The 60,948-nt window shown below is 45.2% G+C and overlaps 2 protein-coding genes across 3 annotated transcripts; both read right to left on the bottom strand.

The window, feature by feature from the left end:
• Positions 1 to 508: 508 nt before the first annotated feature.
• LOC142216392 (FAST kinase domain-containing protein 1, mitochondrial-like) lies at positions 509 to 16,019 on the bottom strand. 2 transcript variants are annotated; one of them, XM_075284191.1, is made up of 15 exons: positions 15,967 to 16,019; positions 13,343 to 13,732; positions 12,644 to 12,712; positions 10,815 to 10,940; positions 9,759 to 10,157; positions 8,959 to 9,069; positions 8,314 to 8,445; positions 7,484 to 7,970; positions 6,026 to 6,140; positions 5,362 to 5,490; positions 4,021 to 4,152; positions 2,541 to 2,645; positions 1,662 to 1,782; positions 1,220 to 1,331; positions 509 to 615 (listed from the first exon to the last, which is right to left on the bottom strand). In XM_075284191.1, the coding sequence occupies exons 2-15, from the start codon at positions 13,675 to 13,677 to the stop codon at positions 526 to 528; spliced, it is 2,463 nt and encodes an 820-aa protein (XP_075140292.1). In that variant the 5' UTR covers positions 13,678 to 13,732; positions 15,967 to 16,019; the 3' UTR covers positions 509 to 525. The 2 variants fall into 2 exon arrangements, with proteins under 2 accessions (XP_075140292.1, XP_075140291.1); XM_075284190.1 differs by having other exon boundaries at positions 15,930 to 16,000.
• A 2,042-nt stretch (positions 16,020 to 18,061) lies between these two features.
• Positions 18,062 to 30,293, bottom strand: LOC142217305 (FAST kinase domain-containing protein 1, mitochondrial-like). Its single transcript, XM_075285501.1, has 15 exons — positions 30,150 to 30,293; positions 28,084 to 28,559; positions 27,933 to 28,001; positions 26,783 to 26,908; positions 25,746 to 26,144; positions 24,721 to 24,831; positions 24,087 to 24,218; positions 23,356 to 23,845; positions 22,170 to 22,284; positions 21,364 to 21,492; positions 20,842 to 20,973; positions 20,257 to 20,370; positions 19,450 to 19,591; positions 19,148 to 19,262; positions 18,062 to 18,154 (listed from the first exon to the last, which is right to left on the bottom strand). Exons 2-15 carry the CDS (start codon positions 28,416 to 28,418, stop codon positions 18,062 to 18,064), a joined length of 2,502 nt encoding a protein of 833 aa, XP_075141602.1. The 5' UTR covers positions 28,419 to 28,559; positions 30,150 to 30,293.
• Positions 30,294 to 60,948: the final 30,655 nt, after the last annotated feature.

The raw sequence follows: 60,948 nt of genomic DNA, 5'->3' as shown, positions 1-60,948 counted from the left end.
ATACTGCGTAGTGGCCATGCATCACTATTGGATCTTATCTGCTTCTTGCTCTCTACATTAGACCCGACCAAAATTCTGGATCCAAAATATCATCTCCATAAAGAGGTGCTGCCCTTTAAAAGTTATGAATAAGTAGCTAGGTTTAACAAAAATTTCAGGAGGAGCGGGAGATGGTCGGAGCATGCAAGTCCATTGTCATTCATCAGCCACAACTAAGCAATGGATCTGACCAACCTCAACACTTTCCTAAAAGGTATAAATCATTCCTGAGATCTAGACCAAGTATGATCGTGTAGATTTCAGTCCAGGCGCACCTCCCTGCCAGACAATGCGCACTCACCCCTTACACCATAGAGGTGAAGACTGGTGTGCTATACTCCAGTCTTCATAGATCAGCCCCAGTGTCCCCATCGTACAGATCAACCATCACAGTAAGTGACACCTTCGTTCATCACAAAAGGTAACTAATAGGGGAATAGTGAGGTAATAAAATATTTTAATCTTCAACAAAACATACATAGTATGTCAGAGGTCAGCATAGATCTTCGTCCTGAGGTATTGGATCTGATTCTCTCTTCCCGATACAGTCAAAGATTTCCATTCATAACTGGGGATCTGTAGGAGAAATGAAATCTGGTATCAGAAACAATTTACCGGCGGAATATAAGAAGACTATTGAGGAGTCTAGAGAGCCTTCCAAGTGTTGACTGATTTTGCAGTTAGGAATTTGGAGCTGATTTTGAGGCAGATCCCACCTCAGAATGAATCCCAAATCCCATCTGGAATCGGCACCCCATTGTTTTCAGTTTAGTGGCTCCCTCTTAAAAGGAAATCTACCACCAGTAAAATCTGTTCTACACCATATTGTGCTCACACCTATCTCATGTCAAAGGGAATACTTGCTGCTGAGAAAATCCACATGTAATAGGTCTCACGGTCCAGATAGGGAACAATTTTAAGACTGACGGGGACAGGTAAAAGTCAGCCAAATCTACCAATGTCAGCGGGACCAGATGACGATCTAATCTGCATGTAGTGTCAAGGGATCAGCGTGGGCCACACAGTGGTCTGGGCTGATATCCAGGCCAGGGTATGTTCTCCCTGTGGTTGTGTGGGTTTCCTTTGGATATTCCGGTTTCCTCCCACACTGATAGGGAATGTGGACAGTGACAGTGAAGGATGACAATATCTATAAAGTGATATGGGTATGGTGTAGCACCTGAATGACACGGTATCCCAGGATCTCCAAATGCCTTTTCTTCATTGCAAATTGTCCTTTCAAATGCGTATTCAGGCAGAAGGCCTTGGCACTAAGCAAATCCACTGCAAACCTGTCATAGAAACCAAATTAAATCAGATCAGATTTTTTTTTTTTTATCCTAAAACAAAATAAATAGGTGCAGGGGAATTTAATATCCAGCCCTCACACGTAATGCAGAAAATAAAGTTATTCCTATGGATAAAGCTCTGCTCACTGTCGTTCAATAAGAACCCTACAGGTTTACTTCCAGCCTAGAATCTGGGATGGACCCTGAATACTGAATGACAGCAAGCAGAGAGCCTGAGCCATATGGGATTGGTAGAGGAAGTAGACATGAATAAAATGGAATACAAGAAAATATACATGAAAGTACAGGAGTCTATTAGAAGTAGTCGCTGACCTCTGAACTCCTTCTAGTGACCGACCATCAGGGTCACCTGTCTTTACCGAGTCCCCAGAGACACCGTCCGGCTCCTGGTATGGAACTGGCTTTTTATCCTTGTCCAATATGAATTCATAATCTAAGAAAACAAAATATTGCAAACTTTAAGAGATATTTAAAGCAGCATGAGAAAGCTAAGACATAGTATATAAGATATGCTGAGTCAAGCTGTCAGGGTGCATGCACACAAAAAAACAGGAGGTCATTTTAAGGTTTTTTTTTTTTTTTTTTTTTGCAGTATCTTAATTTTAGAAGTAAAACAAAATTATTTAAACACGTTTCACCTGTGAAATTAAGAGATTGCAAACATAAAAAATTGCATGCTCCCCCCCCCCCACAATGTACTTCTGGTGCATCCAAACTGCAATCCAACTCAAATGAATTTTAGGGCTCCCCCTACTGGCTCGTTCCTCCAACAGCTGTATTGCAGCAGGTGCAGATTACCAAGCCAAGTTGTAGAAATAAGAACTGCACCCTTCTATATTTTGGCACCTTTCGTTGGCTGAGATTCCTGCGCATTCTCATGAATTAACTTTGACCTCCATGTATGCACTCTCACTTTCCATGCACATTATAAAGTCTGTCATCAATCAGGATTGGGGCCCCTAAATAAGCATCATGTCCTTATACTGATGGGGTAACCTGGTAATCCTAGTCCTATCCATGACTGTGTTTTACAACCTCTTATGCTTTGATCTAATGGTATCTGCAGTTGTAGCACATTGTACACCCCTCGGACATGTTGATGGTTTAGGAACGCCAAACCTGGTGATGCGTTTTCCTTTAAAGCATGGCAACATCCTTGTGTTTGCCATAAGCTGTATACGAAGATCTTACCTATAGAATAACAGTATGGTGTTGTTACAAACGTCTTTGTATAATGTTCTCCTCCTAAAACTTCCTCCAATGATAACAGAAGCTGCTGGTTCATGGCGGTCATCTCTGTAGAATGAAGTTGCTGTGTTACTGTTACAGATAGAACATTATGGAAGACGCCCACTAGGGCCAATTCTCAGTCATACTTTAACAAACTCAATCTGGACTGGGATTTGAACTCTGGGTACATGTAGTTCAGTAGAGAGGTGCCATGCTTTTCGGGGTTCCTCAGATGTTCTTTTAAAGGGATTTTTTGGGCCTTACTAACTGATCACCCATCCTTAGGAAGGTTCATCGATAGAATAGGTCATCAATTAAAATATCCTGGATCCTTTTAGTTTATAATAACCTTAGAATACACTACTTTGAGGTTCTATATATGAATAGTATTGAACACTGATCTAAACCATTGGACCATCCTCATATGACATGATCTAATATCTGTCTGCCCCTTCCCTGAGCTTGAGGACTGGGTTTTGTTTCCCCCACTTAGAATTCAGCCTGACTGAATATAGGGGATCTGCAGTGCTCCTATTAACCCCTTCCCAACAGAATAGGAGCACTGCAGATCCCCTATATTTAGCCTATATTTCCAAGAGGGGGGAAAAACAAAAACAAAGTCTTAGGGAAGGGGCAGACAGACAACTTTTTTTCCCCCGCTACGGCGTTTACCGTACAGGAAAAAAAAAATATATATATTTTTTGCATTTATTAGACCCCCTAGGGGTCTTGAACCCCAGGGGGTCTGATCATTAATGCAATGCATTGCAATCGTCATTTCTTTTGAAAAGAAAAGAAACAAAAGAAAAGCACTGCAGGCCGGGGAACCTTTACAGAAGCGCTGAGGGGAATCCCCAGCTGCCAGGGATTCCCCTCAGTGTTTCTGCCGGCGGCCGGCCGCAGTTTCCCTTCAGGTCCGGCAGCCAAGGTCTTCCTTCAGGTCCACCCTCAGCACTCCTGCCGGGGGCAGGGGATCTCCCTCAGCGCTTCAGGTCAGCCCTTGAGAGAGAAGTCGTGCCCGCTTCATCCTCTCTCCAGGGGCATGGCAGCGCCTGCCGCCTCCCCGCAGCGGTTCCCCTCGGAGGCTTCAAGTTCCACCTGTGGAGGGCATCTCCGCTGTAACTTTTACCGCCATTACTGCTGTAAGAGTTACAATGGAGGTGCCGGTTGCCATAGTGACCGCTCTGGAGCATAGCGGCGCCATTATAGCTACAGTGCGAGTCATTACGGTAATTCAGCAATATTATAGTTACAGACCCTGCATACAGACACCGGGGCGGGTGCCGGGCCACAGCATTGCCACGCTGGTGTCTGTATGCCGGGTCTGTAACTATAATATTGCTGAATTACCGTAATGACTCGCACATAAACTGTGCTGAAAAACTCGGCTTATACTCAAGTATATACGGTATATATTTGGCTTCAGAAATCTGCCTCTTACCTTTCTTCTTCATGTGCTGACAGTATGGTTCATGGAACCATGGAATCTGATATTCTGGGTGTTCAATGCACACCGCACGATTCAGTTCCATAAGATAATGCCGTAAACTCATGCTCTGGGCATGCGGATAAGCTGAAATAGAACATTTCATGGACTGAGTCAGTGACTAAGAGAATATTGGTAACTCGCACTGGTTAGAGTCAGGTCATTTGCCCAATTCCTCAGTTTCTGACAATATACAGTATATCCATCATTTACCTGATAACAAGGCCAGTCTATACATTATGTATGAAGCGCTTACATGCAAGGACAGCACTAACTGGTGCCTTAAAGGCTGTATCTTCCCCAGTCATCCAGCACAGCTCTCGCTTAGTGACTGTTTGGTGGATGCGACTGCTCCAGTCCAGGAATGGTACAGGCCATAGGCACTGGGGCTTAGCAATAAGACCAAAGAGGCCAGTAATATGGCACGTGACCACTGTGGCCATTGACTGCCTGCAGCACGGACATCCTGTTTGCTGGAATCACTGGGAGACAGAGAGGTATTACAGTTTATTTATTTTGCTCATCTATATAGCGCCATTGTATTCTGCAACGCTTGTACAGATTCTTTTTGTTTTATGTTTTTTTTGCATTTGTATACACAGTTTTAATATGTTGGATAACTCCTTTAGGCTGGCTATACACATTAGATGTACATTTAGATGCCTGCAAACCTCTGAAAATTGCAGTGCACTTCTCAATATACCCAACACCTAACCCTGGTGTCCTCCTCCCATTCCCACAGCACTAGCAATGTCTAACATTTACATACACATAGCTGAGATCCCTATATACACTGTTCATTGTATGTAATTGCCCCTTCCAGCAGACGTCCTTCTCCCAGACCGCCTATAGGCATTGGCCTGCTCTGCTTAGGGCTCGTTCACATCTGCGTCCGGTCTGCGTTTTGCAGGTTTCCATTACCTGCTCGAAACTGGGCAGGAGACAGAATCCTGCAGGCATTTTTCAAGCCCATTCATTTGAATGGGTTTGGAAAGTGTCCAGCCGTGAGCGCCGGTGAGCTAAACCGGTTTTTTTTTTTTTGTTTTTTTTTAACCGGACACAAAGTCCTGCATGTCTGACTGTGTCCGGTTGAAAAAAAACCCGGTTTCGCCGTGGAGACCATAAAACGCTCGTGGGTGGACACTTTTCAGAGACGCTGGCATCTGCAGGATTTATTAAGTTCCAAGGGTAACTATAGGAATATTTGATGCTTGTAGGGGCCCTTTACTATCTGCAATCCACCATATGTATGAATATATTACAGACCCCACACTATAACAACAAAAGCAGACTTACACGTCAAGTGGGCATCCAGCTGGCGTAAGAAGTCAATGTTGAATATAGAATTTATTAATTGTTCTGGAAACAGTTCTGCCAAAGCAAAATGGTAGCAGATTTGCAGCAAGCATGAAGAACTCAACGTATCTATGTAAGAAAATAAATATATAAAGACATGGTTACTAAAAAATATAAATTCAATGTGTAAGTCTTTTAAGAAAAGCTTCAACTTTAGAGGAATCCACCCTAAAGGAAATCTGCAACCAATATATTAACTTATAGGTCCATATAAAATAGAAATGAAGCCACTATACATGTCTGGATCCTATTGTACCTATTGTATACAGTGTGATACAGTGTCCATAGTTACAGACTGCAAACCTTCTGTAGTCTGATCCTGCAGACCATAAAATATGGACAAAAGAAAGGGAGCGCAGGTCCAGATTGCATTGGGTTTGCATGGATACACATAGTACTGAGTTTGTCTATGAAGATCAATTGCTGCTTACTATACTGAATTACTGCATAGTATATGGTATATGTATAGGTACATGGTATATGTATAGGTATTTGGTATAAGTATTGGTATATGGTATATGTATAGGTATATGGTATATGTATCAGTATATGGTATGTGTATAGGTATATGGTATATGTATAGGTATACAGTATATGTATATACCTTTATGCTCCAATACATGTTGTAAACATATGTCAAAGAATTCTCTTCCCTGAGGAGGTTCATAGTTCAGGAAACTAAAAGGTCGTAGAACGGTAAGGATATTGGATGGATGAATCTGGAAGAAAGTAGATGGATATAGAAAACAGAAGTTATTTAAAAGAAAAAAAAATGCATTAAAGGTGATGTCCGGGATGCAGTATTTTTTTTTTTTTTTTTTTTTTTTTTTATTGCCCATCATCAGGATAGGCTATAAATACCCGAGCAGTAGGGGTGGCCGGGTGTTGGACCAGTCAGCTGAATAAAGCCACTTGTGGCATCTGTTCCGTTAACAATATGGGGCAGACCGCTCCATCTGCTGTACAGCACCAGGCGCCTCTTCCTAGAGCTCAGTATACAGTATTACACAGTAGTATTATGTGAAATATATGCAAATCTGTTTTCCAAGATGTAAGTAGGAAAACAGTGCCTCTGTACGCTGTGTACCAAGACACTATTTTCCTAATTACATCCTGGAAAACAGATTTGCATATATTTCCCATAATCCCCTAGTGGAGCAAAAATGGCTTGTAAGTCTCCATATGCCTGTAAAGGTGCCCACTCCCCTAAGGAGTGTTATTATTCCCTGACCCTGGTCTATAGTCTCTAACCCAGCCAAACTAGTATCCCTACGCTGTGCTGATGAGATCCAACAGATTAAAACAGCGCTGTCCACAGCTGGGAATCTGTACCTTTTGGAATGAAAATACTAGTTTGGCAATAACTCCGCATTATGTTATTAGGTTTATTGAAAAAAGTCATGCATGATGTTAAGGGGTGGTCCTAACTGGCAGCGTACAGAGGCACCTTTTTCCTAATTACATCCTGGAAAACAGATTTGCATATATTTCCCATAATCCCCCAGTGGAGCAAAAATGGCTTGTAAGTCTCCATATGCCTGTAAAGGTGCCCACTCTTAAGGAGTGTTAGTATCCCCTGACAGTAGTATTATGTACAGGGTGGGCACTGGAAGAGGCTCCGTACAGAAGATCGGTCCAGGGGCCAGGTGGTGGCCTCCATCTATAAAGTACTTGTGGCCTATTCTGTGGATAGGCCATAAAAAAAAAAGTTAAGCATGGACAAGCCACTTAAAAGACACTTTGGTGAATTGATCAATAGTTATACATCAGAAGACTAGTGTAGGGGGTGACACTAAGGTGTGCATATGGCACAAGGAACTTTCCACATCTGCCCCACATAAGGGGCAGATGCCAAGGCAAGGACGCTTTGGCCTTACCGATTTACTAACTCATTGGTGTAGATTCCCATCCTGGCAGCCACTTCACAGTCAGTCCCTGCCCCAGTTGGGCCTTATTAAGTATGATGTATAATACGCCAGTCTTAATAAATTTGCCCCATTGTCTCCTAAAGACAGCCCCCCTCCATATAGAAACTACAGAGGACATCCCCCTCCTGAAATACCTTTGCAATATCCTCCATGGTCACTGCAGCAAGTGTCTGTAGAATTGGGGTCCTCACATAGTTCATTTGCGTTAAAAAAATAGCAAGTTTGGTGACGTTTCTCCAGGTGACCTCCTGCAGTAAGCGCTGGCAGGTATCTAACACTCCCTCTATAAGGTCTTCACTCATCCAATGCCTGGTCCTCACTTGTATAATTTCATCCAGTAGAAGGTCAATGTTGTCCACATACCGGAGTCGCTCTAGTGCACAGTGGTTCAGTTTTTGGAGGAGTTCCCTAGAAGTTTTATGGTGGTTTCCAAAGGCACGAGGTGTTTTTGACAACTGTATGAGTAGGACGGCTATCTTTTCCAGGCTTGGCAAGTTGCATTGCTGGATTATATCATCAAGTTTAGCGAGGACGGCTTCATCCACCTGGTTGAGGTTCAACAGAGAAAGGGCTTTGGCCATTGTTGCCACCTCAGATGGTATAAAGTTAGTAATTATGGTCCTGTAGGATAAAAAAAATATATATATATTTACAGAGTTCCAGACCGGAGAAGCCCTAAAAGATGGTGAAATACTGACTGTGGTACCTGAGCGTCCAACTGCTTAGAGACTGGTCTATTACAGATCTGAGGGTCCATTCACACTGAGGAAAATGGTGTGGAATTTTTTCAGCAAATTCCTCACCATTTTCCTCCGTGTGGATGGACCCTTAAAGGAGTTGTACCAGTTAGCAAGTTATTACCTAAGCACAGATTAGCTAATAACTGGCTTGCCTCTGGGACCCCAAATCTTCCTAAAAACAGGACCCTGTATTCCCCGTAACAGCGGAGTCTGGAGTAACCTACCTCTGCAGATGCCTTTGCAGCTCCTTTGCTAGCCTGGTATGTGGGGGTGCTAACTGCACCAAGGCCTCAGTGATATGAAATAGCTGCGTGGGTTTGCAGCTATCCAGATTCTTTAGCAAGACAGAGCAGATTCTAAAAGAAGAAAAGGAAAGAAAAAAAAAAAAATGACCAAAATTAGTAACATTCACAATTTAACATAAGTAGTTGGATGCATGTAAATGCAGCAAGTTATTGTGTACAGAACAATGGTGACCAGGAAGGTGCAGGTCAGGGCTGGGGTGACAACAGCAGATACGGATTACCATAATTAATACCTTTCATGTCCTTTTGCACATGCAGTTTTATATACCATTAGAAATCCGTCATCGCATCATTGCTGGCCAGTAAGAAACACCCCCTGTGACAGTACAGAGCTAGTGACGAGGACGCTCAGGGTATCCCCTTCTAACAGCGGGCAGAGATCGGTGCTGAAACTAACAGCACTGATATCTCCAGCCCTGGGGCACATAATGGGAAAGCCACAGTGCACTGAATGTGCAGGAGGATATGAAAGGTCCTCTTTAACTACGGCCCCATGGGCCATTGACGTCACAAAATCTCTACTGTCCTGTAATGAATATAAACTGCGAAAATCCAATATATTACTTCTGGATGAGAGCGCTATTCTTGCATTCCATTTCTAGCATTGCCTTGAGGACCACAAGTAGCTGGCTCAGGTTCATCTCATCCATCAGGATCAGCAGCTTTTCTTCAAGCCTGAAGAGAAACATGAAATATGGAAGACATAAGTCTGGGCCAAACAAAGTCCTAAGCACTTACCTACTGAAAGGACTAAGGGGTTATCAAGGAAGGCATTTAAAGTCTGGGCCTGGGTGTTCCAGGGTCATTTCGACCCCAGGTCATGTGACTGAAGTCAGCGCCTGGCCCTTGGGTTGCGCCTGCTTGCACTCTTCCTCACCCTTATTCACAGGTAGTCACCTATGTTATAGGGGCTGGCTGACTATAGTAAAGTCACTCCCCACAGCACAGGTAACTACAGGTGAAAATGGAAGAGAAGGGAGGAGGTGCAGCAACTTGGGGTATAGGTATTGGTTCCGATCATGTGACCTGGGTCGGAACTGTCTAAAACCCCCCAAAAAACCCATTCCCTGAACAACAGCTTTAAAAAGGAGTTGTTTAATATTAGATGCAATGGTTTGATATCCAGTAAGAGCGCCACCCTCGTCCATGGGCTTTGTCTGGTATTGCTGGTATAGAATTGATGTAACATACTAGATACAAATCTAATCCAGTAGACCCTTGTATGGAATCTCAATTATTATGCCAATAAAACACATATGGAAGTTGTCCTGGTGTCTACACTTTGGCCAAGGAGCTGGATCCTGAACATTAAAGTACATGTGTGCTGTGTGTTACGCAAAAGACACGTCATTTCGGGCACTTACCTCTCCCTCATCTGAGGAGATCCCATTCTACTTAAGACATCAAACAGATCTGAAAAAGTCTCTGGATCATTACAGGTTTTCATCATCTCAACAAGTCTCGGCTTTGCCATAAGTGGGAAGTCCAATCCGTGTAGACGCAGTTGTTGGTACACGCCTGTAATGTTGGACAGGTTTTTGCCGTCCATGGAGTCTACATTCTGTTTGAACAAGTTGTCATACTTCTCCAGCAGGGAGACGTAGGTAAACTTATACTTGTAGAAGAGTCTCAGCGCCCTGAAGGCATGCCTGATGCTGGACACGTCAAATTTATGGATGGTGGACTCGGTCTTTTCTATCAGTCGTTCTTGCAGGCTTAGTGAGCTGACTGCATGCAAGCAGACCAGGAGACAGGATAATGTTCTGGAGAGCAGAAGATGGGACAAGGTTATTCTATAGGGGGCAGATGCACATTTGCAATAATATAACACAGTTGGTTCACATGGTCTTATAATGCACACTTATGATGCTCCCAACATACAGTGATGTGCAATTGTTTTAGGCAGGCATTCAAAAATATGCTGCAAAGTTTTTAGACTCATCAGCGGATTCATAGGCCTGCTTCAGGGACCTCCACGGGGCACAACTATTTTTGCTTAGGGAAGCTTCGAGGGACACAACATGTCTACTAGGCAAATAAATGGCTGGTTGTGTAATACATCAACAAGCTGGATCGGAGAGTGTGAGAGGCTCCTTGTTAGATGATTTATTAGATATTCATTCTGATTCTTAGGGAGTCCATCAGCAGGAGAATGGTGCTGCAACCAACCCAATACCTAGCGGTGGACAGAGTCCAGATCTGCCAGATTTCTCATACAACTGATAAAAGTGCCAAATTTTAAGACCGTTTTGTCACAGTTTGCACTGTCTACAAATTAGACGGGATTAGTAAATCTGCCCCAATGTACAAATTTACTCAAGGCCTCAGTTTATTATCTTATTTCATGATGGTTACAGTCTATCAAAGTGATGTAAGTGGGTGTGATAACTATAAATATACATATAGCTCTATAGACTCACGCAGGATCATCACAGGCATCCAAATTCTTGTCCACGACACTGGCTATGTGTCCTATAAGCGGACTGGTGGTCAGATCTTGTTTTCTCAGGCATACTGCAAACTTGGCTAATGTTGGAAGATCGAACCTGTGTGCAGAAAGAAAAGTCTGATCATAAGATGCACAATTACACTTCTGCCACCAAAAATCAGCATATTCGTTCAGTCCCACAGATAGATAGGTTACTGTCACCAGAACCAGCATATCACCCCAGCCCTGCAGATAGATAGGTTAGTGTCACCAGAGCCAACATATACCCCCAGCCCTGCAGATAGATAGGTTAGTGTCACCAGAACCAGCATATCACCCCAGCCCTGCAGATAGATAGGTTACTGTCACCAGAGCCAACATATACCCCCAGCCCTGCAGATAGATAGGTTAGTGTCACCAGAACCAGCATATCACCCCAGCCCTGCAGATAGATAGGTTACAGTCACCAGAACCAGCATATCACCCCAGCCCTACAGATAGATAGGTTACAGTCACCAGAACCAGCATATCACCCCAGCCCTATAGATAGATAGGTTACTGTCACCAGAGCCAACATATACCCCCAGCCCTGCAGATAGATAGGTTAGTGTCACCGGAACCCGCATATCACCCCAGCCCTGCAGATAGATAGGTTAGTGTCACCAGAACCAGCATATCACCCCAGCCCTGCAGATAGATAGGTTACAGTCACCAGAACCTGCATATCACCCCAGCCCTACAGATAGATAGCTTAGTGTCACCAGAACCAGCATATCACCCCAGTCCTGCAGATAGATAGGTTAGTGTCACCTGAATCAGTGTTTTCCTCTTGTGAATCGCTGCCTCCCTTGCGGAGATATCACCATTTTCGTCAATTTTCAACTCAGCTGTTTGGAGCAACAAGGGCACTGACCTACTTGGAGCAATGGCAAACACCCTCGATGCTCCAAAGAGCTTATCCGCATATTGACAAAAGCTGCAATATCTTTTCAATGGAGGAAGCAATTCACAAGGGGGAAACGCTGTTTGATTCAGGTGACCCTAACCTATCCATCTGAGGGTTTGGGCTGATATACTGGGTTTTGGTGAGACTCCTTTTAAATGGTTCTACAATAACACATTATAAAGCTTCATGCACATGGCTCCATTTTGTAAACAGCCATAATAGGGCATCTATAGAAGTGCCATATGAATCCCACAATAAAAATAAATAAAAAAATCTATCTAATCACGTTATACTCCACAGGACTCCAGGTAAGCACCCTAGAAGCAATGGTCCTAGAGGAACAATACCCATACTTACCAACATGTCTAGACCACTGTCTGGGAGGCACGTCCATTGTGAATTGTAGCCCTAAATGTGATTTAGGGAGCCAAGGCTACATCTAATGAAGTCATAACCTTGCACATACAATATACATACAGTGCCACTCACTGGAGGTTTGTAAGCTCGCTGACCTCCCCTTTTTCTAGATGCCTCAGGAAAGATGTCAAGTATGAGAAAGTGTCTGGTTAAGGTCACCCCATGGGGCCTTGTATGGACAAAGATCCATACACTAGTAAAAAACCCCACAAAGGACCCCCAAGTGCCACCGTACAGTTTTAGGTTATGTAAAAGAGGCCTAAGGCTTAATTCACATGGAGAGAAAAACTAAAAAATCCTCAAAAGTAATGTAAAAAACCTCAAGAGTAAAAAAAAAAAAAAAAAAAAAAAAAAAAAAAGTCTGATGTCACTGACTGCAATATACAGATTACTGACCACTTCTACTTTTTAACAGAGATGTATACCTCTAAGGAAACGTGTAGTGGAAACAAACTCACCTTTCTAATCTCCTCCAGCCTTCCACTACCAGCTGCTGGATTACTGAATCGTGCGCCTCCAGCTGAAACCTTGACATGAGCAAACAAAGAGTTAATATGGTAGGGTGTGCCCCTAGGCTGTGGTGGTCCCGCTACCACACCCAAGTAATAGTATTGTTAGGGTCCATTCACACAAAGTTTCCATGCACGGATTCTGACGCGGAATCCATGTGGAAAAAAAGCCTCTCGTTGACTTCAATGGGCTTCTTTTTCCGCCCGCGTTGGAATTTTCTTTCTAGCCCCCACCGTTCCTGAGCAATCATTATTGTTAGTTTCAGCACAATTAAGTTCTCTGCTGTCAGGTGGGCGGTCCTAGGCTGGAGCAGAAAGACAAGGACCGCCCACCTAACTGTTAAAGGCACAACTGTGCTAACAGTAATGGTTACTCAGGAACGGTGGGGGCCAGAGAAAAATTCCAACTGTGCCAGGATCATGGGAGGCATCTCATTCACAATTGTATAGCACCTGACCACCAGGTCGAAATAGATACTAGTGTTTTAAGCAATGTAAGCTTCTTCCAATACAACTTTGTCACTTCTAGGTAACCCTAAGCAATGGGATACCCTTTGCCTAAACCTCCCCTTGTTTTCTCATAGAATATCCTCCCAAATCCAAATCGCCCTGACAAAAATAACATAGAACGCATAGCCACTCACTTACATTAGTAAGGTGTATAAAACATCCACCAGTTCTTTGTCATCTAGAAGATCAACGTTGTTCTGTGCTAAAGTGCGAAGTCCAATAAATTCCGGGTGATCTCGGATTTGCCCAAACGTTCTACACTTGTCCGGCTTTCCTTCCTGAAAATACCAGAGCAGATTCACGGCGCAGCCCACATGATGTACCGTAAGTGCAGATCTGTTCATGCCGAGCAGCTGGAAGACTTGATATTCTGTTGTGCATTTTTTTAACTGGTCCAATAACGGCTCCGTTTTTACATTATGTGTCCGGAGGAGTCTCAGCGAGAAGCGGAGGGGGCTCTTCCAACAAAACATGGCGGCGATCTATAGAGATGTTGGCATTGTACTGAACATCCTCCCTTCCGCACACCTAGAATATAAGTGTACATTTCAATGGATTTAAGATTTTTGTTATTAGACATTTATAGGAAATATAGATGTAATATAATCAGACTCTATAATCATATACCTGATTAGTGGGGGCTGAGACCCAAGAATGGGGGTGTCCTTGTGCACTGCTAGGCTGAATATAGACATGACTGGTGACATGGTCACATTCACTTCAATGTAAGTGCCAGAGATAGTTACACTTACAATCAGCTTGGCCATGGTCAGGTTCATTGTGCAGCAGGGAAAAAGAACCCCCCCCTGCAAATCTTGGGATCAGTGGTGGTCAGTGGTCAGACCCCTACTGATCAGGTATTTATCCTCTACCCCATGGATGGAAGATAAATTCTGTTCTATTGGGTAGTTGGCATAACCCCCTTTCTCCTGACTACCCATACATGTTCAAATCAACCATATAGGTCTGTTGGTAGCAGCTTATCTCCCGAGAGCAAAAAGATCAAACATGTTGAAATCCATCAGCCTCATCATAGTCTTTACCAATATCAGGGGAGAGGTGAGAAGCCCCCATAGACATTAGGCAAACAATCCGTTCAATTGGCTGCATGATCTTAGGCTAGATTTTATATTTGTGGCCCATATTTCATCCTCCTATTACTTACCAAAATTGGTTTCAACATTGAATAACTGAAAAAATGTAGCAAAAGACACGTAAATTAAGCAGATGCCTCGCACACATTCACACAGGTTGGATCCATGTACATCTTTCCACATCAACAATCCACATCCAACACATTAAGGCCGGGGCCCCTCGGGACGTAAACACTGCGATTTGCCGCTGCGGGAAAAATCGCGGCGTTGTACAGTGCAGGCAAAGTGAATGGAATTCATGCGAATCCCATGCCCACTTTGGGGAAGAAATCGCAGCGCGGACTCGCTGCAATTTGCAAAGCCGTTGCGGCTTTGCAAATCGTAGCATGTCAATTATATCTACGGAAATGCCAGTGGCTTTCCCGTAGATATAATGGGAAAAGAAAGTCCGCGGAGGAAAACTCTGAACTTTCTCTTAAAAGCGCTGTGGAAAGAACCGCAATGCGATCAGGCAGTGTTTCTTTCTGCAGCAATTTAGCGCTGCGATTACGGCCCGTGGGGTCTTAGCCTAACAGGGTTTCGGTAACCTGGTTTACAAAAGTGGAGACCTGCTGAATACATACATAACGGATTCCACACGGAGACATTAATGATTATCCCACTAAGTGACCGTTCTCGGCAGAAACACAAGGTCAGCTTTAGATTTACGCAATGTAAACATATGCTGGTTTTTAACCCAATGTGTGAACATACTCTTAGACAGCCAATTAGGATATCCTTTTCAGAAGGAATCAGGTTGCCTGTAAGACTACCAATGACTCTGGTCTGTCAGACGTGACCCAGTTACAAGATCTTTATGTCACGTTATGACTTGCAACTCTATCACAAATGGGCGACAGCCACGGTCAGTCAAGAGCTGGAAATCTCCTCAAATTTACATAAAAAGCCAGTGATTGACAGTTACATATGTAACTACCTATACAATATTAATGATTGTATAACAATTAGAAATAATCATTTTATTTTAATGTTTTTTTTTCAACTCCGAATCCATAACCCTGCTTTAGTTGTACTGCAGTAATAAAGGTTTACAAATACAAAAGGTGGAGACAAAGCAAAGCTATTTACTAGATCCACGACACAGCTGATTTAGACCACTCTGTTCTAGACTCCAAAGATCCCCATACATTCTGGGAACTGCCATGTTGTATGTCACGGTTGTAGAGAGGTGCATAGACTTACTTTGCATGCAAACTGATTAGCCTTACATTGAATGACTGACATGCCCTGCAATAATTGCAGAGGGGTTGTCTAGACTTTGGAGCGGTCTATACTGACAATCTGGTCTATAATGAGGGGTGGTCTATACTGACAGTCCTGACTATACTGACAGTCCTGTGCACCCTCCATCCCACACATGGTAAGATGATAACATATCCAACCCCCATATAACACATCACTGACTAGAACTCTCATCACCACCAAGGTTCCCTAAATGAATGAAATACAAGAAACTCCATGTGACACTGGTCGTCGCGTTCATGACGTCATCCTGCAAGTCCTGCACTTCTTCCACGTAACTTTCTTGTATGACAGGAATAGCCTGAGGACGTGACACCCCCAATACATACATGAGAGCCCCAGACAGCTCGCCCCTTGCAGGCTTACACTGGGAGAAGGTCAGGATCCCGACAGGATTACTGGCGACAGCCGAGTTGACTTTCACTGACGATCACTTATAGGAGACGCTCTAGACCAAAGCAACAGAAAACCGAAACATCGATCGTCACTTTACCTTAATAGTGAGTGGTGATGCGCGCCATCTGCTGGACGCCAAGTGTAAGGTGTTCTAATGGTTTACTAAACTAAAGAGACATTACTAATGCAAGGGGAAGGCAGCTACTATAGCAACAGTTTGGGCTTTTCAAATTGGTACAAAATACAAGTGACTGCTGTCAGCATCAGTATGGAGAGTTGTAGAAGCTCCAAAATTCTGATTCAAATACACTCCGACTAAGCGTATGTTCACGGAAAATGAAGAAGAATTCCCTTTCATTACGGTCTAACTGCGACGGGATGCTGATGCAGTGAATTGGCATTACATTGAGGCATCTCTCTGATGATTGGGCCCCGGATGAACAGTCCTAATCAGCAGGGAGTCTCAAGTCGTGGCTGAATCCGCGGCAAGATCGAGCAGGACGCATCTTTTTTCCGCTTCCCGCCGCGATCTCTGCCTCCTATTGCAAACAATGGGATGTGGATTCCAGGAGGACTCTGCTACGGATTCAGGGGCGAAATGCGTGGCAAATTCCTCTGTTTGGACACAGCCTAAAAGTGTCAGGCGTCACTATTTGACAAACATTTGGCGCAAAATATGTAGACAAAAAAAACCTTTGGTCGTTGGGTGTTCAGGGAATTCGGCACTGGGTGGGGTGGGGTGAGAGCGAGCGGGAGGATATATATAACGCCTTACCTAAACACACTCATTACTAACTGTACTTCTGGACTGTAACAGAGTAAGAATGGACAGTAGATAGAGGATGAGGATAAGCAGGACCCGATCTCCAAAAGGAGAGCGTTGCTTATTGTCTGCTGGATGTCCCTGTCAAGTAACCCTTTGTTCACATCTGCGTTTGGTAATCCGTTCGGGGAGTCCACATGGGGAACCCGGGAACGAAATACCAAAACGCATTTGCAAGTGCTGTGCAGCGAAAGCACACGGACCCCACAGACTATTTGGTAATCCCACACGAATCATGTGGACAGGAAAGTAGATTGTGAACTACTTTTTTGTCTATGTGTTTTGTGCAGAGATCTGGCGGCAAGCACACAGACCCCATTATAGTCTATGGGGATCCGTGTGCTTTTACTGCATAGCGATTGCATTTAGTATTCCGTTCTGGAAGGGGGGGGGGTCCTCATGCAGACTCCACCAAACGGAAATACAACACTAGGCTGCATAAATGCGAGAGGTTGGCTTGTCGTTGCAACTGCAGAATGTAGGATAAGATGTGCTGTGAAGGGCCAATAGGACCCCCTATAGCTACACCACTGCTTCAGAGTGGACCAGACTGCAGTCACATGGCATTGTCATTGGTGGTGGTTATAACACATGGCAATGTCAGTTTATATATAGCAAAGAGAGTGGAAATCAAGATTGGTGGGACAGCATCCAAAATGTGGGACTGTCCTGCTGGATTTGGTACAGCTGAGAAAAGCCGCTCACTGCTATAGGGCCTCTGTTTGCCCTATAGAGATGCATTATAGTCTTTGGAGACACTATAGGGGGCAACTAAGGAGGCATTATACTTTAGGGGGTACTAAGAGGGTATAGCACTGTGTGGAGCAGACTTTTGTGCGGCTGGGGCCTTATTTGATGTAAACGCAGCGGCTTGCCTGCGGCAAAAAACACAACATTTACAGTCACTGGAAAGCAAATCCCTTCCACACATTGGAGAAAAATACACACATCTGAAATGCTGTGATTTCCAAAACCGTTGCAGCATGTTAATTATACCTATGGAAGTTGGCATTTTACTGGACAGGATGCATAATGCTGCACTATTTGTCCAGATTATATCACATATAAAGAGGGTCTGCAGCCTAGACATTTGATGACATTGTGCTGCTCTTAGGTTTATTTTTCTTTGTACTTTCACCAAAAATCTTGACGTTGGATAATAGAAATTCATTAGGTATTAGGTGTCCAACACAAGACACAGATTAAATATATAAAAAATAGAGTTTATTTACAGAAAAGATTTTACAGCTCATGAGCAAAGATCTTCTTCCTGAGGTAGTTGATCCAGGTGTCCTTTTCTCCTAGTTCCATTGAATTCCATTCAAAACTGGGGATCTGCAGAACAGAAAATACAAGTCACTAAGGGAGCGGCGCATAACCTACAGTATATACTGCCTCTGATACGGATTATGAGGTAGGCAGTGGAAACAGTCAGGATTCAAGATCCAGAAGCTACAGACCCCTAACCAGCAGAGTAGGGAGCGTCCATTAACTTACAGTGATCAGTGTCGGCATCTAAAGGCGACAACACACCTTTACATGTGGTCGGCTGAGTGTGCAGGTGTTGTGAATGGAGAGAAGGACTAAGCTACTGCAAGGCATACACAGGGGAGGGGGAATTCATAAAGAATGGCTTCCACCCAAATACGTTATGGGCTGATATGTCTAGACTAGAGATGAGCAAGTAGTACTCGATCAAGTGGGTATTCGATCGAATATTACAGTATTCGAAATACTCGTACTCGATCGAGTACCACTCGCTATTCGAATGGAAAAATTTGATGCAGAACTAGCATTGATTGGCCGAATGCTATACAGTCGGCCAATCAACACTGGTTCTTCTCCTACCTTTAGAAGTCTTCTCCGTGCAGCGTCCCCGCGGCGTCTTCCGGCTCTGAATTCACTCTGCCAGGCATCGGGCCTGGGCAGAGCCGACTGCGCATGCCCGCGTTACAAGAAAATGGCCGCTTTGACTGTAAGCGGCCATTTTCTTGTAGTGTGGGCATGCGCAGTCGCCTCTGCCCAGGCCCGATGCCTGGCAGAGTGAATTCAGAGCCGGAAGTCGCCGCACGGAGAAGACTTCTCGGAGAATCCAGCCCGACCCTCACTCGTGGACTTGGTAAGTTCAATTTGATCGAATGTTGCCTACCCCTGAAACGAGCATTTTTCCCCCATAGAGTGTAATAGGATTCGATATTCAATTCGAGTAGTCGAATATTGAGGGGCTACTCAAAACGAATATCGAATAGCGAACATTTTACTGTTCGCTCATCTCTAGTCTAGACGCCTCAATCACAATGAAAGTGACAACTGTGAACAGTAACAAACCTGAACCACGTAGTACCCCAGGATCTCCAAGTGTCTCTTCTTCATGGCATTTAAGCCTTTGATCTTGGAAGAATTTCTGCAAAATGCCACTGGATTAAGAAACTCAATGGCGACTCTAAGGATAAAGAAAATAGAAATATGGCTGATAACAATAAAATAAAACATTGTACATATTCTGGTTTCTGCTGTACTGAAATAAATGGGAGTGATGGAAACCTAAAGCCGAGAAATAAAGCAGCGCTACGATCCAGCGCCCCGCGTCTACACACACACACACACACAGACGTTACATAGTCACTAACCTCTGAGCTCCTTGTGGTAAACACTTGTTATCCCATAACTGATTCTCCAGGCCCCACTGCACTTCTGCCACATTGGACGAAAGCTTGTTCTCCTCCATATATGCAATAGGCTTTTTATTTTGATTCAGTATGCACTCAAAGTCTATAGGAACAAAGCATCACAATATGGTAGAATTAGGTTTCATTTGTTGTCAGTTTTGTATACACATAGCCAGAGCAGCATAATTGACTGTTTTAGCTGTAGCCCCTCGTTCACATCTGCATTTGGTAATCTGTTCGGTGAGTCCGCATGAGGACTCCCCGAACGCAATTGCAAGCGCTGTGCAGTGAAAGCACACGGACCCCATAGACTATAATGGGGTCCGTGTGCTTGCCACGCGCTGCCCACCCGAATGATGCGGACAGGAAAGTAGATTGTGAACTACTTTCCTGTCCGCATGTTCTTTGTGGAGATCTCACGGCAAGCACATGTACCCCATTATAGTCTATGGGGTCCGTATGCTTTTACTGCACATCACTTGCAATTGCGTTTGGTATTCTGTTCGGGGTGGGGGTCTGATAGGAATATATATTACACTATAAATGCCAATAAATAAAGACTATTTAATGCCAATATGTAGTGCAATGTGCCCTGCCAAAAATAAGCCCTTATACATCTGCCAATGAAACTGTTAAAAACCATCGTCATGTTCTTAAGGGGATAAGCCTATGAATTTATAAAAGTTCCTTTAAGGGTAACGTGTAGGTGTTCCAATATTTTTGCCCATACAGTGTACATGTAAAATATATCAAATGTCACAATCTTACCTACTGTATAGTAATATGGAGTGGTTACGAACATCTTGGCATAATTAATTCCTCCAAGGAGATCTCCCAGGAATAGATGAATTTGCGGATAGATGGATCTTTTGGTGTTAGAATCTGAGCCAAAGGTCAAAAAAAGAATTCTGAATAATGTCATGTAGAAGGTTCAGTATAAGAATTCTTCTGCAGCCTATGGGGTGTTTAAAGCGTAACTCCACTGGTGTCACATGCACATACCTGTAAGATCAGCTGTCACATGCACATAGGTAAGATCAGCTGTCACATGCACATATGTAGGATCAGCTGTCACATGCACATATGTAAGATCAGCTGTCACATGCACATATGTAAGATCAGCTGTCACATGCACATATGTAAGATCAGCTGTCACATGCACATATGTAAGATCACCTGTCACATGCACATATGTAAGATCAGCTGTCTCATGCACATCATGTCATGTGGCACATCATCACTACAGGTGACTAGTCACAGACCACGGTGGCCCCATATGTCACCAAGTCATCCAACACTTTTATGACTTCTTATCATTCGACATCAAGGTAAAATAAGGAAACCAGCCCGCACCTTTTTGCTTCATCTGCCGACAGTATTCTTCATGAAACCATGGGACTTGGTATTCCGGACACTCGAGACAGACCGCTCGATTTAGCTGCATCAGACGAATTCGTATCTTGGCACTTCTGTCAGGCGGAAAGGCTATAAACAATACAAATAGTGAATACGGACAAATACTAAATACACTGAAAATATAGGGTTATAGGGTGGAATTTGATGCTGATTTTGCAACAGATTCTGCCTTAAAAGCAGCTCTAAATTCCAACCTGAATTTGCCTCCTTTGGTAGGCAATAGGTGTCAGAAATCTGAGCAGGACATCGAAAAAATAAGTGTCCTGCTCAATCTTGCTGTGGATTCCGCAGCTGATTCAGCTCCAGAGTCTGTGGGTCTGTGACCCATTCATCTGAGGCGGAGGGCCGCCTGGAATTCCTCTTCATTTTCCACCGTCTGAACATACCCTAAAAGGGGAGGGGGGGGGATGGAACTTTTGGATTTGGTGCAGTCAAAACAGAACAACACATCACACTTACTATCAAGCTCAGAATCCAGTTTTCTGAGGAAACCAATGTTAAAAATTGATTTAATTAACTGTTCTGGAAAATATTGTGCAACGGCAAGTGTGAACGCGACCAGAACCATGAGATGGGGAGGGAAGGAATCTGGAAGATAAAACAAAAGACAAGTACATGATTAAAGATTTACCCCGGCTTAGTCTCAAGTAATAGATCATGTGATTATGGACTAACAAGTAATGAAGTTTAGTTAACAACAGGTGTCTTCCTTCCAGCTAATTTGTAGTTCACTCCCTGTTACTAGGGAAGTCCCGTCCCCTCCTATTCTCACTTTTGTTGCAGATTTTGTAGCCTTTTTTTGAGCCAAATCCAACAATGGTTAGAAAAGTAATGGGAAATCTATAGGAAGTTCTTATACTTTTCCCTTCTGCTTAATCTACTCCTCGCTTTGGCTTAAAAAACCGCAACAAAATCTGCAACAAAAAAAGCTGCATTTCCGCAACGTGGGCCCTCAGCCTTAAAGGTATTTCCCATTGATCCCCTATCCAGCAAGAGAGGGGATGAATATCTGATCGCTGGAGGTAGCCATGAGGACAGGGGTCTGCAAATTTCCCTGAATGTCCCATCTGAATGTGCAGAATTTATTCATTTCTATAAGACTGCCGGTTTCACGCTCTGCAGCAATCCTACTAAAGTGTATGGTGGTCCCTGTTCAGTTGATGGCTTCGGGTCCAGGTGATCAGACTAGCAGCGATTAGACTATTATTCCCTATCCCATGGATAGTGCACAGAGTCTATAGAAAGCTACTATACTGAATACTTACTCAGATTAGTGAGGATATGCTGAATGCACATTTTGAAGAGCTCTTCTTCCTGTGGGGGATCGTAGTTCAGATTGACAAACACATATAAAATTCTGTTCAAGTCAGTGGGATGAATCTGGGAAAAAACAAAACAAACAACAAAACAAAACATAAGATTAGACCGGACTGTATGGATGCTGGGATTTGTAGTGTCCTGGAGGTTGCCTACCCATAATCTACGACTTCCACATAAAGATGAATTTACATCAGGTTCTTTTACATATAATTTTCAGATTATTTAATCGAAAATAAATGAAAAAAAAAAAAAAAAGTGGATGCAAATGGAGGACCAAGGGCATAATTATACGGGGTACAGAAGTCCCGATTGCTACCAGATCCTGGCGTTACAAGAAATTGAGATTGGGAAGACACCAATATAATAAATAGCCCAGGAGCAGGGGCCCAGGAGATTCAAATGACACCTCTGGGATGGCCGTCTGGACCCATTTCTGTCTGGTTTTTTTTGTTGGACACCATAGTATGGTACACTATGTTCTTGAGTCTTCAAAAAGGGGGAAAGAAAAAAAAAAAGTATAGAAACAAAACATTAGGTTAGGATTGATGAGGGTCCAACTTTTGGGACCACCACCGATCCTGAGGATGAAGGAGCTGAGACGCCGCCTTAGTACTGCACCGTGACACTAATGGGCACCCAAGGGTGCAGACACCACCAGACCGTGGCCGGCTGCAGTTCCCTGTTGTGCAAAAAAGAAAACGTAATGTGAAGGTAAGGCGTCATCATTACTCTAGTGCTGCAACCCCTTAATATTTAGGATCATGGTGGCATCCGAAAGAACAAACCCCTATCGATTACAAAGTGACAGCATATAGCTAAGGTGCATTAAAAAAAGAAAAAAAATAATACCCCCCCCCCACTGCAGCCATTGGGAAGTAACCTATTGACAAGTCAAATGGTAACGCCCTGCTGTCAATTTTTTGGATTTTCTGGAGGAATAATAGGGAAAAGAAAACACTGATAAAATTCTCTATTTTTTTTTATAGTACTTACTAGGACATGCCTTAAAAGCACAGTCTCACCATAGACATTGATGACATATCTATAAGATATACCGTATATGTCTGATCAATGCGAGTCTGGCCTTGGGGGTCATGTGTATACAACAAACAGAATACATATGGCTTCTACCTTAGTAACATTCTCCATGGTAACTACTGCAATCTTGTCCAGTACTGGCAAACACAGAGTATTACAGTAACTAATAACCAGCGACAAAAATGGAGCGTTCATCCACGTGATCTGGTGAAGAAGGCGCTGACAGGTGTGTAGTATGTCATCTATGAGGATGTTCTGTAGCCACTGCCCATTCATCATGTATGTCAGCTCATTGAGCAGAGTATCAATGTTGTCCATGTGTTTGATCCTCTCCAGTCCGTGCCTGCTGACTTTGTGGAGGAGTTTTTCATACGTTCCAGATTTATTTTGCCTGTACACCTGGACTGGCTGTAACCATCTGATGATGCTGTTCGCAATGCTATTCAAGTCACTGAGGTCACACTGGTGAATGACGGCGTCAATCTTGGCAAGTATGGCGTCATCTACTTTTGTAAGGGTCAGCAGTGACAGGGATCTGGTCATCATAACCACAACTGTCGGGATGTAACACGTCTTCATGTAGCTTTGGAAATGCAAATGTCATACGTTTAGATGCAATCCTTATCCATATATAAAGCATATATATAAAGCACTTATGCAGAAAGTGGTGAGCAAGGCGCAGAACAAATCAGGTGGTGCAACTTTATTGCCCCATTCTCCAAAGCACCACAATTGCAACCATCTGGCACAGATGGGTTAATAAATCCCCCCTTCTGTGTCCCTTTTACCCAAACACCTCGATCATAGAACAAACTCACACTTACGCTGTTAGACGTTTCTGTAGATCGGCAAACAGCTGGTAATTCTGGCAGGGCAGGCACACCAGGGCATCTGTTATTTTACATAAATAGAGTCGCTGATAAAAATCCAGATTTTCCTGAATGGCGGAGCAGATTCTAAGCAGATAGTAATAAGATGGGACAACATCAACACACAAGTCAGCAAGTAGCATATGCCTAAAGCATAATAAAGTTGTGATCACGTCCGGGTCATGTCATCCATCTCTAGCAGTAGCCTGGACGTTGTGCGGGAGCCCCAAAGCACCTGAGAGACCCCACTGACTTATAATGGGACTCTAATAAGGTTTCTGTTTCGACAGCAAGAAGAGCACAGCAGGCTGAACTAGTCTACTTACCAAATGGAAGGAAACGGATTCAATATGTCCACAACCTATGCAGAAAGGGTTCTACATCGACATACATGAGTGGATTACACATGTATATGGCTATGCTGACTCAATGGTGACAATCAATAAGTTCCAGCACATCTTATGGGAGATCCACTGATTCTTATTTACCCCATAGGTATGAATATTGGTGCCTATTCCAGCGTATTATGTGACATTTGTGTCTGCAGGAATTTATATGCCTATGAAAAAAAAAATTCACAAAAACTTACTTTTGTATGAGCACAGGGTTTTTACATTCTGCCTCCGCCATCGTCTCCAGGATATACACTAGACTGATAGGATGGATCTTATCTGCCAGGATTACAAGGTCGTCCTCAAGTCTGGGGAAAAAAAATAATGGTGGACGGACATTTACAAATATATACGTAACACACAACGATTATTCATTTCTTTTGCCTGGTCAGGGGCCATTATGACCACATGAATTCTTCTGTCTCGCTGCTTTCCATGAATTATAATATTGTGCAAGTGGCAATTTACACGGGGTTGTAAGTAAATAAAGCTTAGCGAGTCTGTCACCAGGATTGACCCTGTAAGCCATTACCACCATACTGTTTGTCTAGAATGTGAGTGACCACTCAATGTCATCGATATCAGATCGGTGGGGGCTCAAGACCTACCACCATGACTGATCAGTAGAGATGAGCGAGTACTGTTCGGATCAGCCGATCCGAACAGCACGCTCGCATTGAAAAGAATGGACATAGCCGGCACGCGGGGGGTTAAGCGGCCGGCCGACGTCAAAGCGGAAGTACCAGGTGCATCCATTCATTTCTATGGAGCGTGCTGTTTGGATCGGCTGATCCGAACAGTATTCGCTCATCTCTACTGATCAGCTGTTTCAAGAGGCGGTGGTGCTCTCCATTGAATTCCAAGCACTACGATGTACGTTGTATAGTGGCCGTGCTTGGTATTACAGCTCAATCCGTTCACCTGCAAACAGGCCAGGTAAGGCTACGTTCACATCTGTGCCGGACTGTGTGTCTGAAATTGGTGGATATAAAGTCCAGCATGGAGGCCCTTTCCTCTGCTGGTTTCAGTTTTAAAACAATGGCCACCCAACGGACCCCATTATACTCAGTAGGGTCTGTTGGGTTCAGTGTGTAGCTGCTATTACAGTAGTCTACCTATCCATTGTTCTAGTCATCCGATGGACCACAACAACGGAAAGGAGATGCTGGTGTGAACCTTGGGTAAGGCATCAATATTAAAACCCCTTTAAGAAAGCACTTACTTATTTCTAGTCTCTTGGGATGCCATTGGAAACAAGGCGCAAAATATTTTTCCAAAGTGTTCGGCGTTATTCCACAGGTTTGATAATTCGAGCAGGGCCGACTTTGCCATCACGAGAAATTCAAACTGCTTGAAGGCCATCTGTCGGTACAGACCGGCCACGATGCACATTGTGTCCGTGCTCATTTTGTCAATGTTCTGTACAAATATCTGGTTGCATTTATCCAACAGGGGCTGGTAGTCGTACTTCATTAAGAAGAGAAACTGGACGACCCTGCGCACGCTGTGCGAATCTATATGACTGCTGTTCTCCAATAAAGATTCGGCCTTTCGGATTAGTCGCTGCTGCAAATTTGTCGAGGTGACCGGGAATGTCTTGACCATAAGACTGGACAAGATTCTGGTAAAGGATTCAAAAATCAGAAATTTTGGAAATGTTATCAGTTTTATGATCTCTAGAGAACAACATACTCTACAATTGCTTACAAAACATACGGCATCAAACAGGGGGTTCTTAAAGCTTAAGGGGATCTTCTAGCGCATATATAACCTACATATTGCATTGCATTGCATTAATGTAATGACTTAATTGGTATTTTTTTTACCCCCTGTGCCCTGTAGCCCCTCAATTATGACAAGACATACCCTCCTCCTTGTGGGTCATGCGCTTGGAGTGAAATCTACGCTAGCTCATAACCGGTGTAGAGCACCAACAACATTTGCAACTGTTAATAATAAATCTTGTGGGGCCGATGGCCGTGCCCCCCTCTATGAGAAAGTGTCAAATTTAACCCAAAAGCACCAGTTATGACGATTTATGTTGGAATTGGAGAATGAAAAAAAAATTGCAAATCTGAAGTGTGCGACTTTATGTAAGAAAACTGGTATAAAATAGTAAACCTGCCCCAATGTGTAAAAATGGCCATGTGATGACGGTAGACTGGTATAACTTCTCTTCACTGTTGTCTTACGGTCTGTTCCATGAGAGTCTGATTTCTAGAACCCCCCCTGGATCACAATAAAGATGATGATACCTACCTGATATTTTGTATATTGTCCAGATTTCTGCTCATAACATTGGTTACTTTCCCCATCAGAGGACTGGTGTCTAGACCAACTTTTTCCAAACAAACTGAGAATTTTGATAACGTTTCTGAGTCAAAACTAAATGATAGAAAACAAAAAATGAATAGTTATCCTTAAACATAATATTACACACATATATTCTTTCAGTCATTTAAAGGGAGCCTATCACTAAAACGGAATTTTTTTCTGACTACCACGTAGGAATAGCCTTAAGAAAGGCTATTTGTCTCCTACCTTTAGATGTCTCCTCCGTGCCGCCGTTCGGGATATAATCCGGTTTTCGTCGGTATGTAAATGAGTTCTCTCACAGCACTGGGTCGGGCACCAGCACTCAAACAGCACTGGGGGCGTCCCAAATGCTGCAGGAGAACTCTCTTCTTCAGGAACGGGTCTTCATCGCATTTTCTTTGGCGGTGGCTTCAAACTTCTAGTCCTTGGGCAGCCAACTGCGCATGCCTGCCAGCCACAAAAAATTGGCTGCTTACAATACTGTATAAGCGGCCATTTTCTTGTGGACGCGGGCATGCCCAGTCGGCTTTGCCCTCGGCCTAGAAGTTTGAAGCCAACCCCCGGAAGAAAACGCAATGAAGACCCGTTCCTGAAGAAGATGGAGGCAGTGCTGGAGAGTTCTCTCACAGCATTGAGGAAGCCCCTAGTGCTGTTTGAGTGCTGGGGCCCGCCCCCAGTGCTGCGAGAGAACTCATTTACATACCAACGAAAACCGGATTATATACCGAATTCCTACGTAGTAGTCAGAAAAAAATAAGTTTTGATGATAGAATCCCTTTAATAATAATAAGTGATTATATCATTTCACGATCAGGCTGCTGTGAATACTCCTTGGAGAGTTGAGAAATACATAAGTGTATCTATTATTTTTCTCACAATGACATATCAGAAGTTTTTATCAGCGAGACCCTCATCTTTGCAATGTTAAATGAGTAGAGTATGGGGTCAAAAAGTTGAGCCTGTAAACTCTGATCTTGGAGGAAAGCTGATCAAAAATAAAGGTGTAAAGCACCCTGACCTCCACCCATATTGGCTACTGAAATCATCCTCTTGGCTGCAAAGGGCTATCAGATTCAACCAGAGCAAAACTTACTTTTCCAGTCTTTTCCAGCCTTCCACGAGCAGCTGCTGCACCAAGGAATCATGCGGCTCCACATTGAACCTTAAAACAGAAGACAATAGTAACTGAAGCATCACATAACAGCAGAGCAACAGAGCAAGTAATACGGACCCTTACATTGTACCTGATTATAGAATACAATGTATCCACCAAGCTATTGTCATTCATAAAGTCAATTTTATTTTCTGCCAGGATCCGAAGAGCAGTGAATTCCGGGTGAGTTCGGACGGCTTCAAGATTTAAGCTTGTGCTCGGCCTCTCCTTCTGAAGCTCCCACAATGTGTTTATTGCGCACCCCACATGTTGCACTGTAAGCTTGGACTTATGGATTCCAACGAGCTGAAAGATCTGGAATTGGTTTGTGCAGGTCATCAGCTGGTCCAGGAGTGGATCCGAACTTATACTGCGCCTCTGGAACAGGCGCAGAGAAAGAGGCAATGCCCTCCTCCAGCAAAACATCTCTGGACTATAGGAAAGTGTTCGATAACTTTAGAAAGAGAATATTTTAGGTCTTTTTCTGCACCATTTTCTTGGAAAGTCAATATTCCTTTTTTTGGATAAGATCATGTTATATTGAGACAAAACATTTTTTTTAGCCATCTGAAAAAAGAAAAATAAAACCGTAAAAAAAACCAGTCTTGAGAACTTCTAGATACGTACTGGCAAATATTCATTTGTACAACATGCCCAGATGATAGATATTGATGACCAATATTTAGAGTAGGTCATCAATATTAGATCAATTAGGGTCTAACACCCCCCACCAATCAGCAGTCTGCAGCAACTAAGGCCCAGTTCAGATCTGTATTCGGGTTATTCCCTTCCCCTGTCCGCAAGTGCAAGCAGCACTTTTCTCTTCATATTTTTCGTGCGGAAACAACAAGGACCCCATGATGTCTATGGGGTCCATGGGTTTCTTTAGGTAACTGCGTTTTTATGTGGATAGGTTTTCATTCAGTGGATCCCCAACCAGAAACTTGAACGCAAATGCCAAAAGTGTAGTTCCGTGGCAGATTACTGCTGCTCAGCATCCATTTGAGAGGAATCAGTCTATGAAACCCAGTCTATCAACTCAGTCCTGGACATAGATTGATTCAGGTGATGCAAACATAACAGTGTTTTGTATATCCCCGCCCTCTTACCCCACCCCCGACTTCCAAACAGGGTACTGCGCGGTTGCTTGCATATTCTTTGTACACTATTGCATTCTTTTTGTATTCTGCAAAACTCAAATAAAAACATTTGAATTAAAAAAAAAACATATGTGTTTTTCCCTTGTGAATCAGTTCATGCATCTCCAAGATATCGCTGTTTTCGCAATTATGCAAATGAGCTCTCCTATGGAGACATCAACTCATATGTGAACTTAGCCTTAAAGGGGGTGTCCACTTGCAGACCAATGTTATTGTTTGTATAATAAAAAGTTGTACAGTATACTTTCTGTATTAATTCCTCACAGTTTTCTCGATCTCTGCTTGTTGTCATTCATTCTGCTTACATCCAGTAGATAAAAATCAGACCGTGGTCATGTGATGGGCAGTCCATGTCATGTGATGGGCACACAGCTCGTTACCAGGCAGATGTCTAATTACTGTGCTATGACTATAACAAGCCGTGCACCTGTGTGTGCATCACATGACCATGGACTGTACAGTATATCACATGACCATGGACTGTACAGTATATCACATGACCATGGACTATACAGTATATCACATGACCATGGACTGTACAGTATATCACATGACCATGGACTATACAGTATATCACATGACCATGGACTGTACAGTATATCACATAACCATGGACTGATTTTGTTTATCCACTGGAATGAATGACACCAATCAGAGATCTATCACACTGTGCGGAATTGATACAGAAAATATATTGGAAAATTGTTCAACTTTTTATTATCCAATCAATAACATTGGTGTTGCTCAATACTGGCCTGAAAGAGACAGACCCTTTAATAAGTGGAGAAAACAGATGTACTAATAAGATGTTACTAAGTTTCTTCTATTCCCCTGCATTATTCACTTATGACAAGCTGTTTATAACTGGAGCTTTGCCCAAGGAGCAAGGAGGACAGAGACTTGTCTGGAAGGCACTATCCCTCTAAAACAAGGGCACTTGGGAAGTAGCAGAACAGAGATGAAACCCCCAAGTAACCAGAACTGTGCACAGCCTTACATTCACCATGATCTTGCTATTGTCCACATCATCTTTCTTCTGGACACAGAGGACAAGTCCTCCTCCTGTATGAGCCTCAAAGACATGTGCAAGTCTCAATTCCCAGGCACACACTTCCTGTCGCACATGTGACGTCATCCTGCAAGTCCCGCATCGCCTCCACAGGTCTTCCCCTCTACTAGACGCCGAGAGGACCTGCTTACGTCACAAGGTCACATGACCGGATAGGCGTGTCTTTAATTGCAAGCAGGACATACCACTGTGTAGTGGAGCAACATGGAGACCTGCGAGGTGCAGGGTGTAGTGAGGGGGAAGATACAGCAGGTGGCCTGCAGGGAGTAGTGTACAGGGAGAGAGAGGGAAGATTTGGGGGTGAGGTGTGGGCGCAGGGTGTAGTTTGGGGAAAGAGATTTGGGGTGCATGGTGAGCTGTGGGGGAGAGATGTGGGGTGCATGGTGTACTGTGGGGGAGAGATGTGGGGTGCAGGGTGTACTATGGGGGAGAGATGTGGGGTGCATGGTGTACTGTGGGGGAGAGATGCGGGGTGCATGGCGAACTGTGGGGGAGAGATGTGGGGTGCAGGGTGTACTGTGGGGGAGAGATGTGGGGTGCATGGTGTACTGTGGGGGAGAGATGCGGGGTGCATGGCGAACTGTGGGGGAGAGATGTGGGGTGCATGGTGTACTGTGGGGGAGAGATGTGGGGCGCATGGTGTACTGTGGGGGAGAGATGTGAGGTGCATGGCGAACTGTGGGGGAGAGATGTGGGGTGCATGGCGAACTGTGGGGGAGAGATGTGGGGTGCATGGTGAACTGTGGGGGAGAGATGTGGGGTGCATGGTGAACTGTGGGGGAGAGATGTGGGGTGCATGGTGTACTGTGGGGGTGCATGGTGAACTGTGGGGGAGAGATGTGGGGTGCATGGTGTACTGTGGGGGTGCATGGTGAACTGTGGGGGAGAGATGTGGGGTGCCTGGTGAACTGTGGGGGAGAGATGTGGGGTGCAGGGTGTACTGTGGGGGAGAGATGTGGGGTGCATGGTGAACTGGGTAGGGGGGGGATTAGATCTGTGTTCATGGTGTACTGTGGGGGAGAGATGTGGGGTGCATGGCGAACTGTGGGGGAGTGATGTGGGGTGCATGGCGAACTGTGGGGGAGAGATGTGGGGTGCATGGCGAACTGTGGGGGAGAGATGTGGGGTGCATGGCGAACTGTGGGGGAGAGATGTGGGGTGCATGGCGAACTGTGGGGGAGAGATGTGGGGTGCATGGCGAACTGTGGGGGAGAGATGTGGGGTGCATGGCGAACTGTGGGGGAGAGATGTGGGGTGCATGGCGAACTGTGGGGGAGAGATGTGGGGTGCATGGCGAACTGTGGGGGAGAGATGTGGGGTGCATGGCGAACTGTGGGGGAGAGATGTGGGGTGCATGGCGAACTGTGGGGGAGAGATGCGGGGTGCATGGCGAACTGTGGGGGAGAGATGCGGGGTGCATGGCGAACTGTGGGGGAGAGATGCGGGGTGCCTGGTGTACTGTGGGGGAGAGATGCGGGGTGCATGGTGTACTGTGGGGGAGAGATGCGGGGTGCATGGTGTACTGTGGGGGAGAGATGCGGGGTGCATGGTGTACTGTGGGGGAGAGATGCGGGGTGCATGGTGTACTGTGGGGGAGAGATGCGGGGTGCATGGTGTACTGTGGGGGAGAGATGCGGGGTGCATGGTGTACTGTGGGGGAGAGATGCGGGGTGCATGGTGTACTGTGGGGGAGAGATGTGGGGTGCATGGTGTACTGTGGGGGAGAGATGTGGGGTGCATGGTGTACTGTGGGGGAGAGATGTGGGGTGCATGGTGAACTGTGGGGGAGAGATGTGGGGTGCATGGTGTACTGTGGGGGAGAGATGTGGGGTGCATGGTGAACTGGGTAGGTGGGATTAGATCTGTGTTCCTTTAGGGGATGCCGAGCTATGGTTGATGCTTGGTGGATTTAGGGTAAGTTCACAAGGGGTTTTTTTGGACAGGATTTTGAGGCCGTATCCGCCTCAAAATACTGACCAAAAAGACAGCTCCAATTGAAATCAATGGGAGCGGTTCAGTTCTTTTTTCTGGCAGCCTTTTGTTCCAGCTCCGTAAAAAGAACGGACATGCTCATTCTGCAGGTGGAGTCACCTCGCGGCATCCACCTGAAGACTCTGCCTCCTCCCGACTAGGCCCATTCATTTGGACCTAATCCAGAGCAGAGTGCGTGACTGGATGCTGGTGCACTGCACCGACATCCAGTTGCGGCTACCCGTATTTTGGACCGGAACCTGAGGGAGCCTCCGCCTCAGGTTCCGGTCCAAAATACCCCATGTGAACCCAGCCTAAGGTTTGCATAAGAGGCACAAAGAAACTCCTCCATTGGCGGTGCAGAGGTGATTGACAATGTACTTTAGGTTAAAGCCCCACATAGGGGGCCACAGCCAAAAAGCCCTGCAGGAAAAACCTCTGTGGAAACACATTGCGATCTTCCCACAGCGCCTTTCACATACAATGTGCAGTTTTCCTCTGCGGACTTTCTACTTTAGTTATACTTATAGGGAGTCTGCAAGCGTTTCCATGTGCTGCAATGTACAAAAACTCCCCAGGTATTTTTCTGATATTTGTGGATGGGATTCGCTGGACTCCTGTCCACGTTGCAGGGCCTGTAAAATGCTGCGGTGTTTCTGCCACGTTGGGCCGGCCTCTTCACCTTCTTTCGGTGCACGGTAGGTCAAAATTCAACGCATGCGCAAGTCGGCTCTGCCAGTGGGCCTCGGGCAGAGCCAACTTCACATGCGGGTGGCCCTTTTTTTTTTCTGGCCGCTTACACGAGCAGGCGCAGTAAGAACTCCATAGAACTACAGGAGTGTACTGCACCTGCTCACGTAAGTGGCCACAAAAAAATGGCTGAGGTCCGCTGGCATATATGGTAGTTATATATATGGTAGTTATGTGCGCGCGTAGTTATGTGCGCGCGTAGTTATGGTAGTTATATATATAATAGTTATGTGCGCACATATATATGGTAGTTATATATATAATAGTTATGTGCGCGCATATATATGGTAGTTATATATATGGTAGTTATATATATGGTAGTTATGTGCGTGCATATTTATGTGCGCGCATATATATGGTAGTTATGTGCGCACATATATATGGTAATTGTGTGCGCGCATATATATAGCATATTTATATGTGCGCGCGCATAGTTGTGCGCGCGCATTTATATGGTTATATATATGGTAGTTATGTGCGCGCATATTTATGTGCGCGCATATTTATGTGCGCGCATATTTATGTGCGCGCATATTTATGTGCGCGCATATTTATGTGCGCGCATATTTATGTGCGCGCATATTTATGTGCGCGCATATTTATGTGCGCGCATATTTATGTGCGCGCATATTTATGTGCGCGCATATTTATGTGCGCGCATATTTATGTGCGCGCATATTTATGTGCGCGCATATTTATGGTAGTTATATATATGGTAGTTATGTGCGCGCATATATATGTGCGCGCATATATATGGTAGTTATGTGCGCGCATATATATGTGCGCGCATATATATGGTAGTTATATATATGGTGGTTATGTGCGCGCATATATATGTGCGCGCATATATATGGTAGTTATATATATGGTGGTTATGTGCGCGCATATATATGTGCGCGCATATATATGGTAGTTATATATATGGTAGTTATGTGCGCGCGTAGTTATGTGCGCGCGTAGTTATGTGCGCGCATATTTATGTGCGCGCATATTTATGTGCGCGCATAGTTATGTGCGCGCATAGTTATGTGCGCGCATAGTTATGTGCGCGCATAGTTATGTGCGCGCATAGTTATGTGCGCGCATAGTTATGTGCGCGCATATTTATGTGCGCGCATATTTATGTGCGCGCATATTTATGTGCGCGCATATTTATGTGCGCGCATATTTATGGTAGTTATGTGCGCGCATATTTATGTGCGCGCATATTTATGTGCGCGCATATTTATGTGCGCGCATATTTATGTGCGCGCATATTTATGTGCGCGCATATTTATGTGCGCGCATATATATGGTAGTTATGTGCGCGCATATATATGTCCGCGCATATATATGTGCGCGCATATATATGTGCGCGCATATTATATTTATATGGTAGTTATGTGCGCGCATATTTATGTGAGCGCATATTTATGTGCGCGCATATTTATTTGCGCGCATATATATGGTAGTTCTATATATGGTAGTTATGTGCGCGCATATTTATGTGCGCGCATATATATGGTAGTTATATATATGGTAGTTATGTGCGCGCATATTTATGTGCGCGCATATTTATGTGCGCGCATATTTATGTGCGCGCATATACATGTGCGCGCATATACATGTGCGCGCATATACATGTGCGCGCATATATATGGTAGTTATATATATGGTAGTTATGTGCGCGCATATATATGGTAGTTATGTGCGCGCATATATATATTATATTTATATGTGCGCGCATTTATTTATGTGCGCGCATATATATGGTAGTTATACATATGGTAGTTATGTGCGCGCATATTTATGTGCGCGCATATTTATGTGCGCGCATATTTATGTGCGCGCATATTTATGTGCGCGCATATATGGTAGTTATGTGCGCGCATATATATGGGCGCGCATATATATATGGTAGTTATATATGTGGTATTTATGTGCGCGCGTATTTATGTGCGCGCGTATTTATGTGCGCGCGTATTTATGTGCGCGCGTATTTATGTGCGCGCGTATTTATGTGCGCGCGTATTTATGTGCGCGCGTATTTATGTGCGCGCGTATTTATGTGCGCGCGTATTTATGTGCGCGCGTATTTATGTGCGCGCATATATATGGTAGTTATGTGCGCGCATATATATGGTAGTTATGTGCGCGCATAGTTATGTGCGCGCATAGTTATGTGCGCGCATAGTTATGTGCGCGCATAGTTATGTGCGCGCATAGTTATGTGCGCGCATAGTTATGTGCGCGCATAGTTATGTGCGCGCATATTTATGTGCGCGCATATTTATGTGCGCGCATATTTATGTGCGCGCATATTTATGTGCGCGCATATTTATGTGCGCGCATATTTATGTGCGCGCATATTTATGTGCGCGCATATTTATGTGCGCGCATATTTATGTGCGCGCATATTTATGTGCGCGCATATTTATGTGCGCGCATATTTATGTGCGCGCATATTTATGTGCGCGCATATTTATGTGCGCGCATATTTATGTGCGCGCATATTTATGTGCGCGCATATTTATGTGCGCGCATATTTATGTGCGCGCATATTTATGTGCGCGCATATTTATGTGCGCGCATATTTATGTGCGCGCATATTTATGTGCGCGCATATTTATGTGCGCGCATATTTATGTGCGCGCATATTTATGTGCGCGCATATTTATGTGCGCGCATATTTATGTGCGCGCATATTTATGTGCGCGCATATTTATGTGCGCGCATATTTATGTGCGCGCATATTTATGTGCGCGCATATTTATGTGCGCGCATATTTATGTGCGCGCATATTTATGTGCGCGCATATATGGTAGTTATGTGCGCGCATATATGGTAGTTATGTGCGCGCATATATGGTAGTTATGTGCGCGCATATATGGTAGTTATGTGCGCGCATATATGGTAGTTATGTGCGCGCATAGTTATGTGCGCGCATAGTTATGTGCGCGCATTTATATGTGCGCGCATTTATATGTGCGCGCATTTATATGTGCGCGCATATATATCGTAGTTATATATATATGTGCGCGCATATATATCGTAGTTATATATATATGTGCGCGCATATATATGTGCGCGCATATATATGGTAGTTATATATATGGTAGTTATGTGCGCGCATATTTATGTGCGCGCATATTTATGGTAGTTATATATATGGTAGTTATGTGCGCGCATATTTATGTGCGCGCATATTTATGTGCGCGCATATTTATGTGCGCGCATATTTATGTGCGCGCATATTTATGTGCGCGCATATTTATGTGCGCGCATATTTATGTGCGCGCATATTTATGTGCGCGCATATTTATGTGCGCGCATATTTATGTGCGCGCATATTTATGTGCGCGCATATTTATGTGCGCGCATATTTATGTGCGCGCATATTTATGTGCGCGCATATTTATGTGCGCGCATATTTATGTGCGCGCATATTTATGGTAGTTATATATATGGTAGTTATGTGCGTGCATATATATGTGCGCGCATATATATGGTAGTTATGTGCGCGCATATATATGTGCGCGCATATATATGGTAGTTATATATATGGTGGCTATGTGCGCGCATATATATGTGCGCGCATATATATGGTAGTTATATATATGGTGGTTATGTGCGCGCATATATATGTGCGCGCATATATATGGTAGTTATATATATGGTAGTTATGTGCGCGCATAGTTATGTGCGCGCATAGTTATGTGCGCGCATAGTTATGTGCGCGCATAGTTATGTGCGCGCATAGTTATGTGCGCGCATAGTTATGTGCGCGCAGTTATGTGCGCGCATAGTTATGTGCGCGCATAGTTATGTGCGCGCATAGTTATGTGCGCGCATAGTTATGTGCGCGCATAGTTATGTGCGCGCATAGTTATGTGCGCGCATAGTTATGTGCGCGCATAGTTATGTGCGCGCATAGTTATGTGCGCGCATAGTTATGTGCGCGCATAGTTATGTGCGCGCATAGTTATGTGCGCGCATAGTTATGTGCGCGCATAGTTATGTGCGCGCATAGTTATGTGCGCGCATAGTTATGTGCGCGCATAGTTATGTGCGCGCATAGTTATGTGCGCGCATAGTTATGTGCGCGCATAGTTATGTGCGCGCATAGTTATGTGCGCGCATAGTTATGTGCGCGCATAGTTATGTGCGCGCATAGTTATGTGCGCGCATAGTTATGTGCGCGCATAGTTATGTGCGCGCATAGTTATGTGCGCGCATAGTTATGTGCGCGCATAGTTATGTGCGCGCATAGTTATGTGCGCGCATAGTTATGTGCGCGCATAGTTATGTGCGCGCATAGTTATGTGCGCGCATAGTTATGTGCGCGCATAGTTATGTGCGCGCATATATATGGTAGTTATGTGCGCGCATATATATGTCCGCGCATATATATGTGCGCGCATATTATATTTATATGGTAGTTATGTGCGCGCATATTTATGTGCGCGCATATTTATGTGAGCGCATATTTATGTGCGCGCATATTTATTTGCGCGCATATATATGGTAGTTCTATATATGGTAGTTATGTGCGCGCATATTTATGTGCGCGCATATATATGGTAGTTATATATATGGTAGTTATGTGCGCGCATATTTATGTGCGCGCATATTTATGTGCGCGCATATTTATGTGCGCGCATATACATGTGCGCGCATATACATGTGCGCGCATATACATGTGCGCGCATATATATGGTAGTTATATATATGGTAGTTATGTGCGCGCATATATATGGTAGTTATGTGCGCGCATATTTATGTGCGCGCATATTTATGTGCGCGCATATTTATGTGCGCGCATATTTATGTGCGCGCATTTATATGTGCGCGCATTTATATGTGCGCGCATATATATCGTAGTTATATATATATGTGCGCGCATATATATGTGCGCGCATATATATGGTAGTTATATATATGGTAGTTATGTGCGCGCATATTTATGTGCGCGCATATTTATGTGCGCGCATATTTATGTGCGCGCATATTTATGTGCGCGCATATTTATGTGCGCGCATATTTATGTGCGCGCATATTTATGTGCGCGCATATTTATGTGCGCGCATATTTATGTGCGCGCATATTTATGTGCGCGCATATTTATGTGCGCGCATATTTATGTGCGCGCATATTTATGTGCGCGCATATTTATGTGCGCGCATATTTATGTGCGCGCATATTTATGTGCGCGCATATTTATGTGCGCGCATATTTATGTGCGCGCATATTTATGGTAGTTATATATATGGTAGTTATGTGCGTGCATATATATGTGCGCGCATATATATGGTAGTTATGTGCGCGCATATATATGTGCGCGCATATATATGGTAGTTATATATATGGTGGCTATGTGCGCGCATATATATGTGCGCGCATATATATGGTAGTTATATATATGGTGGTTATGTGCGCGCATATATATGTGCGCGCATATATATGGTAGTTATATATATGGTAGTTATGTGCGCGCATAGTTATGTGCGCGCATAGTTATGTGCGCGCATAGTTATGTGCGCGCATAGTTATGTGCGCGCATAGTTATGTGCGCGCATAGTTATGTGCGCGCATAGTTATGTGCGCGCATAGTTATGTGCGCGCATAGTTATGTGCGCGCATAGTTATGTGCGCGCATAGTTATGTGCGCGCATAGTTATGTGCGCGCATAGTTATGTGCGCGCATAGTTATGTGCGCGCATAGTTATGTGCGCGCATAGTTATGTGCGCGCATAGTTATGTGCGCGCATAGTTATGTGCGCGCATAGTTATGTGCGCGCATAGTTATGTGCGCGCATAGTTATGTGCGCGCATAGTTATGTGCGCGCATAGTTATGTGCGCGCATAGTTATGTGCGCGCATAGTTATGTGCGCGCATAGTTATGTGCGCGCATATATATGGTAGTTATGTGCGCGCATATATATGTCCGCGCATATATATGTGCGCGCATATATATGTGCGCGCATATTATATTTATATGGTAGTTATGTGCGCGCATATTTATGTGCGCGCATATTTATGTGAGCGCATATTTATGTGCGCGCATATTTATTTGCGCGCATATATATGGTAGTTCTATATATGGTAGTTATGTGCGCGCATATTTATGTGCGCGCATATATATGGTAGTTATATATATGGTAGTTATGTGCGCGCATATTTATGTGCGCGCATATTTATGTGCGCGCATATTTATGTGCGCGCATATTTATGTGCGCGCATATTTATGTGCGCGCATATTTATGTGCGCGCATATTTATGTGCGCGCATATTTATGTGCGCGCATATTTATGTGCGCGCATATACATGTGCGCGCATATACATGTGCGCGCATATACATGTGCGCGCATATACATGTGCGCGCATATACATGTGCGCGCATATATATGGTAGTTATATATATGGTAGTTATGTGCGCGCATAGTTATGTGCGCGCATAGTTATGTGCGCGCATAGTTATGTGCGCGCATAGTTATGTGCGCGCATAGTTATGTGCGCGCATAGTTATGTGCGCGCATAGTTATGTGCGCGCATAGTTATGTGCGCGCATAGTTATGTGCGCGCATAGTTATGTGCGCGCATAGTTATGTGCGCGCATAGTTATGTGCGCGCATAGTTATGTGCGCGCATAGTTATGTGCGCGCATAGTTATGTGCGCGCATAGTTATGTGCGCGCATAGTTATGTGCGCGCATAGTTATGTGCGCGCATAGTTATGTGCGCGCATAGTTATGTGCGCGCATAGTTATGTGCGCGCATAGTTATGTGCGCGCATAGTTATGTGCGCGCATAGTTATGTGCGCGCATAGTTATGTGCGCGCATAGTTATGTGCGCGCATAGTTATGTGCGCGCATAGTTATGTGCGCGCATAGTTATGTGCGCGCATAGTTATGTGCGCGCATAGTTATGTGCGCGCATAGTTATGTGCGCGCATAGTTATGTGCGCGCATATATATGGTAGTTATGTGCGCGCATATATATGTCCGCGCATATATATGTGCGCGCATATTATATTTATATGGTAGTTATGTGCGCGCATATTTATGTGCGCGCATATTTATGTGAGCGCATATATATGGTAGTTCTATATATGGTAGTTATGTGCGCGCATATTTATGTGCGCGCATATATATGGTAGTTATATATATGGTAGTTATGTGCGCGCATATTTATGTGCGCGCATATTTATGTGCGCGCATATACATGTGCGCGCATATACATGTGCGCGCATATACATGTGCGCGCATATACATGTGCGCGCATATATATGGTAGTTATATATATGGTAGTTATGTGCGCGCATATATATGGTAGTTATGTGCGCGCATATATATATTATATTTATATGTGCGCGCATTTATTTATGTGCGCGCATATATATGGTAGTTATACATATGGTAGTTATGTGCGCGCATATTTATGTGCGCGCATATTTATGTGCGCGCATATTTATGTGCGCGCATATTTATGTGCGCGCATATTTATGTGCGCGCATATTTATGTGCGCGCATATTTATGTGCGCGCATATTTATGTGCGCGCATATTTATGTGCGCGCATATTTATGTGCGCGCATATTTATGTGCGCGCATATTTATGTGCGCGCATATATGGTAGTTATGTGCGCGCATATATATGGGCGCGCATATATATATGGTAGTTATATATGTGGTATTTATGTGCGCGCGTATTTATGTGCGCGCGTATTTATGTGCGCGCGTATTTATGTGCGCGCGTATTTATGTGCGCGCGTATTTATGTGCGCGCGTATTTATGTGCGCGCGTATTTATGTGCGCGCATATATATGGTAGTTATGTGCGCGCATATTTATGTGCGCGCATATTTATGTGCGCGCATATTTATGTGCGCGCATATTTATGTGCGCGCATATTTATGTGCGCGCATATTTATGGGCGCGCATATTTATGGGCGCGCATATTTATGGGCGCGCATATTTATGGGCGCGCATATTTATGGGCGCGCATATTTATGTGCGCGCATATTTATGTGCGCGCATATTTATGTGCGCGCATATTTATGTGCGCGCATATTTATGTGCGCGCATATTTATGTGCGCGCATATTTATGTGCGCGCATATATATGGTAGTTATATATATGGTAGTTATATATATGGTATTTATGTGCGCGCATATTTATGTGCGCGCATATTTATGTGCGCGCATATTTATGTGCGCGCATATTTATGTGCGCGCATATTTATGGTAGTTATGTGCGCGCATATATATATTATATTTATATGTGCGCGCATTTATTTATGTGCGCGCATATATGGTAGTTATGTACGCGCATATATGGTAGTTATGTGCGCGCATATATGGTAGTTATGTGCGCGCATATATATGTGCGCGCATATATATGGTAGTTATATATATGGTAGTTATGTGCGCGCATATATGGTAGTTATGTGCGCGCATATATATGTGCGCGCATATATATGGTAGTTATATATATGGTAGTTATGTGCGCGCATATATATGTGCGCGCATATATATGGTAGTTATATATATGGTAGTTATGTGCGCGCATATTTATGTGCGCGCATATTTATGTGCGCGCATATTTATGTGCGCGCATATTTATGTGCGCGCATATATGGTAGTTATGTGCGCGCATATATATGGGCGCGCATATATATATGGTAGTTATATATATGGTAGTTATGTGCGCGCGTATTTATGTGCGCGCGTATTTATGTGCGCGCGTATTTATGTGCGCGCATATATATGGTAGTTATGTGCGCGCATATTTATGGTAGTTATGTGCGCGCATATTTATGTGCGCGCATATTTATGTGCGCGCATATTTATGTGCGCGCATATTTATGTGCGCGCATATTTATGTGCGCGCATATTTATGTGCGCGCATATTTATGTGCGCGCATATTTATGTGCGCGCATATTTATGTGCGCGCATATTTATGTGCGCGCATATTTATGTGCGCGCATATTTATGTGCGCGCATATTTATGTGCGCGCATATTTATGTGCGCGCATATATGGTAGTTATGTGCGCGCATATATATGGGCGCGCATATATATGGTAGTTATTTATATGGTATTTATGTGCGCGCATATTTATGTGCGCGCATATTTATGTGCGCGCATATCTATGTGCGCGCATATCTATGTGCGCGCATATCTATGTGCGCGCATATCTATGTGCGCGCATATCTATGTGCGCGCATATCTATGTGCGCGCATATCTATGTGCGCGCATATCTATGTGCGCGCATATCTATGTGCGCGCATATATGGTAGTTATGTGCGCGCATATATATGTGCGCGCATATATATGTGCGCGCATATATATGGTAGTTATGTGCGCGCATATATATGTGCGCGCATATATATGGTAGTTATATATATGGTAGTTATGTGCGCGCATATATATGTGCGCGCATATATATGTGCGCGCATATATATGGTAGTTATATATATGGTAGTTATGTGCGCGCATATTTATGTGCGCGCATATTTATGTGCGCTCATATTTATGTGCGCGCATATTTATGTGCGCGCATATTTATGTGCGCGCATATTTATGTGCGCGCATATTTATGTGCGCGCATATTTATGTGCGCGCATATTTATGTGCGCGCATATTTATGTGCGCGCATATTTATGTGCGCGCATATATATGTGCGCGCATATATATGGTAGTTATATATATGGTATTTATGTGCGCGCATATTTATGTGCGCGCATATTTATGTGCGCGCATATTTATGTGCGCGCATATTTATGTGCGCGCATATTTATGTGCGCGCATATTTATGTGCGCGCATATTTATGTGCGCGCATATTTATGGTAGTTATGTGCGCGCATATATATATTATATTTATATGTGCGCGCATTTATTTATGTGCGCGCATATATGGTAGTTATGTGCGCGCATATATGGTAGTTATGTGCGCGCATATATGGTAGTTATGTGCGCGCATATATATGTGCGCGCATATATATGGTAGTTATATATATGGTAGTTATGTGCGCGCATATATGGTAGTTATGTGCGCGCATATATGGTAGTTATGTGCGCGCATATATGGTAGTTATGTGCGCGCATATATGGTAGTTATGTGCGCGCATATATGGTAGTTATGTGCGCGCATATATGGTAGTTATGTGCGCGCATATATATGTGCGCGCATATATATGGTAGTTATATATATGGTAGTTATGTGCGCGCATATATATGTGCGCGCATATATATGGTAGTTATATATATGGTAGTTATGTGCGCGCATATTTATGTGCGCGCATATTTATGTGCGCGCATATTTATGTGCGCGCATATTTATGTGCGCGCATATTTATGTGCGCGCATATTTATGTGCGCGCATATTTATGTGCGCGCATATTTATGTGCGCGCATATTTATGTGCGCGCATATTTATGTGCGCGCATATTTATGTGCGCGCATATTTATGTGCGCGCATATTTATGTGCGCGCATATTTATGTGCGCGCATATTTATGTGCGCGCATATTTATGTGCGCGCATATTTATGTGCGCGCATATTTATGTGCGCGCATATTTATGTGCGCGCATATTTATGTGCGTTATGTGCGCGCATATTTATGTGCGCGCATATTTATGGTAGTTATGTGCGCGCATATTTATGTGCGCGCATATTTATGGTAGTTATGTGCGCGCATATACATGTGCGCGCATATACATGTGCGCGTATATACATGTGCGCGCATATATATGGTAGTTATATATATGGTAGTTATGTGCGCGCATATTTTGTGCGCGCATATTTATGTGCGCGCATATTTATGTGCGCGCATATTTATGTGCGCGCATATTTATGTGCGCGCATATTTATGTGCGCGCATATTTATGTGCGCGCATATTTATGTGCGCGCATATTTATGTGCGCGCATATTTATGTGCGCGCATATTTATGTGCGCGCATATTTATGTGCGCGCATATTTATGTGCGCGCATATTTATGTGCGCGCATATATGGTAGTTATGTGCGCGCATATATGGTAGTTATGTGCGCGCATATATATGTGCGCGCATATATATGTGCGCGCATATATATGTGCGCGCATATATATGTGCGCGCATATATATGGTAGTTATATATATATGGTAGTTATGTGCGCGCATATATATATTATATTTATATGTGCGCGCATTTATTTATGTGCGCGCATATATATGGTAGTTATATATATGGTAGTTATGTGCGCGCATATTTATGTGCGCACATGGTAGTTATATATGGTATGGTATGGTATGGTTATGTATGGTAGTTATATATATGGTAGTTATGTGCGCGCATATTTATGTGCGCGCATATTTATGTGCGCGCATATTTATGTGCGCGCATATTTATGTGCGCGCATATTTATGTGCGCGCATATTTATGTGCGCGCATATTTATGATAGTTATATATATGGTAGTTATGTGCGCGCATATATATATTATATTTATATGTGCGCGCATTTATTTATGTGCGCGCATATATATGGTAGTTATATATATATATGGTAGATATGTGCGCGCATATTTATGTGCGCGCATATTTATGTGCGCGCATATTTATGTGCGCGCATATTTATGTGCGCGCATATTTATGTGCGCGCATATTTATGTGCGCGCATATTTATGTGCGCGCATATTTATGTGCGCGCATATTTATGTGCGCGCATATTTATGTGCGCGCATATTTATGTGCGCGCATATATGGTAGTTATGTGCGCGCATATTTATGTGCGCGCATATATATGGGCGCGCATATATATGGTAGTTATATATATATGGTATTTATGTGCGCGCATATTTATGTGCGCGCATATTTATGTGCGCGCATATTTATGTGCGCGCATATTTATGTGCGCGCATATTTGTGCGCGCATATTTGTGCGCGCATATTTGTGCGCGCATATTTATGTGCGCGCATATTTATGTGCGCGCATATTTATGGTAGTTATATATATGGTAGTTATGTGCGCGCATATATATGGTAGTTATGTGCGCGCATATATATGTGCGCGCATATATATGGTAGTTATATATATGGTGGTTATGTGCGCGCATATATATGTGCGCGCATATATATGGTAGTTATATATATGGTGGTTATGTGCGCGCATATTTATGTGCGCGCATATTTATGTGCGCGCATATTTATGTGCGCGCATATTTATGTGCGCGCATATTTATGTGCGCGCATATTTATGTGCGCGCATATTTATGTGCGCGCATATTTATGTGTGCGCATATTTATGTGCGCGCATATATATGGTAGTTATGTGCGCGCATATATATGTCCGCGCATATATATGTGCGCGCATATTATATTTATATGGTAGTTATGTGCGCGCATATTTATGTGCGCGCATATTTATGTGCGCGCATATTTATGTGAGCGCATATTTATGTGCGCGCATATTTATTTGCGCGCATATATATGGTAGTTCTATATATGGTAGTTATGTGCGCGCATTTTTATGTGCGCGCATATATATGGTAGTTATATATATGGTAGTTATGTGCGCGCATATTTATGTGCGCGCATATTTATGTGCGCGCATATTTATGTGCGCGCATATTTATGTGCGCGCATATTTATGTGCGCGCATATTTATGTGCGCGCATATTTATGTGCGCGCATATTTATGTGCGCGCATATTTATGTGCGCGCATATTTATGTGCGCGCATATTTATGTGCGCGCATATTTATGTGCGCGCATATTTATGTGCGCGCATATTTATGTGCGCGCATATTTATGTGCGCGCATATTTATGTGCGCGCATATTTATGTGCGCGCATATTTATGTGCGCGCATATTTATGTGCGCGCATATTTATGTGCGCGCATATTTATGTGCGCGCATATTTATGTGCGCGCATATTTATGTGCGCGCATATTTATGTGCGCGCATATTTATGTGCGCGCATATATGGTAATTATGTGCGCGCATATATATGTGCGCGCATATTTATGTGCGCGCATATATGGTAGTTATGTGCGCGCATATATATGTGCGCGCATATATATGTGCGCGCATATATATGTGCGCGCATATATATGTGCGCGCATATATATGTGCGCGCATATATATGGTATTTATGTGCGCGCATATATATGTGCGCGCATATATATGGTATTTATGTGCGCGCATATTTATGTGCGCGCATATTTATGTGCGCGCATATTTATGTGCGCGCATATTTATGTGCGCGCATATTTATGGTAGTTATGTGCGCGCATATATATATTATATTTATATGTGCGCGCATTTATTTATGTGCGCGCATATATGGTAGTTATGTGCGCGCATATATGGTAGTTATGTGCGCGCATATATGGTAGTTATGTGCGCGCATATATATGTGCGCGCATATATATGGTAGTTATATATATGGTAGTTATGTGCGCGCATATATGGTAGTTATGTGCGCGCATATATGGTAGTTATGTGCGCGCATATATGGTAGTTATGTGCGCGCATATATATGTGCGCGCATATATATGGTAGTTATATATATGGTAGTTATGTGCGCGCATATATATGTGCGCGCATATATATGTGCGCGCATATTTATGTGCGTGCATATTTATGTGCGCGCATATTTATGTGCGCGCATATTTATGTGCGCGCATATTTATGTGCGCGCATATTTATGTGCGCGCATATTTATGTGCGCGCATATTTATGTGCGCGCATATTTATGGTAGTTATGTGCGCGCATATACATGTGCGCGCATATATATGGTAGTTATATATATGGTAGTTATGTGCGCGCATATTTATGTGCGCGCATATTTATGTGCGCGCATATTTATGTGCGCGCATATTTATGTGCGCGCATATTTATGTGCGCGCATATTTATGTGCGCGCATATTTATGTGCGCGCATATTTATGTGCGCGCATATTTATGTGCGCGCATATATATGTGCGCGCATATATATGTGCGCGCATATATATGTGCGCGCATATATATGTGCGCGCATATATATGTGCGCGCATATATATGTGCGCGCATATATATGTGCGCGCATATATATGGTAGTTATATATATGGTATTTATGTGCGCGCATATTTATGTGCGCGCATATTTATGTGCGCGCATATTTATGTGCGCGCATATATATGGTAGTTATGTGCGCGCATATATATATTATATTTATATGTGCGCGCATTTATTTATGTGCGCGCATATATATGGTAGTTATGTGCGCGCATATTTATGTGCGCACATGGTAGTTATATATGGTATGGTATGGTATGGTTATGTATGGTAGTTATATATATGGTAGTTATGTGCGCGCATATTTATGTGCGCGCATATTTATGTGCGCGCATATTTATGTGCGCGCATATTTATGTGCGCGCATATTTATGTGCGCGCATATTTATGTGCGCGCATATTTATGTGCGCGCATATTTATGTGCGCGCATATTTATGATAGTTATATATATGGTAGTTATGTGCGCGCATATATATATTATATTTATATGTGCGCGCATTTATTTATGTGCGCGCATATATATGGTAGTTATATATATATATATGGTAGATATGTGCGCGCATATTTATGTGCGCGCATATTTATGTGCGCGCATATTTATGTGCGCGCATATTTATGTGCGCGCATATTTATGTGCGCGCATATTTATGTGCGCGCATATTTATGTGCGCGCATATTTATGTGCGCGCATATTTATGTGCGCGCATATTTATGTGCGCGCATATTTATGTGCGCGCATATTTATGTGCGCGCATATTTATGTGCGCGCATATTTATGTGCGCGCATATTTATGTGCGCGCATATATGGTAGTTATGTGCGCGCATATATGGTAGTTATGTGCGCGCATATATGGTAGTTATGTGCGCGCATATATATGGGCGCGCATATATATGGTAGTTATTAGAGATGAGCGAACACTAAAATGTTCGAGGTTCGAAATTCGATTCGAACAGCCGCTCAATGTTCGTGTGTTCGAACGGGTTTCGAACCCCATTATAGTCTATGGGGAACAGATACTCGTTAAGGGGGAAACCCAAATCCGTGTCTGGAGGGTCACCAAGTCCACTATGACACCCCAGGAAATGATGCCAACACCTCTGGAATGACACTGGGACAGCAGGGGAAGCATGTCTGGGGGCATCTAACACACCAAAGACCCTCTATTACCCCAACATCACAGCCTAACAACTACACACTTTACACACTCAATACCACCTCTCTGACAGTAGGAAAACACCTTGAAACATGTGTATTTGGCACTTGCAGTGAGGAGAGCTTGTCACCAGCAGTGAATTTGGCCCTTGTAGTAAGTTGAGGTTGGCACCAACATTTGTTTTGAAAATCAGGGTGGATTGAGCCTCTAACCAGCAGAGTTTGGGCAAATTCATGGTGGAGGGAGCCTCTAAAAACCCCAGTTTGGACCAATTCATGGTGGAGGGAGCCTCTAACCAGCCCAGTTTGGGCAAATTCATGGTGGAGGGAGCCTCTAAAAAACCCAGTTTGGACCAATTCATGGTGGAGGGAGCCTCTAACCAGCCCAGTTTGGGCAAATTCATGGTGGAGGGAGCCTCTAACCAGCCCAGTTTGGACCAATTAATGGTGGAGGGAGCCTCTAACCAGCCCAGTTTGGACCAATTAATGGTGGAGGGAGCCTCTAACCACCCCAGTTTGGACCAATTCATGGTGGAGGGAGCCTCTAAACAGCCCAGTTTGGGCAAATTCATGGTGGAGGGAGCCTCTAAAAAACCCAGTTTGGACCAATTCATGGTGGAGGGAGCCTCTAACCAGCCCAGTTTGGACCAATTAATGGTGGAGGGAGCCTCTAAACAGCCAAGTTTGGACCAATTCATGGTGGAGGGAGCCTCTAAAAACCCCAGTTTGGACCAATTCATGGTGGAGGGAGCCTCTAACCAGCCCAGTTTGGGCAAATTCATGGTGGAGGGAGCCTCTAAACAGCCCAGTTTGGGCAAATTCATGGTGGAGGGAGCCTCTAACCAGCCCAGTTTGGACCAATTAATGGTGGAGGGAGCCTCTAACCAGCCCAGTTTGGACCAATTAATGGTGGAGGGAGCCTCTAACCACCCCAGTTTGGACCAATTCATGGTGGAGGGAGCCTCTAACCAGCCCAGTTTGGACCAATTCATGGTGGAGGGAGCCTCTAAAAAACCCAGTTTGGACCAATTCATGGTGGAGGGAGCCTCTAAACAGCCCAGTTTGGGCAAATTCATGGTGGAGGGAGCCTCTAAAAACCCCAGTTTGGACCAATTCATGGTGGAGGGAGCCTCTAACCAGCCCAGTTTGGGCAAATTCATGGTGGAGGGAGCCTCTAAAAAACCCAGTTTGGACCAATTCATGGTGGAGGGAGCCTCTAACCAGCCCAGTTTGGGCAAATTCATGGTGGAGGGAGCCTCTAACCAGCCCAGTTTGGACCAATTAATGGTGGAGGGAGCCTCTAACCAGCCCAGTTTGGACCAATTAATGGTGGAGGGAGCCTCTAACCACCCCAGTTTGGACCAATTCATGGTGGAGGGAGCCTCTAAACAGCCCAGTTTGGGCAAATTCATGGTGGAGGGAGCCTCTAAAAAACCCAGTTTGGACCAATTCATGGTGGAGGGAGCCTCTAACCAGCCCAGTTTGGACCAATTAATGGTGGAGGGAGCCTCTAAACAGCCAAGTTTGGACCAATTCATGGTGGAGGGAGCCTCTAAAAACCCCAGTTTGGACCAATTCATGGTGGAGGGAGCCTCTAACCAGCCCAGTTTGGGCAAATTCATGGTGGAGGGAGCCTCTAAACAGCCCAGTTTGGGCAAATTCATGGTGGAGGGAGCCTCTAACCAGCCCAGTTTGGACCAATTAATGGTGGAGGGAGCCTCTAACCAGCCCAGTTTGGACCAATTAATGGTGGAGGGAGCCTCTAACCAGCCCAGTTTGGACCAATTAATGGTGGAGGGAGCCTCTAACCACCCCAGTTTGGACCAATTCATGGTGGAGGGAGCCTCTAACCAGCCCAGTTTGGACCAATTCATGGTGGAGGGAGCCTCTAAAAAACCCAGTTTGGACCAATTCATGGTGGAGGGAGCCTCTAAACAGCCCAGTTTGGGCAAATTCATGGTGGAGGGAGCCTCTAAAAAACCCAGTTTGGACCAATTCATGGTGGAGGGAGCCTCTAACCAGCCCAGTTTGGACCAATTAATGGTGGAGGGAGCCTCTAAACAGCCAAGTTTGGACCAATTCATGGTGGAGGGAGCCTCTAAAAACCCCAGTTTGGACCAATTCATGGTGGAGGGAGCCTCTAACCAGCCCAGTTTGGACCAATTAATGGTGGAGGGAGCCTCTAACCAGCCCAGTTTGGACCAATTAATGGTGGAGGGAGCCTCTAACCACCCCAGTTTGGACCAATTCATGGTGGAGGGAGCCTCTAAACAGCCCAGTTTGGGCAAATTCATGGTGGAGGGAGCCTCTAAAAAACCCAGTTTGGACCAATTCATGGTGGAGGGAGCCTCTAACCAGCCCAGTTTGGACCAATTAATGGTGGAGGGAGCCTCTAAACAGCCAAGTTTGGACCAATTCATGGTGGAGGGAGCCTCTAAAAACCCCAGTTTGGACCAATTCATGGTGGAGGGAGCCTCTAACCAGCCCAGTTTGGACCAATTAATGGTGGAGGGAGCCTCTAACCAGCCCAGTTTGGACCAATTAATGGTGGAGGGAGCCTCTAACCACCCCAGTTTGGACCAATTCATGGTGGAGGGAGCCTCTAAACAGCCCAGTTTGGGCAAATTCATGGTGGATGGAGCCTCTAAAAAACCCAGTTTGGACCAATTCATGGTGGAGGGAGCCTCTAACCAGCCAAGTTTGGACCAATTCATGGTGGAGGGAGCCTCTAAAAACCCCAGTTTGGACCAATTCATGGTGGAGGGAGCCTCTAACCAGCCCAGTTTGGGCAAATTCATGGTGGAGGGAGCCTCTAAACAGCCCAGTTTGGGCAAATTCATGGTGGAGGGAGCCTCTAACCAGCCCAGTTTGGACCAATTAATGGTGGAGGGAGCCTCTAACCAGCCCAGTTTGGACCAATTCATGGTGGAGGGAGCCTCTAACCAGCCCAGTTTGGACCAATTAATGGTGGAGGGAGCCTCTAACCACCCCAGTTTGGACCAATTCATGGTGGAGGGAGCCTCTAACCAGCCCAGTTTGGACCAATTCATGGTGGAGGGAGCCTCTAAAAAACCCAGTTTGGACCAATTCATGGTGGAGGGAGCCTCTAAACAGCCCTGTTTGGGCAAATTCATGGTGGAGGGAGCCTCTAAAAAACCCAGTTTGGACCAATTCATGGTGGAGGGAGCCTCTAACCAGCCCAGTTTGGACCAATTAATGGTGGAGGGAGCCTCTAAACAGCCAAGTTTGGACCAATTCATGGTGGAGGGAGCCTCTAAAAACCCCAGTTTGGACCAATTCATGGTGGAGGGAGCCTCTAACCAGCCCAGTTTGGACCAATTAATGGTGGAGGGAGCCTCTAACCAGCCCAGTTTGGACCAATTCATGGTGGAGGGAGCCTCTAACCAGCCCAGTTTGGACCAATTAATGGTGGAGGGAGCCTCTAACCAGCCCAGTTTGGACCAATTCATGGTGGAGGGAGCCTCTAACCAGCCCAGTTTGGACCAATTCATGGTGGAGGGAGCCTCTAAAAAACCCAGTTTGGACCAATTCATGGTGGAGGGAGCCTCTAAACAGCCCAGTTTGGGCAAATTCATGGTGGAGGGAGCCTCTAAAAAACCCAGTTTGGACCAATTCATGGTGGAGGGAGCCTCTAACCAGCCCAGTTTGGACCAATTAATGGTGGAGGGAGCCTCTAAACAGCCAAGTTTGGACCAATTCATGGTGGAGGGAGCCTCTAAAAACCCCAGTTTGGACCAATTCATGGTGGAGGGAGCCTCTAACCAGCCCAGTTTGGACCAATTAATGGTGGAGGGAGCCTCTAACCAGCCCAGTTTGGACCAATTAATGGTGGAGGGAGCCTCTAACCACCCCAGTTTGGACCAATTCATGGTGGAGGGAGCCTCTAAACAGCCAAGTTTGGACCAATTCATGGTGAAGGGAGCCTCTAAAAACCCGTTTGGACCAATTCATGGTGGAGGGAGCCTCTAACCAGCCCAGTTTGGGCAAATTCATGGTGGAGGGAGCCTCTAAACAGCCAAGTTTGGGCAAATTCATGGTGGAGGGAGCCTCTAACCAGCCCAGTTTGGACCAATTAATGGTGGAGGGAGCCTCTAACCAGCCCAGTTTGGACCAATTAATGGTGGAGGGAGCCTCTAACCACCCCAGTTTGGACCAATTCATGGTGGAGGGAGCCTCTAAACAGCCAAGTTTGGACCAATTCATGGTGGAGGGAGCCTCTAAAAACCCCAGTTTGGACCAATTCATGGTGGAGGGAGCCTCTAACCAGCCCAGTTTGGACCAATTAATGGTGGAGGGAGCCTCTAAACAGCCAAGTTTTGGGAAATTCATGGTGGAGGGAGCCTCTAACCAGCCCAGTTTGGACCAATTCATGGTGGAGGGAGCCTCTAAACAGCCCAGTTTGGGCAAATTCATGGTGGAGGGAGCCTCTAAAAAACCCAGTTTGGACCAATTCATGGTGGAGGGAGCCTCTAACCAGCCCAGTTTGGACCAATTAATGGTGGAGGGAGCCTCTAACCAGCCCAGTTTGGACCAATTAATGGTGGAGGGAGCCTCTAACCACCCCAGTTTGGACCAATTCATGGTGGAGGGAGCCTCTAAACAGCCAAGTTTGGACCAATTCATGGTGGAGGGAGCCTCTAAAAACCCCAGTTTGGACCAATTCATGGTGGAGGGAGCCTCTAACCAGCCCAGTTTGGGCAAATTCATGGTGGAGGGAGCCTCTAAACAGCCCAGTTTGGGCAAATTCATGGTGGAGGGAGCCTCTAAAAAACCCAGTTTGGACCAATTCATGGTGGAGGGAGCCTCTAAACAGCCAAGTTTGGACCAATTCATGGTGAAGGGAGCCTCTAAAAACCCGTTTGGACCAATTCATGGTGGAGGGAGCCTCTAACCAGCCCAGTTTGGGCAAATTCATGGTGGAGGGAGCCTCTAAACAGCCCAGTTTGGGCAAATTCATGGTGGAGGGAGCCTCTAACCAGCCCAGTTTGGACCAATTAATGGTGGAGGGAGCCTCTAACCAGCCCAGTTTGGACCAATTAATGGTGGAGGGAGCCTCTAACCACCCCAGTTTGGACCAATTCATGGTGGAGGGAGCCTCTAAACAGCCAAGTTTGGACCAATTCATGGTGGAGGGAGCCTCTAAAAACCCCAGTTTGGACCAATTCATGGTGGAGGGAGCCTCTAACCAGCCCAGTTTGGACCAATTAATGGTGGAGGGAGCCTCTAAACAGCCAAGTTTTGGGAAATTCATGGTGGAGGGAGCCTCTAACCAGCCCAGTTTGGACCAATTCATGGTGGAGGGAGCCTCTAAACAGCCCAGTTTGGGCAAATTCATGGTGGAGGGAGCCTCTAAAAAACCCAGTTTGGACCAATTCATGGTGGAGGGAGCCTCTAACCAGCCCAGTTTGGACCAATTAATGGTGGAGGGAGCCTCTAACCAGCCCAGTTTGGACCAATTAATGGTGGAGGGAGCCTCTAACCACCCCAGTTTGGACCAATTCATGGTGGAGGGAGCCTCTAAACAGCCAAGTTTGGACCAATTCATGGTGGAGGGAGCCTCTAAAAACCCCAGTTTGGACCAATTCATGGTGGAGGGAGCCTCTAACCAGCCCAGTTTGGGCAAATTCATGGTGGAGGGAGCCTCTAAACAGCCCAGTTTGGGCAAATTCATGGTGGAGGGAGCCTCTAAAAAACCCAGTTTGGACCAATTCATGGTGGAGGGAGCCTCTAACCAGCCCAGTTTGGACCAATTAATGGTGGAGGGAGCCTCTAAACAGCCAAGTTTGGACCAATTCATGGTGGAGGGAGCCTCTAAAAACCCCAGTTTGGACCAATTCATGGTGGAGGGAGCCTCTAACCAGCCCAGTTTGGGCAAATTCATGGTGGAGGGAGCCTCTGAACAGCCCAGTTTGGGCAAATTCATGGTGGAGGGAGCCTCTAACCAGCCCAGTTTGGACCAATTAATGGTGGAGGGAGCCTCTAACCAGCCCAGTTTGGACCAATTAATGGTGGAGGGAGCCTCTAACCAGCCCAGTTTGGACCAATTAATGGTGGAGGGAGCCTCTAACCACCCCAGTTTGGATCAATTCATGGTGGAGGGAGCCTCTAACCAGCCCAGTTTGGACCAATTCATGGTGGAGGGAGCCTCTAAAAAACCCAGTTTGGACCAATTCATGGTGGAGGGAGCCTCTAAACAGCCCAGTTTGGACCAATTCATGGTGGAGGGAGCCTCTAAACAGCCCAGTTTGGGCAAATTCATGGTGGAGGGAGCCTCTAACCAGCCCAGTTTGGACCAATTAATGGTGGAGGGAGCCTCTAACCAGCCCAGTTTGGACCAATTCATGGTGGAGGGAGCCTCTAAACAGCCCAGTTTTGGCAAATTCATGGTGGAAGGAGCCTCTAACCAGCAGAGTTGTGGGAAAGCAGGGTGGAGGGAGCCTCTAACCAGCAGAGTTGGTGGAAATCAGGGTGGAGGGAGCCTCTAACCAGCAGAGTTGGGGGAAATCATGTTGGAGGGAGCCTAGTATTAGCAGAATTGTGCAACGCTTATGGTGGATGAGTATGAGGATGCGGAGGAATTGGAGAGGTTGAGTACAGACATGGAGTTTCATGTTGGGGTGCTTTACACAGGTGGGCACAAAAATGAAGGCTCTATCCAGTGGTGGTTCATTTTTATCAAAGTGAGCCGGTCGGCACTCTCAGCTGACAGACGGGTGCGCTTGTCAGTGATGATGCCACCGGCTGCACTGAACACCCTCTCAGATAGGACGCTGGCGGCAGGACAGGACAGCACCTCCAAGGCATATAGGGCAAGTTCAAGCCACAGGTCCAACTTCGACACCCAATACGTGTAGGGCGCAGAGGGGTCGGAGAGGACAGGGCTGTGGTCGGAAAGGTATTCCCGCAACATGCGCCTATACTTCTCACGCCTGGTGACACTAGGACCCTCCGTGGCGGCACTTTGGCGAGGGGGTGCCATCAAGGTGTCCCAGACCTTAGACAGTGTGCCCCTCGTTTGTGTGGACCGGTGAGAACTTGGTTGCCTACTGGAGGAACTGCCCTCCCTGCCGCCACTGTCACATGCTGGAAACATCTCCATCATATTCTGCACCAATTGCCTGTGGCAAGCATTGATGCGATTGGCCCTCCCCTCTACCGGAATAAAAGACGAGATGTTGTTTTTATACCGGGGGTCAAGGATAGCAAAGATCCAGTACTGGTTGTCCTCCATGATTTTGACAATACGCTTGTCGGTTGTAAAGCACCCCAACATGAACTCAGCCATGTCTGCCACAGTGTTAGTTGGCATGACTCCTCTGGCCCCACCGGAAAGTTCAATCTCCATTTCCTCCTCATCCTCCATGTCTACCCATCCGCGCTGCAACAATGGGACGATTCGAAGTTGCCCGGAAGCCTCCTGTATCACCATCACATCATCGGACAACTCTTCTTCCTCCTCCTCCTCCTCCTCCTCCTCCTCCATTAAACGCAGTGAAGCGGACAGATGTGTGGACCTACTCTCCAGCTGTGACGGATCGGATGCTATCCCTAACTCCTCTGTGTGATCTGAGTTATCCCTGATGTCAATCAGGGATTCTCTCAGAACACACAAGAGCGGGATTGTAAGGCTCACCATCGCATCCTCAGAGCTCACCCTCCTTGTGGACTCCTCAAAGACCCGTAGGATGTCACAAAGGTCTCTCATCCATGGCCACTCATGGATGTGAAACTGAGGCAGCTGACTTTGTGGCACCCTAGGGTTTTGTAGCTGGTATTCCATCAAAGGTCTCTGCTGCTCAACCACTCTATTCAACATCTGAAACGTTGAGTTCCAGCGTGTGGGGACGTCGCACAAAAGCCGGTGTTGTGGCACATGCAGGCGTTGCTGGAGAGATTTTAAGCTAGCAGCGGCTACTGTCAACTTGCGAAAGTGGGCGCACATGCGCCGCACTTTCACCAGTAGCTCTGGAACATTGGGGTAGCTCTTTAGGAAACGTTGCACCACTAGGTTGAAGACGTGGGCCAGGCATGGAACATGTTGGAGTCCGGCAAGCTCCAGAGCTGCTACCAGGTTCCGGCCGTTATCACAAACGACCATGCCTGGGCCCAGGTGCAGCGGCTCAAACCATATTGCCGTCTCATCGAGGAGGGCATCCCTCACCTCGGAGGCAGTGTGCTGTCTGTCCCCCAAGCTGATCAGCTTCAGCACAGCCTGCTGACGTCTACCAACGCCAGTGCTGCAACGTTTCCAACTCGTAGCTGGGGTCAATCTAACAGCGGAGGAGGAGGCGGTGGCGGAGGAGGAGGCGGTGGCGGAGGAGGAGGCGGTAGAGGAGGAGGAGGAGGGGGGTGTTCTTCTCGTGTCCCTGCCAGGAATGTTAGGCGGGGAGACGAGGTACACCGGGCCAGTTTGGGAAGCAGTCCCAGCCTCAACTACATTCACCCAGTGTACCGTCAGTGAAATGTAGCGTCCCTGTCCGCATGCACTTGTCCACGCGTCGGTGGTCAAGTGGACCTTTGTGCAAAGCGCGGAACTAAGGGCCCGCCTGATGTTGAGTGACACGTGCTGGTGCAAGGCGGGGACGGCACACCGGGAGAAGTAGTGACGGCTAGGGACGGCATAGCGAGGTGCCGCAGTTGCCATCAGGTCCAGGAAGGCGGGAGTTTCAACAAGCCGGAACGCCAACATCTCCTGGGCCAGCAGTTTAGCGATGTTGGCGTTCAAGGCTTGCGCGTGTGGGTGGTTAGCAGTGTATTTCTGCCGCCGCTCCAATGTCTGAGAGATGGTGGGTTGTTGTAAAGAAACGCCTGATGGTGCCTTTGATGGTGCAGGAGAAGGAGATAAGACAGGACCAGGGGAGGATGAGGTAGAAGTCAACAAAGTGGCGGAGGCAGATGAAGTGGTGTCCTGGCTCGTCCTCTGGAGTGCATCGCCAGCACAGTCAGCAGTGGCAGTGGCAGAGGCAGAGGCAGAGGCAGTGGCAGTGGCGTGAACGGCAGGCGGCCTTTGTCCTGCCGTTGCTGCCTGCCACTGATTCCAGTGCTTGGATTCCAAATGACGGCGCATTGAAGTGGTGGACAGGTTGCTCTTCTCAGAGCCCCTAATCAATTTCGAGAGGCAAATTGTGCAGACAACACTATATCTGTCCTCGGCGCATTCCTTGAAAAAACTCCACACCTTCGAGAAACGTGCCCTCGAGGTGGGAGTTTTTCGGGGCTGGGTACGAACTGGAACATCTTGGGAGATTCCGGGTGTGGCCTGGCTTCGCCTAAGCTGCTGACCTCTGCCTCTGCCTCTAGCTACCCTTTTTGGTGCTGCACCTGCCTCAACATCCACACTACTTTCCCCGCTTGACATCCCCCCTGTCCAGGTCGGGTCAGTGTCCTCATCATCCACCACTTCCTCTTCCAACTCCTGTCTCATCTCCTCCTCCCGCACAATGCGCCAGTCAACTGGATGCCCTGACGGCAACTGCGTCACATCATCGTCGATGAGGGTGGGTTGCTGGTCATCCACCACCAAATCGAACGGAGATGGAGGAGACTCTAGTGTTTGAGCATCTGGACACAGATGCTCCTCTGTTAGGTTCGTGGAATCGTGACGTGGAGAGGCAGGTTGAGGGACAATGAAAGGAGCGGAGAACAGCTCTGGGGAGCAGGGACAGTTTGGGTTATTGTTCTGTAAAGCTTCGGAATTTTGGGAGGAAGGAAGACAAGACTGTTGGGTAATAGGAGGAGAGGAGGCAGAGTCTGACTGGCTGCTGGACAATGTGCTGTAAGCGTTCTCTGACAGCCATTGCAAGACCTGTTCCTGGTTCTCGGGCCTACTAAGGTTTGTACCCTGCAGTTTAGTTAATGTGGCAAGCAACCCTGGCACTGTGGAGTGGCGCAATGCTTGCTGCCCCACAGGAGTAGGCACGGGACGCCCTGTGGCTTCACTGCTACCTTGCTCCCCAGAACCATTCCCCCGACCTCGCCCACGGCCTCGTCCACGTCCCTTTCCGGGAGCCTTGCGCATTTTGAATTCCTAGTTAGAAATTGGCACTGTATACCAGTAGTAAAAATTGTGGGTGCACGTAACCCCAATATATTCTTTGAATTCCCAGTCAGACACTGGCACTATATGGCAGTAGCAAGAAATGAGGGTATTTGTATTCCCAATATATTCTTTGAATTCCCAGTCAGACAATGGCACTGTATACCAGTAGTAAAAATTGTGGGTGCACGTAACCCCAATATATTCTTTGAATTCCCAGTCAGACACTGGCACTATATGGCAGTAGCAAGAAATGAGGGTATTTGTATTCCCAATATATTCTTTGAATTCCCAGTCAGACAATGGCACTGTATACCAGTAGTAAAAATTGTGGGTGCACGTAACCCCAATATATTCTTTGAATTCCCAGTCAGACACTGGCACTATATGGCAGTAGCAAGAAATGAGGGTATTTGTATTCCCAATATATTCTTTGAATTCCCAGTCAGACAATGGCACTGTATACCAGTAGTAAAAATTGTGGGTGCACGTAACCCCAATATATTCTTTGAATTCCCAGTCAGACACTGGCACTATATGGCAGTAGCAAGAAATGAGGGTATTTGTATTCCCAATATATTCTTTGAATTCCCAGTCAGACAATGGCACTGTATACCAGTAGTAAAAATTGTGGGTGCACGTAACCCCAATATATTCTTTGAATTCCCAGTCAGACACTGGCACTATATGGCAGTAGCAAGAAATGAGGGTATTTGTATTCCCAATATATTCTTTGAATTCCCAGTCAGACAATGGCACTGTATACCAGTAGTAAAAATTGTGGGTGCACGTAACCCCAATATATTCTTTGAATTCCCAGTCAGACACTGGCACTATATGGCAGTAGCAAGAAATGAGGGTATTTGTATTCCCAATATATTCTTTGAATTCCCAGTCAGACAATGGCACTGTATACCAGTAGTAAAAATTGTGGGTGCACGTAACCCCAATATATTCTTTGAATTCCCAGTCAGACACTGGCACTATATGGCAGTAGCAAGAAATGAGGGTATTTGTATTCCCAATATATTCTTTGAATTCCCAGTCAGACAATGGCACTGTATACCAGTAGTAAAAATTGTGGGTGCACGTAACCCCAATATATTCTTTGAATTCCCAGTCAGACACTGGCACTATATGGCAGTAGCAAGAAATGAGGGTATTTGTATTCCCAATATATTCTTTGAATTCCCAGTCAGACAATGGCACTGTATACCAGTAGTAAAAATTGTGGGTGCACGTAACCCCAATATATTCTTTGAATTCCCAGTCAGACACTGGCACTATATGGCAGTAGCAAGAAATGAGGGTATTTGTATTCCCAATATATTCTTTGAATTCCCAGTCAGACAATGGCACTGTATACCAGTAGTAAAAATTGTGGGTGCACGTAACCCCAATATATTCTTTGAATTCCCAGTCAGACACTGGCACTATATGGCAGTAGCAAGAAATGAGGGTATTTGTATTCCCAATATATTCTTTGAATTCCCAGTCAGACAATGGCACTGTATACCAGTAGTAAAAATTGTGGGTGCACGTAACCCCAATATATTCTTTGAATTCCCAGTCAGACACTGGCACTATATGGCAGTAGCAAGAAATGAGGGTATTTGTATTCCCAATATATTCTTTGAATTCCCAGTCAGACAATGGCACTGTATACCAGTAGTAAAAATTGTGGGTGCACGTAACCCCAATATATTCTTTGAATTCCCAGTCAGACACTGGCACTATATGGCAGTAGCAAGAAATGAGGGTATTTGTATTCCCAATATATTCTTTGAATTCCCAGTCAGACAATGGCACTGTATACCAGTAGTAAAAATTGTGGGTGCACGTAACCCCAATATATTCTTTGAATTACCAGTCAGAAACTGGCACTATATGGCAGTAGCAAGAAATGAGGGTATTTGTATTCCCAATATATTCTTTGAATTCCCAGTCAGACAATGGCACTGTATACCAGTAGTAAAAATTGTGGGTGTATATAGCCCCAATTCTATTGCTAGGGGACTTGCAGGGTATTTCTGGGGTGAAGGTGGGGGGGCACACCGTTGGAACGGGTATCGGGGTATATATCGGGTATACGGGAATACACTGACAGTGTATTCCATTCAGGATCCTGGGAAAGCTGGGTTGCGGCGATTGAGCCCGTCAGTGCCACGTTACACTGACAAGCTTCTCCCTGGAATTTAGCTCTTACAAGAGCTGTTGGTTGTCTTCTCCTTCCTATCCTAGCCTGTCCCTGCCTACCCAGAATCTAAGCCCTAGCTAGCTGGACGGAAACCTCCGTCCTCGGTGAATTGCAAGCTCAGAATGACGCGAAGCTGGGCGTCGCTGTTCTTTTAAATTAGAGGTCACATGTTTTCGGCAGCCAATGGGTTTTGCCTACTTTTTTCAACGTCACCGGTGTCGTAGTTCCTGTCCCACCTACCCTGCGCTGTTATTGGAGCAAAAAAGGCGCCAGGGAAGGTGGGAGGGGAATCGAGTAATGGCGCACTTTACCACGCGGTGTTCGATTCGATTCGAACATGCCGAACAGCCTAATATCCGATCGAACATGAGTTCGATAGAACACTGTTCGCTCATCTCTAGTAGTTATATATATGGTAGTTATGTGCGCGCATATATATGGTAGTTATGTGCGCGCATATTTATGTGCGCGCATATATATGGTAGTTATATATATGGTAGTTATGTGCGCGCATATATATGGTAGTTATGTGCGCGCATATTTATGTGCGCGCATATTTATGTGCGCGCATATTTATGTG

This window comes from Leptodactylus fuscus, chromosome 8 (genome assembly GCF_031893055.1).
Source record: "Leptodactylus fuscus isolate aLepFus1 chromosome 8, aLepFus1.hap2, whole genome shotgun sequence".
In the NCBI taxonomy this organism is placed as follows: Eukaryota; Metazoa; Chordata; class Amphibia; order Anura; family Leptodactylidae; genus Leptodactylus; species Leptodactylus fuscus.
The sequence above is the reverse complement of the archived record's forward strand: the minus strand, read 5'-3'. Positions and strand labels throughout refer to the sequence as shown.

Excerpts from the sequence above, each read along its gene's own strand:
- LOC142217305 (XM_075285501.1), bottom strand. The coding sequence starts at position 28,418 with ATGTTTTGCTGGAGGAGGGCATTGCCTCTTTCTCTGCGCCTGTTCCAG. Across the intron at positions 24,832-25,745 it reads TCCCAAGAGACTAGAAATAA|ACTTGAGGACGACCTTGTAA; the intron begins GTAAGTGCTTTC and ends TTTTTTCCCCAG. Across the intron at positions 19,592-20,256 it reads TCCATATTACTATACAGTAG|ACTTTGAGTGCATACTGAAT; the intron begins GTAAGATTGTGA and ends TTGTTCCTATAG.
- LOC142216392 (XM_075284191.1), bottom strand. The coding sequence starts at position 13,677 with ATGTTTTGTTGGAAGAGCCCCCTCCGCTTCTCGCTGAGACTCCTCCGG. Across the intron at positions 10,158-10,814 it reads GATGCCTGTGATGATCCTGC|AACATTATCCTGTCTCCTGG; the intron begins GTGAGTCTATAG and ends TCTGCTCTCCAG. Across the intron at positions 616-1,219 it reads TGGGATACCGTGTCATTCAG|ATCCCCAGTTATGAATGGAA; the intron begins GTGCTACACCAT and ends TTTCTCCTACAG.